Here is a 72089-nt window from a genome sequence, read left to right as displayed (position 1 = left end):
AACTTGCTTAGTAGGTCTTCCCAATACCGATCAAATAGAATTGTTGTGCAACACAACACTGCATGTACCCCAAATATGCGGTAAATGGTACGACAATTGGGATTGGTGGATACCATATCTACCCTCACTCTACAACAAGAGATAGAACTGTTAGGATCTGTAAAAATGGATTACTGTTTATTCTTTAACTATTCTGGAACCAATATGTCACATGGGGTAGTCACTGTTAATGCTAGCATGCTGGTGTACCATAATAACTCCATCTGGTGCAATTATACCAGTCCCAACATATCCAAATCCCTAAATAAACCAGTAGGTCTACGTGCTGGTATATTTTTAATATGTGGAGATCGGGCTTGGCAAGGAGTGCCATCCCATATAAAAGGTGACCCATGTGCAGTAGGGACCTTAGGCATGTTCATCCCCAATAATACAATGATAATGAATAAATGAGGACTGTGTTCTCGGAGGTCAGCGCATGCTTTTCAACCAAGCTGCGATGACAAAGTAAATTTTTGGAACCCAGGTGAAATAATAGCTGCTTCATTTTTAGCTCCCAGAGTAGCTAGCGTTTAGCTTTAGCACCATTGAACAAGTTAGGATGCTGGCTTGCTAAACAAACTAATGCTACAGCATCCGCTCTCTCTGCATTGCTCACTGATATTGACTCTATAAGACATGCAACTTTGCAAAACAGAGCAGCAATCAATTTTCTCCTCTTAGTGCATGGACATGGGTGTGAAATTTTGGAAGGAATGTGTTGTATGAATTTGTCAGACCATTCAGAATCCATACATGAAAGTATCTGTAAATTAAAAGACAGTGTAATGAAGTTAAGGTAGGATGATAAAGATTGGTTATCATCGCTTTTCTCTAATTGGGGCATAACTGGGTGGCTATTGACTTTGGTTAAGGGAGGAATGATCTTTTTGCTTGCTCTCTTTGCCATTATATGTGTTGTACCTTGCTTATTACAATGTATGCAGCGAATGTTATCCCAAGCTTTTGAAAGACGCATACACTGCATTGCAAAAACAAGAAGGGGGAATTGTGGGGGTTGGAATGTATCAAAGCTGTCAGAGACCATGGGAAGGAGAAACTACAGCTGGCAATTGAGAATGACCATGAGAAGGAAGAATTACAGCAGGCAATTAAGAGTGACCTGTCCCTGACTGGTACTTGGAAGATGTTGGAACTGGCGAAAAACAAGGACATCAGAACTGGAAAGAGGGTGTCGTGTAGTCTTTTCAATAAATGATCCAGCTTGCACTCTACCTCTGGGTCCGTGCCTCCATCCTCACACTTCCCTAGCAAGTGATCCCAGCTGCTTGGCTTCCCTACCTTCTAGTTCGTGACCATTGGCCCCATTGTCCCAGCATCAGAGCAACCAGGTGATGATTTGCTCCCCTGGTTGACAGGTAAAATCTTTTCATATATTCTGTAGCTCTGTTGAGGTCCAGGGTTGAGAAGCCACCTCTTCTTCTTCTTCTTCCTCTGATTCATGTACTCCTGATCAATGCTGTCTCGTGTAGTAAGTTCATTGTTTCTTCATCTTGCTTCATCTTTCTTGTTTCTATTTTGCATTTCCCCTTGCGTACAGGGGCAACTGATATTGGCACGAATTGGTTCTCTGGTTTAGTGGCAGTGATGATCACTGTGGTTGGAGTGGCTGCAGTATCTGTTGTTGGGGTTTGGGTAGCTGCTGTACTTGCTGCTGGGGTTGGTGTAGCTGCTATGATTGGAGCTCGATTAGCTGCATTGTCTGTTGTAGTCAGAGTTTGAGCAGCTGCTGTACTTGTCACTGGGGCTGGTGTAGCTGCTGTACTTGGAGCTGGAGTAGCTGCGCTGTCTAGGCCGGTCAGAGTTTGAGTAGCTGCGGTACTTGTCTTTGGGGTTAGTATAGTTGCTTGACTTGGAGTTGGAGTAGCAGCGTTGTCTGTTGCTTTGCCATCAGATCCAGAGACTTTTTTTTTTTTACTCTGAAGGTACTGGAGAGTGTTGAACAGGGCTCTATAAGCATAGGCCAAGCCCCAGCACATTGCCACGATTTGTCCCTCTCTGGTATGACCAGGATGACAATACACCTCATTTAAATATTTTACTAATTATTCTGGATTCTGCACTTGTTCAGTGGTGAAGTTCCAAAACACTGGAGGGGCCCACTGGCCTAGAAACTTCCCATACTACCTCACACACCCTGCCCCTCATGACTGTCCAGCGTCAGGGAAAATCTCCTGGTCCTCCTATATCTTAGTCTAACCCTAGACAAGACCCAAACATGACTCTGCTTAATTTTCGAGATCAGACAAAGTGGTCATGGATAAAACACACTCTGCATGTGTGCCAGCATGGTGGTCCCCATCACAATCAGCAGGTAGGCCTCAAGGGCACCCAAAGGCCATTCAAAACCTTCAGAACTCTCAAATGATGCTGTAAATAGACTGCAGGGGAGGGGGGAGCTGGGAAGGTAAGGGAATGTCTCCTTCACAGGTTGACCACCCAAGGAGGGGAAAAAAGATGTGTATTGCTAAACACTTCTATTATACACCTCCCAAAGTATAGAGGTGGTGACCACACTGGGAACGCAAGCCAGATCAGTTTCCTGATCAATGACTCTGTTGTATTACAAGTCATTACCATAAAGTACAATGAAACAAGAGCCTTAGCTCATGGCCCCCAGTCGATGAACACTAACACAGCAAATACTGGCTGTAAGTAAGGTACAACATGCTGAAACTGTGAGATTAAGAGCAACAACTTTGAGAGCCAACAAATCAGCATTGTGATGAGTGACTATTAATCCAAAACAATACATACTTATCACAGATATGATTAGACACACTCCGGTAAGATCTGCTGTTATCGCAACCCTTCATGCACCATGTTGGGCGCAAAAAAGAACTGTCGTGGTGTAAGCCCAGCCGGCAGCCCACTCACTCTCCCCACTTCCCCCTCCCGCTCCCAGGGAGAAGTGGAGGAGAATCAAAAAAATGTAACTCCCACAGGCTGAGATAACAACAGTCCAGTAACTAAGGTATATGTCCTGGGTTCAGCAGTAGCAGTCATTTTTCTCCTTCTTGGTAGCTGGTGTAGTGCAGTGTTTTGACTTTCAGCTCAGGAACAGAGCTGATAGCGATGTTTTGGTTTGGCCAAGGACTTTGTGAGCCTTATGCTCTGCCAGGGAGGAGGGGAAGCCAGGAGGAAGCAGAGACAGGACACCTGACCCAAACTGACCAAAGAGGTATTCCATACCACAGCACGTCATGCCCAGGATGTAACTGGGAGTGAGCCGGAAGGGCTGGGAGACTGCAGGGTTGGAGGAGGTATCGGTCGGTGCTTGGTCGGGCTGAGGGGGGCGAGTTATCGGTCAGCTGGTGCTGAGGTGTTGTATTCTCTCCCTTGTTATTTCCTTTATCATTATTATCACTGGTGGTAGCAGTAGTGATTTGTGTTATACCTTAGTTACTAAACTGTTCTTATCTCAACCCGTGGGAGTTGCATTCTTTTCGATTCTCCTCTCTGTCCCTCCGAGAGCAGGGGGAGGGCAAGAAAAGGGGGGGAAGTGAGTGAACGAATTACCTGACTGGGTTTAAACCACGACAGTATAACACAGATCACTACTGCTACCACCGATAATGATAAGGGAAATAACAAGGGAAGAGAAGACAACCACTCACCACCTGCCAACCGATACCCAGCCTGACCTGAGCAGTGATCTGGCTCTTCCGAGTAACTGCTCCCAATTTACATACTGGGCATGACATGCTGTGGTATGGAATACTTCTTTGGCTAGTTTGGGACAGGTGTCCTGTCTCTGCTTCCTCCCAGCTTCCCCTCCTCCCTGGCAGAGCATGAGACTCAGAAAGTCCTTGGTCAGACTGAACATTACTGAACAACAACTAAAACCATCAGTGTTATCAGCGTTGTTCCCAGCCTGAAAGTGAAAAACACAGCACTGCTCCAGCTGCTAAGAAGGAGAAAAATGACTGCTGCTCCTGAACCCAGGACAACATCTGAAAGTACACAAAAATCTATTTTTATATTTGCCCTATGGTTACTGATTGCTTTGCCCAACAACACATTGGCTAAAATTTTAATCTAATATAGGCTATAAGAATATGAAACAAATTAACTGCACAGCTTGTTCAAGGGATAGAGATGCAGGAACTCCTGAAAAGATGTGCTGCTGAGCATACGTCTCTATACAAAGATGACTACTCTGTTTCAAAGCTCTTGGACAGGCACAGGCAACCTGGCACAAAAGTTATAATAAACCAGTCTATAATCAATGTGCAGCTCTCTCTCAGACAGGTATTAGTGCTACCTTGGCCTGGGGCAGGGAATGCATGTGCACTGAAAATGAGAGAGGTCTTTGCTGGAGAGTTAAATGCTTTGTACAGAAACACGGAAGAGAGATAAGGGAGAGAGAAACAGGTCTAAGACAGAGAAAGGGACAGAGACAGATCTAAGGGACAGAGAAACAGGAGTCTAAGGTTCATAGGGCACAGATTAGCCCCGTCACACTGACAGAGAAATAAGGGTCCCAAAACCACATCTTTCAATATCAAGCTTTACATCATCACCGCCCAAGGTCAGAGAGGCCTTGGGCTCACTCTGAGTACAGTCCAGTTCAGCAGAACCATGCACTGTGAGTAGCAAGCAAGACAACTAATGCTGCAGTCAGATTTCAGAGCTGGGGGCAAAGGAAAGAAGGCAACTTTGACAGCAGATGCCTTCTGTGACCTGCAATGAACTAGCATGTGCTGTGTTGTCTTTTGTCAGGTGGGAAACCCAGAGATCTGTTTCTATGACACACCTCCCTGCCCACCTGTGACCTGTTGGGAATCCCATTACCCAGTCAGGGAGCATGTATTGGCAACAATTTAGGAAGCTGGACTTATTTAATTTTACATTTACAGGAAAGTATTGTTTTGTAGCCTTGCTGTACACACATCACTACACCACAAGGAGTAGTAAAGCCTAAGGACTGAAACAAAGGACAAATTAATTTCACCTAAAATCAAGAGTTAGAGATTAACAGACAGTAAACTGACAATTCATACAGTAATGATAGTTAGTCTGTTTACATGACATAGGAAACAGAAATAAGTGTTTGCTTTAAAGTCTTGTCCATAACATCACATTTCAAGGACAGTCTCATAGAAGAGTCTTTGTAACCATGTGTCATCCCACCTCTGTTACCAGTGTAGGCTAATCTCACCTTGTTAAATGTTTGAGCTCCGATTCTGTACAGGAAAGAGAAGCAGCTCAAAAGGCAGTTCATTATCAAACCTCCAGTTACCCTAATCTCTTAACACGTAGTGGTTTCAAGGCTTGTAAAATGTGCTGCTTTCATTTCCTATTTTATGAATGTGGGACTCACTTTCTATCTTTTCCCACGCTTCATCTTCTGTCTCTGCATACATTTAACCTTAGGACTGCTTCTTCTCTTCAACCTGCATATTTCGGCTTCTGTTTTGCTAATGAACTGAATCACTTCATCTTTTTCTCGTTATGTATTATGCTGTTCTTTTTACTATCCTCCAGGTTGAAACCTGGGACATACTGGTCATGTCATGTTCTATTGCTGATGTCAATGATTATCTACAATGCCCAAAGCTTGTCAGCCTTTACAGCAAGCATGTTGCCTTCCTTGTGTCTACCCATACAACCAAATATTCTCTCTCATCTCTGGTCTCCTCTATACATCTGGATTTCTCATTTTAGCTACTAGCATATGCTGTCCTCATGCAGTCAAATGTTTCTTTGAATATTACATTAATTTTCTGACAGCTTTCATTAGCATTTCCTTAATCTTCATCCTCTGCCATCACCTTTGTGATCTCTTAGTGGGTGTAATCACTCCATCCTAGTGCTGATCCCTTACTTCAGAAAACAGCCAGAGTCAGGTGTTTTAATGTCAATTCTCAGCTGGTCTCAGTCAGCACCAGCTCTTGGAATTACACCAGTTCCAGGGGCTATGCTACTTTTGGAGCACCTGAAATTAAAAAGGAGAATACTGATGAACTTTATTAGCATCTAAAATCTAGCTCTTATGAGATGCACAAGCTCATTCACAAATCCAGTAAATCCCATGTCAGATCTTGAATCCCCTTGAGAAGGAAATTGGGTCTCTTCCTCCTCTTGAATTCAGTAGCAATTCTACAAGGATCTGATTTATGACTTTCATGCTTATATGCCAGAAATAATTGATACATTCACTAGTAGACACATATGGAAATTAACTTATTTCCTGTATCTGGCACTGGCGTGTTTGTGGGTGGCTGTTTACAAACACTGCAGTGTATTTGTCTACAAAAAATAACAAACAAACAAACAAACAAACCCTGAACAAAAAAAAAACCTTCCAGGTTTTAGCTAAATCAGAAAAGATTGGAAAGGAAGTTGTATTTTTTTGTTTCTACTAAACATATCTGTCTGCTTGTCCATATACACTCATGCAGAAATTTCCAGTCATTCAAGTCTCCAGGGTGTTTGAAAATGTCTGAAGTCTCTTTAAAGAGCAGATTAGCGTTATCCTAAAAGTTACACTGTAATACTATTTAAGTGCTCTATTTTTCCATTATGGGCCTGTCAGCAGGAATATGTTACCCTATAGTACATGACAAGTGAAAACGCTAGTAACATTGTTTTTCATAGACAGAAAAAATACCACAGAAGCAATTTCTTAGCTAAAATGTCACCTGTTAGATGCATGGGGCTCACTATATTTTGTTGCCCTGGTAACGAATGGTGTAAAATGACTCCTTTGCACAGCTCCATCAGAATGATTGCATCCTGTTTTTTCCATCATTTTACAAGAGGTTGTTTTCATTCTCCCTTCCTGACCATATTAAGTGTAAAGAGATTGAATTACTGTGCTGTACCCATCCAATGTGGATTTAAGAGTTGATATTGATGTACTCAGAACTACGTTCTTCTTCAAGAAAAAAAAAGCTACAAATTATAATGAATTTGACTTTTATGTATCGACCGCTCAAGTAGTGAAGTAGTGTTTCTGCACCCAGGGGACAGACATGGCATGATCAGCATTTTTCACTTGAACGAATCCAATTGATAAAGCAATATATTCAGTGTCACTTTGTTTGATCTCCAGGTTTAACAATAGTCATGCTAAAAGCAGATACATTGCACCATAAATTTTACCCATAAAAAACATGCTAGCCATTGCTTTATACAGCTGCACTCTTTCCAACTTTTCACTGAGCAGAGCAGAAAAAGATGAGCAGAAGTATTGTGTTAAGAGCATGTAAGTGTGGGCAAGTGGCTGACAAGTATTGGAAATACTTACGTATTTACAGGTAGAAAACTAAACACAGCACCGTTATGTGGGTGGTGTTCAGCTCATCTCTTAGAGTATGTGAACCTTGAGACCAAATACCACCATTTTCACACTGACACTGCATTTCTAGGCAGCTGCAGAACCAAGTGAAGTGTCATCATGTAAGTATTAAGGGTACGCAGGAATGTTTTGAACATTTCTCAGCATTACGGTAACCTTAGGACAGTACCTAATTTTCCTGGTTATATGAACAACTACTGCACTCATTGCTAAGATACAAATGCAATACAATCACACACTTACTGCTTGAAGAGAATGATATGTCATTCATCCAACTTACAGAGGATTAAAGGCACAAAGAAGGTTACTAGCAATGCAACTTTTTATAATGAACCACAAGATATGGAATATCATAATTAAAATTTTAATTACTAAAATGTGTGTGTTACAGACTTTTTCTGTAAGATAAGCAATATCTTAAAAAAAAAACCTGTTTAACCCTGTGTATGTAATGGAATTTTTTACACAGAATGTCTTCTCTATAGGTAATATTTCATTTAGGATTACAATCCAGAAAAAGATGAAGGGGAAGAAGGTGAATGGTTAGTGAAGGGTTTCTCTAGTCCCTGCCTTGCTTGCTATTGCTGCTTACAATGGCCTTGCCTGGTCATACAGCAGCTGCAACATGACTGGTCTGAAATCACCTGTGGAAAGGTGATGTGGGTAGTTGTGTTGTGTTACTACCTTTAAGGGTAGTAACACATGTCCTTAAATGACATGAGGTTTCCCACTATATCCCCAGGGAGTCTGTAAATCTTTGTACCCTTATAATACCTGTAAAACCAGAGTTGGATAGCCAAACTTTGTCAATTTTCATTTTTTTCTACCTTCTGAACTGCCTAACCTCCTTTGTCACGTGTTCCTAGCAGTTTTCATACTTGAGAACTGGATCATGCACAGCACATTTTGGCATAGCTCAGTTGTGTCTGGCAAGGATAAAAATCTCTGCTCAAAGAAAGACTCTCTTTCAAAAATTTTTGTCCTCACAGGCTCTTTTGTCTTCCTTCACTGAAAATCATGCATCAGGAGCACCAGACTCCAGCTGGTGGAATTAAAAATGTTACCGAAGCAGGGTTAGTGGTCATGCCCGCATAGTGACTGTGGGCTCTGAAACTATTCCCCTGTTGTGCACCCATTTATTATCAGATTATTCAGCAGAGCCTGGAATGTCTAGGCAATCCCAGATGAAAGGCAGATGGAGATTCCCATTTGCTTGGCAAAACTGGAGTTATTGTAATAATAACAACAATAACAACAATAGTAATAATAGCTCCCTAAGATCTAACAACAGCACAATGTCCAGCTTCTGAATAGCTGATGGAGTACATGTTGTTGTCTTCAGAAGCTGTACTTAGTGTAAAGTACTGTCTCTTTCTCTTATTTTTTTTTTTACTGTTCTGTGATGATGGCCCAGAGGATAATCTGCTCTCTTTGGGGGAGTGGGTATAAGAGCTTTTTCATTTTGTGTTCAATCACTGAAACCATTCCTCATCCATATCTTAGGGAAGGTGAAGGCTGCCACGCATTACTGCCCTGTGAAAGTATTTCCTTTGCAGGATTACAGCAGCAGGAGGAACTAACAAGCATGGAAATGCCTTTCTGGAGCATGTCACACCTACTGGGCTTGGGCGCTCAGCTGAGAAATTTCAGGGTGGCCAGAAGTTCGGGAGGTAGGGCACGTATCAGCGAAAGAAATGCTGTGAGTGGTTGGAGAAGCAGAAAGAGCAGAGACATGGCAACAAATTATCCCAGTCTAACCTCCCCTACCTTTGAGATGTTGCTGCTGATTCTTTCCTGGCTGAAAGAAGCTTCTTCCCTGCCTTCTGACCAGTATTATGAAGGCAGTTATTTATGTTTTGGATTCATGAACACACTGTACTTACACCAAATTGTACTGCTGCTCTCTTCAGACACAAAAAGGCTGACAGCCTTTATGCAGCCTTTATGCAGCTCTGGGTTAAATTTCTGATTATCTTTTTTCCTGGAATATCTGGGGAGAATGAGGTGGGGAGAGGGACAGTGGGGAGAAAGATTTTTTTTGTCAGGGTAATCAGACATCCTGCCTACAATCATCACTGACCTCTGGATGAATAGAGGACTCCTCTTTGCTGAGCTCATGTGGTCATTCAGTGCTCACGAGCATAAAGAAGATTCATTTAAAAAAATCCCTCTGTAAGGATAATTAAATGCTGATGAGTAACCCTACCATAACAAAACTCCTCAACAGAAAATGAATCTTGCCTTTTTTATGCTTTTCTGTGTATGTGTGTATGAGACTGCTGGTAAGTATTCATCATACAAACACATCAACAAATGTAATCTTTCATCACTGCTATTCACTATGATCCTTTACAGTAAGACAGTCGATTGTCTTCCTGAAACCTCAATATCCCTCTCTTTCACCCTTTTCCCCCTAGAAGGTCATTTAAAAATCTTTTTTGACAGTCCTAACTGATCTTATCATAAATCATCCAACACACACACAGGCACAGCACCTAATCAGGATGTTGCTGGCTAAATTAGCCCTGCTGATTTGATATAACTGGATAGAGTTTTATGATACCCTGTGATTGTAAATATGTCTGCTCTCATTCACAGCCTGGAAAGGCTGAAGGGCCATTACATCTTAATTGGGTAATTTCTTTTTAAATCTCTGCATGCTGGGTTGCTGCTCCCACAGCAGCCAGTCCAGGGCATTGATCTCAGTCCTTGCCCAGCTACAGAAAATTCTGGGAATGTGTCTCTCAGCTACTTCTATCACATTGGTTTTTAAGGGTCCCAAAAGGCCACAGCTGGCGTTTTGGGGATATAGAGATAGCAGTGGGGACAGCAGCCTGGAAGCAGATGACACATTCATGTTTAGATAGGAGCCAAGGGAATCAGAGTGGACCGAGCAGTCTATGTGGAGTAATTACTGGAGAATACATACTTGCAAGAGAAGGAGATTGGAATGATCTCAATTTTTTTTTCATTTCCAGACTGTAAGAGGAGAAGGAATTCAGCTTTCTGTAGTGGAAAGACGGTAATATTGGAGTTGCATTCCTGTAAAGTGTATTATTGCCTTAAAACCACAAAATCCAGTTATGCATTCATGTACATGCATACATACACATGTATGTATATATTTTCATATACATATTTTTATTTTACTTAATTTTTTGATGAAATTAATATTTATTCTTTTCCCCAGAAAAACAAAACAAAACGAAACAAAACAGAAAAACCAAAGTTTTTATCACAGGTTTAATGTTTTAGGTCGCTGTTATAGAAAATATTTTGATAACTTTTCTATGCTGAACACCAGCTCTGTAAAATTATTTTTTGCTCCAAGTGTAGCTGGGCAATAGTAGGAAGGCTGTTGATGAATTACATAGTATGGTTCTTTTAATTTATACACTTCTAAATTAAGCCTATGCCATCTTAACAGCTGCCACAGTCACTTGTTCTAGTGGGGGGTTTTGGCAGTCTCAGTCCAGTTTCACAGAGCAACAAAAATGCTTTCCTCCAAAGCACAGCCATCAGAGTTTGCACTTCAGGCTAAGGGGCTAAAGAGCAAGAGGCAGCAGTAGGCTGATGAACATCACCCTGTGATGTGATGCCTCTGGGGAAAAGAGGCACACCAGTGGGTCAGGACTGGGGAAAACACCACAAATTGATTTTATGGACAACGAGAAGTCAAGACAGTCTAACTGGTACTCGTCACTACAGTTAAATTATTTTACCTTGTTTTAATATTGATTTGCACAAAAAAAGCCACAAAAAACAACAGCAACAACAAAAAGAAACCAAACCAACACCAAATGTATGACTATTAACTATTATAGATTACATGACAGTATCCAGCCTTGTGAATGCTCCAGGCTGTACAGTGACAGTGCCAAAAGATGAGCAGGAGAGTGCATTACTGTTTTTGTAAGGAGAAAAAATACCAGGGAGTGGGAAATCATGGGGTGTGATTCCTACAACCACTGAATCTACTCAGTAGATTATTTTTTCTTTAAAAAGAGGCAGCAATCAGTGCTGATTGAAATACCTTTGAATGCAGTTATAATGAAATTCCATTTCTCGCCCATACCAGAGTTGCAGCCATTGTTGGTAATGGTCTCCTTCAGAGCAATACAGTCATTGCTGCCTTGTAAGGTACCATGGGAAGCAGAGGCAGGCAATCCCAGAATACAATTTAACAATAAGAGTTTGCTGTAGAGTTATGGCCAGGGTTTGTCTGTCTGCTTTCTGGATCTATCTTGAGAAAAAGAGAATAAGCTATGCATACTCTGTAGGAACAATGAACAAGTGTATTTTTACATCCAAAATGGCAATTTGGGTAATTGTACTTTGCTGTTCAGATCCCTAGCATTGTATTGTGTTCACATAATGATCCATTGTTTTAGATAATGATTATGCTGAACTGAAACTGGTTTTGTGGCAGGTCAGATCAAACCCAGTTTTGGATGATCTGATATAGCACAACTCTGTGGATAAATCAGAAAAACTGCTGCTTTAAAGGAACACTGGGTGAGAAGCAGACATGCTACTCTAATCATTTTAAATAATTTATCTGTATTCAGTACTGCTATTGACCTGCAGTAAGTAATAGGTGATTTTTGTTGTTAATGGGTAGGATGAAAAAGATAAAGTCCTTTGCCGGTAGAGTTTAGAAATACAAAAAAAGCTTAGGATAACACACAGTGAAATTGTATACCTGGCTGTTATGTTTTCAGCCCTGATAATATGAAGTGCTTTCTGCATCAGTCCCAAGGCTCACTCCTTACTGTTATTTTCATAAAGACATTTACATGAACCAGTGATCTTTTGTTTTCCTCCAAACCTGGTTCCTGAAGAGCTAAAAATATCCTGAAAACCAGATCGCTCTTCCCAGTAGTTTTTTCTTAACAAGCAGTGAGTACATTTCAGACTTGTAAGACATATCTTTCCAATCTTCCTCTTTGCTTTAAAAGGAGGCTCCCTGATGGACTCTTATAGCACCAGAGCATCCCACTCAGCTGCAGGCACTTGGACCTCATAGTGGGCTGCTCCTTATGCTAATGAGCTGCCTGGGAAGGGCAGGTGGTCATGAAGCTTGGGATATGGAAAAAAAAATATCAACATCTGTGTATCAGCCACAGGACACCTCATGAAAAAGAGGCTTCTACTAGTCATTGATACCTGACTGTTTTGCCTGCTACAGTGCCCTAAAAAGGTCAGATACTAGCGAGGCTAGGGCAAGTAATTCTAAGTGGGATAGGAGCAGTGGGATTCATACCGGCTAACCTTACGCAGCTGTGGGGTAGATGCCCACAAACAAGAGAATCATCTTTTGTAGTCAAATGGGAAGGAAGAAGCACTTGTTTGATTTCATTTTAGTGAAGGCTAAAGCAGGACAGAAGGATTGCTCCTTATATGTGCCACCTGTTCTACAAGGACTGCAAAAATAGTTGAGAAAACTAGGCCTGGTGTACGCACACTCTTTGCAAACATTTAGAGTTACTGAGGTGAATACACAAAGGTTTTTGCTGAGTGGTTCTAGCTAAAGTCAACAAGAGTGACATGGCAGAAACTTACCTTGAAAATCCATTGCTGTAAGATCTGTCAGAGTAAATTTGTAGTAGGAGAAAACATTTTCATAGCACTACTGTCCTGTCTAAATATATGCCCTAAAAAGCCACCACACCAAACAACAAAGGCTAAACAGAAACTCTTGTACAGGCATATACATATTTTAAACCAATACTGCTAGAGAATGATTTGACTGAACAAGCTTAAATAATTCCAAGAGAAAAGCCAGGCAAGCAAAGAGTTTCCTGAACAACTTCAGAAAATCTCTTGGCAAAACCTTTATATTGTAGTGGTATTTTTGATTTTCCATTTGAGTATAAAAAAGGTGAAATCTACTTAAATTACATATATAAATGAATATGTCTGTATTCAGGACAGTGACTGTCCCTTGCTCATTTCAGTAACCACACTTAAAGAGACAAACAAGGCCCTTCACTTTTGTTTGTGAGACAATGTCCTGCTTCCTTGGAGAAATGCAAAACAAGAATTGATGACTAGACCCTGAAGCAATTTCAAACCTGAAAGAAATCACACATTTCTGATAGTGAGGGTGACTAATGCTTTCACCAAAGCACAAGTTATGCTTCGTTTAGATGTAAATTAATGGTCTCAATACATAGATACTTGGATGATGTCTTGAAGTGTGTGATATACAGGAAGAGAAGAAGGAGAGGAGAGGAGAGGAGAGGAGGGGAGGGGAGGGGAGGGGAGGGGAGGGGAGGGGAGGGGAGGGGAGGAGAGGAGAGGAGAGGAGAGGAGAGGAGAGGAGAGGAGAGGAGAGGAGAGGAGAGGAGAGGAGAGGAGAGGAGAGGAGAGGAGAGGAGAGGAGAGGAGAGGAGAGGATCTAGCAGTCCCTTCTGGCTATGTTTCCTCAGAGATATAGTACCAGCCATTGGGTAATGACTGCTGCGAAAAGTCTGTACTTGACCTCCTTTCCTCTCTGTACACAGTGCCTTACAAAACAGTGTGTCCCACATTTTACAATAATGGATTAATCATCTGGTTTTGCTCTCAATGCAGCACAGCAGTTGCAAGTGGGTGACATTTTTTTTCCATATCCTTCTTTCAAAGATCCTGCCACATGTCAGCCAGGCAGCCCTGTTTGATTATCCTGCCAAATTGCCTGTTACTACTTTTTGGCTTTCACAATACAGAATCAGAGCTTCTAGAAGCAGCACATTGTCTCTTGGCATGCATGATTTCCCAAGACGACCAACAAAGTTTAGGCCATAAGTGGGTAGAAACCTGATGGCTGCTCCCTATTACTCTGTGATGTTTCATTAATCATAGAATCATAGAATGGTTAGGATTGGAAAGGACCTTTAGATCATCTAGTTCCAACGCCCCTGCCATGGGCAGGGACACCTCACGCTAAATCATATCACCCAAGGCCTCGTCCAGCATGCAAAGAAGACTGAGATCCTTGTGCCTTGCAATGTTTAACTCCTGCATTGTTTTCAAATCTAAGTGATACAGAATTCAGGTGCCTAGGGTTGATTTTTCTACAAAAGAACAGGAAATAATGGAGCCTTATAGTGGTGCATTGCAAGGAAAATTGCTACAATTTATCTCCACCCTAAAAAAGAAAAAGGAGGTAGCTCATTTATTAATGAATAAGGTCCAGAGCCACGATGACTATCAGCATTTAGGACTCTATCTACCTCCTGTTCTCAGACTCCAACAGGGGAGGTTATAAGACAAACACTGAGACAGAACTGAATAAGAACACTTGAAATTTTTGAGACATCATGCTGAAGAATTTTCTGGACCAGCTGTCTCAAGTCTTTGAAGAAGTCACCTTCTTTGGTTTGCAATTTTAAAAGAGATGTAAAGAGCTGTCTTATTTATAGTTGGCCCTAATGAAGGCCAAATTATATTTTCCCACAACAAGCAAGAAATGAAAGAAAGTCAGTGAGTTGTTTGTTTTAGAGTAAAGTCTTCCACCAAGATGGCAGGATTTGCATTTGCACTACTGGCATTTAATTTAATTTATTGCCAAAGGATTAGGGCTATCTTCATTAAGAACTTTTTCTTCCATGATGGCTTTATGCCTTTTTTTCTCCACATGTAGGAAATAGCTTCCATGTCTACCTTTTCATGAATATTTGCCTGAAACGGGTCACGGCTGAAAAGGGAACCACAGTTCCCAGTTTCTCATGGAATCCTTCCTTCCCTACTTATGACTCCAGCACAATGAAAACACTGCAAGTAGGTGTGTGCTTGATGTCACTGAGCTGGTTGTTTTGTTGGCTAGGAGCTAACTCTCTGTTTTCATAGGATCTCTCTCATGCAGATCTTGTCCTGAATCTCTGGCTAGTCAGAACACAATTCTTCAAATTAATTGATCTCATTTCCTGCCAGACTTCTGTGCCTATTAGGCAATGTGATGCCAGCTGTAGTTCCTTAAGTACATCAGAAACGAAGGGCTATTATTTCTGGCTAAATACCAGTAGGCTCATTACCTTCTGCTTCTTTTAAAATTCCCTCTGCAATTATACTAGATAAGATTATTTGTGGGTTGCTTTTTTGTTTGTTTTGTGGTTGTTTGTTTTTTTGTTTTTGGTTTGGTTTCTGTTTTTTGGTGTTTTTTTTCTTTAAACTTCCTTGTACAGTTTTTTGTATAGCTTTGCTCTGTGTGTCATCTTCCACACCAGAAGTGGCTGCATTTCAGCAACAAAGAAAGCAATCTTTCAGAATAAAGTAATCAATCTCTGTATTCTGTGGGGCATAGAGTGTTTTTAAAATAATTTTGAGGTTTGCCATTGATGTTAGCCAGGAGTATTAATCAGTTTATAAGGTCAGTCGTGCATTTTGGACTGTTTAGATGAAAGGTGTTGTATAAATGTCATTATATGCATGAGGTGCTTCTGGAGGTGGGTGTGAAAGACATCTAAAAGACAGAGCCTTTTAGATGACAGTAACAGGCAGATTCCTAGCTGACAAATTTACTTACCTGACAAGAACTGGTGGGCAGTACAGTGTGCCCCAAGAGAAGATATCCCTCTCTTGCAACAGATGGATTTGTTTCTTCCTATTAAAAGACATTTTTAAGTAAAATATGATATAATGCCTGAATTAGATTTAACAAGTATGAAGCACACTGTGAGTAATCATATTGCTTCAGGCATGATAGATGCTGCTTTCTGCAACATTATTTTTTTGAGCTTCATGGGCTGTGTACAGGCACACAATGTAATCTATAATTGAACTAAACTGTGTGAAAGGGTTTGTTACAAGGCTAATATGGTAATGAGTATAATCTATGAGTCCGCTGGAAAAAAAAAACAAACCCAAAATAAACAGCATAGGAACATTTTTTTTTCCATTTTTGGTGGCTGGAAGAGAAAGAAAGGAGAAGAGGAATCCTCATTAAGTGTGGTTTCAAGCTGAATAATGTTCCCTATCTTCGGACAATTTCCGTGCGTTGAGACTGTAGCTGCAGCTGCAGTGCCAGAGGTCGAAGTGGCCACGTTGACTGCTCGGGAGACAGCAGAGGGCAGTGCAGAGCTAAGGCTGGCACCCCAGTCTCAGTTCTGGCAGTGAATTTTCCTTGTTATTAAATAAAATCATAGGGATAATTTAGCCTCAGAGGAAATTAAACTGCTAATTACATGTATATAAAAACCACCAAAAATGGGCCCGGTTTTTGCAAAAAAAGAAAAAAAAGGAAAAAGAAAATAATCAGTCTCACCCAACTTGGTTTCTTGTATTTAAAATATGCAATTATGGTAGCAGAAAGGACTTTGAGGAGATTTTGTGAGAGTTTTATGTGTGTGCGTGCCTGTGTGTGTGTTGGGCCTCTGTGTGTTGGTGTGCATGCGTTTACAAGATAGTCTATACAAGAGGGTATATTCATATACGAGAGGGTAATCTAACCGTTTCTACAGCCCATCTTCTGCAGAGTAAACAATACCACTTTTTTTTCTCTTTCATTTATCCAAGCCAATGTCTTTATAAATGCTGGATAATATGCCCATGGGTAACATAAGGGCAAAGCTGTAATTGAATCAGGTCAAGCCTCCACACATTATCTCTGATAGCACTTTTTAAAATCTAGCTTCCTCTGTCAGATCGTCTGCCTCTGAATCACTATATTGGAGGTTATTCTGACATTAAGAAATTAGCATTGGGGATCTTATAAATATACAGTTGCAAAAATTATTGGTTGGTGATGTCAAGCTTGCACAGATCTGGTAATAACCCTGATAGTTGCTAAAAACCATCTCAGCAAGATCAATGGATGTCATATGACTTACAAATATATATAAGCCGTAAAGAAGGATAAACATCTAGTGTTTTAGATCACTTGAAAGTCATTAGTACTATGAAATGCTTGTTCCTTTCATATGCCTTTTCCTTTAAGACAACTGAATACTGAGCCTGAAACAGAGACCAAAGGGCCAAAACAGATAATGTTTTTATTGCATGCCACAGATTTAGCAGTCTGCATGGCTAACAAGTTAGACATTAAAACATAATTGGGCACTCACCGTTGCATTACCATTGTGAAGCTTTGCTGATTGGCACGTGCTTCCAAACAAAATGACTTGGGATATCCTGTCCTTACAGCAGCAGAGAGCTTCTGGCACTGAAATTCTCATTTTCGTGTATGTCCTCATTAGTGCCTCTGACAGTTTCATGCCTGGAAAGATACGCAGTTTGTATCTACAGGCAGAACTGAAAAGCCACACTAAAAATGTTTAAAAGTGTGGAAATACTGTCTTTTGGTAGACTAAACAAAACATTTCTTGGACATCCCACCTTGTGCAGTGCAGCCATGCTAGAAACAAGAAACAAACTCCATCAGAACTGTTAAGATTGTCAGGGTTATTTCTTAGGTTAAAAGAACATTTAACAATTTTTTGCTCTCAGGATGAGAAATTCTGTCATCTGAGAAAGCAAAAATCTGACATACACCCAGATTGAATGCTGGAGGTATATCTCTGACTTATATATGTTTTTCAGTTTATTCTTCTAAGTATTTTAAAGATCTCCTGAAAAGATAATAATGATCCATTTTACTCATCTATAAAGAGCTTTGAACTGACGGCTTTTTCCTGAGTATATAGTTAGAGCATTAAAGGCAGTATGGATAGAACAGCCAATCAGAGTAATGAGTCTCCACTGCTTGAGAAAGTGAGATTAATCTAAATCAAATACTTTCCACTATGGCAATTTTAACTAATTCCCTCATGAAAGTATGAGAGATGTGAAACCCCTACAGTCAGCATAAACCTCCTGGTAGGCCTAGACAGGTAATACCTTTTAAGCTTGTTAATGTCTTATCCTGCTGGTTTCTACAACTGACTCAAAGAACAGCTGAGTACTTCTCAACCTGTCATTACAGAGGAAAGAAACTTTCAGCATGGAGACGTAAAGGGTGATGTTGTGTTTTATGCATCATGGATCAATAATACTGGTATGGCTAGTGCTGACTGGACTGATGTAATTAAAGCCTTTATTAGTTTTCTCCATGCATTTGTAATATGGAGACAGAAATATTCAGGAAGAAAACTGTCTCAAAATTAGAGGTTTATTTATTTGTTCATCTGTCAGACAAAGGTTGCTGTTGAGGCTGTCTAGACTACATGTGGGAAGGTCTCTTCACCAGGGGGTCCATAAGCACACCTGGCATATGGAGAAACACATATTGCATCTGAAGAAGATGGAAGTGCTACCTTTCAAGATAGGTTAGTTTAGCTGCAACTCTTTTTGCTGGAAGGACATTTTCTATGTGGCTACATAAATTCTTTGCAGTACCAAAATTCATGTTTTGGCATTGTTTTTACAACTGTAGTATTTTATGTCTCTGTGCACCAGAGTCTCAGCAGTTGTACAATACCAATAGTGGAACTATACTGATTTACATAATCTAAGAATACGTTTTTTCTCCCCCTCAGATTCGTCTGGTCAATGTTAAATGAAGATTCATATAGAAATTCAGTATTATTAACACAATAAAAGTCTTTGCAAATCTGAACATTACAAAGGAGGGAACAGGAAAGACAAAAGGTTAAGAAATATATTCAGAACCATGCCACCAGAAAAATTAAGAACGTATCTTTGATCTCATAATTTTCCCTATTCCAGAAAATATCAACCAGAATGCCTGTCCAGAAGAAAAGCAGCACAGGACATCTGACAAACACAGAAGGTGCTGTTTTCGCTTAAGTAGAAATTTTACCCACTTCCCTTCCCATTTTTAGCAGTTTGTCTCTACTCCTACCACAACTGAATAATTCCCTGGTGATCACGGCTCTTCTGATGCTGCTACTGGGTCTTTTCTGCTAATAAAAGCTGCTGGGGTAGTATACAAAAGCCACGAAGAAAGTGCAAAACTGCTTGCTTACATTTTATTTTTTATTGCTCCTAGTTTAAAACAGGGAAAAGTGCTTGCTAAGAACTGAAATATTTGCTCCAATTAGCAATGAATGATGCAATTCACAGGCTCTCTAGTTATGGTTTGATACAAAGGTAATTAGAGTAGAACATCACAAAATTGTTATGTTTTCCTTACTGCTGTTGTTAGAGACAATGTCTCATGCTTCGAAAGAAACTGTTAAGGCACTTTGGTAATAATAATACAGAACTTCTGTGCTAAAAGTTATTATAAAGCACCTAGCAATTTAGCACAGTAAACTCTCAGCTGCTGGATATTTTACCAGTGGTTTTGCAGAAGTTTTAGCCATCAAGATGTGAGAGACTGTTTTTTGTTGCTGCCTTTATCATCCAGCCTGATTCTTGCAAGGGTGTAAAATAAATGACTCTGACTGTTGGAGGCCATGACTAGACAGTATATAATGCAGGAACAATTTAAAGACTTTAACCTAGTGAGATATATATATTCCAACTCCATTAAGAACTGGTATCTCCTTCTTTACTCAGTAAAACTATTAACAAATCCACTGTGAACATATAAGTGCTATTTAAATACATATACATGACCAGTTTTTCCCTTTGCCTTAGAATGCCTCAAGGTGTAACCTGCTTAAAAAAACAGCCATGCTGTGGTTTGGAAACAGAATTAAACCAGGTGTTAAAATGTATACTCAAACTGCGTTACTTGGACATCAAAACATGAAATTTACATGACAAAGCTATAAATAAATGGATATTGCCAATCTTCAGAACAGTAATTCTCTGTTGCTTCTCTGGGTAACCTGTATGTTGGATAAGAGCTCCCTGGACTCAGCATACCAATTTCTGTAAGTATCTTGGGTTATGGTCTCAGAGGTCATCCAAGAAAGACTGAATCTTCTACCTAGCCTTTTGGTCATGGTCTGCTATGAAATACCTCAAACAACAATCAGTAAAAAATTCTTCCCCCCAGCTCCCAGGAGCACTGGTGGTCCTGCAATGGTTTTGCCTTAGGAGAGCTGAGTCAGGTGGAGCTGCCATCTGCACTTCATAGGCCTCACCTATGTTGTGGTATTAACCTTCTTTGTTCCTCTCAGGCTAGCTGAAGTGAACCATTACTTAGGAGACCATAATACCTCGTAAATGGCCTATTCAGTAAAAGGTGAAATATGTTCTCCCAAACAGCTATGGGCAAATCACTGTTCTGGAGAGAGGAACCAGGACAAATTCATGTGTATTTCATTTCAGTAAGAAACATAAGAAGAAAAATTAGGTGAAACCAAGTGGAAAAATATAATTTATTATAAGAGGATATCTCCTTCCACATGTCAGACAGTATTACAGGGTAAGAGAAACAAAGGCCATAAAAATATACTCAGTTATGTCTTTTTATACAGGCTCTGATTATTTATGCTGTTAGACTTCAAGTAACTTTGCTAATGAAGAAAACTAGCCAAGAGAACTGGTTCATTGAAGAAGCTAAAGAAACAATGCATTTAAGATCTCTTGCTGAGAAAATATTTTCCATTTTTAAGCATGAAATTCAGGATGAGTCAGAGCAAATGTAGAGAGTGTAAAAGGCTATTGAAAAGATGAGTTTAATATAAATATTTAAAGATAAATGTAACAAATCTTGGGAAAAGTCTACACTTCAGGAAAATAAAGATCTTTTGATTTAACTGAAATATTGCAGACAAATTTTCTGCCAAAAGTTTACAAGCTTACTAATGAAATTTGTGTTGCTTACAATGCAAGTCTTATAATCAGAATATAATTGTTTTAAATAAAATATTATATCTTCCTATGGTATCATTACCAGTAATTGTACACTTTACTTACATCAGCTAGTCCTATTTGTAACATGGCATACAAAGGGGAACTGGGTACTGGGTACTCCAGATTGTTGATTCTTCAGACTGTGTGGGAAGCCTTCTCCTGGGACATGTGTCCACAGACCCCAACCTGTGTTAAAACTCTGAGAATTTTAATGCTAAGACGTGAGAAACAGACTGAGAAATTCAAGAATGTTGAATTAAATATGTCTTAAATGAAACAAGTTTTTTCCATTCAATTTTTTACGTCTGCCTATAAGCTATTTCTTACACCTAGATCATTACCAATTGGAAAACCCAGAAAGGAGGATTTCTTTCTTTTTGCATGTGCTCAAATTCCTAAACTTTTTTTGTGTCTATGATTTTCTGAGGTTTTACTACATCCAAGATGACAGAGTACTGATGACCTGGAATTTTATTGCCCATAAATTTACACTCCCAATTTGAAATTTCCATCTCACTGTCCATGCTTGAGTTGATAGGTTAAATCATTCCTGGGGACTGTTCCTCTCTGATACTGGCCTGGGATTGTATACTGTCTTGAAAACTCCTGAGGTTAGGTGACTGTTGATCCTGATTCCTCTCTTCTGGACACTTCCCTTTCTGCTAAAACAGGATAAAAGCTCATGGCTGCATGATGATTGCCTTGAATCACCTCAGCTCATGAAATTGCATCAAAGGACCAAAAATGATACTTTAGAATATACTGCTATGTAGGGTTGGCCCATAATGGAAAGGAACCGGAAAGATCATTTTCTCTTCTGAATCCTTATGAAGTGCACATAGACATAGCCATGCGTATTCCAACAATCATGCAGTAGCTTTGGCTTTTGTCCCAAGAGACAATGAAACCAGCTGCCCTGGCAGCACCCTGTGTAGGACAAAGAGGACAGATGTCTCATGTGCCTGCCCCTGAACAAGGCTTACCTGGAGGCCACTGCTCCCCTGTTTCCTGAACATCTGACTTCAGAATCAGTTTCTGTTCTCCAGTCACCCTCAAGGCACTGATCCAAGAGAATAGACATGTATTCTATAGTGTGAAAATAAACTCTGGCAGCCAAACATCAAATTATTTTCCTGTTATCAAGTGCAAACAAGCCATCTCAGCCTCAACAAAGAATAGTTGGTGGCAATGGGTAAACTGAAAACCAGCCCATGCTCAAAAGTACTAGACAGACCATTAAACAACAGAAGAGAGGAGATGATATTTGCATATATTCTGATGTTCATTACTTATAACCTAGCCAGGTTAGGTTCAGACTAATACAGAAGAAAGGTAAATTTCTCATGTCTTGTTTTACTGATAAAAAACTCCACTCCCCAAATATTTTGAATCTTAATTACCATTCTTAACACTGATATTGCCACTAAATTTACATCCTGTGAGGTCCTTTCTCTGCCCAACTTGAGGTACTTTTTGAGAAGCCAACTGCCTCATGCTGCCCATTGCTGAAGTGGAGGGCTTTCATCACCTCCAAGTTTCCTCCAGACTTAAAAGCTATGTTGTGTCCATGCTGTAAGAGAGAGAGTTGCAGATGCTGTTTGTTTTGAAGTTTTTTAAGAGGTACAAGTAACATAAACATGTGACAGTGTAGGCTATTGCAAGTTATTTGTTAGGTAATGTAGGCTATAAAGCTTAGGGGATCCTCAGGGGATCGAAGTGTGTATGGTGTAACTGTGGTGCTTTTAGGATGCTGCAGATGGACCCCTAAGGTTAATGAAGTCAAGACAGTCAAGGGTGGGCACTGCAATTGGGAGGCTGTAACACACAGAGTAGGCACAGAAGCAGTAGAGATGAACGCCAAAGCAGTTCACTATGAAGATAAAGTCACTTCTAGCAGATCGTAAACGAAAAAAGTTAAGCATAAAAGATAACTTTGGTAACAATTTACCTTCTGAAACCATGGCAATACAGTTGGTTTTATATGGTTATATACTTCAAATTAAACTTCCTGAATCACAGACTGATGGAAAAGAGTATGAGGATGGTTTACTCTCTTCAGCGAGTGGGATAGACCTGAGAAAATGCAAAGAAATAAAGTATGTGAATTAAAAATGAGTACAAGGTAATTTATTTTTTTAATTTTATTCCACCAACCCCCCCCCCCCCAAAAAAAAAAAAAAAAAAAAGCATCAGAGAGAGAGAGAGAAGAAGAGAGGAGAGGGGAAGCAAGAGGAAAGAGGAGGGGAGGAGAGAGAAGATGTTTCTTTATGGATTTTAGTCTAAAGCATAGACTATTTGGAGTAATCTAGTGCTGTGAGGGATTGAAAATAGCTGGAAGAATTCCCACTGCTTCTCATCCTGAACAGGAGAAGAGAAACAAGACCTAGGAACTGGATAAGTGGTTTTACTTGGAGAAGGCTGGATGAATGTGTGATCAAGAAGATGAGTTTTCAGTCTGTATGTGAGGAAAACAAACCTATCTTTTGTTCATAGAATATAACTTTTTTGTTAATGTCTTTTTTTCAGAAAAAGTGTCCTCTTTTTCATGAAAAACAAAGCATATATAATATTTTCAGTGTTTACAGAAGGAAATGTATGAGTCATATTTTGTATTCTTTCATCATAACTTTGAAAAAATCTACGTTTTTCAAGAATAATTTTCTATGACAAAACCCCTCTCTTTAATTGTGTTTTTTCCAGCTCCTTTATTTCTTATCTGTCTGCACAGCTACCTACCCAAGAAAAGTGGTATTTTGTCTTAATTATTTTAAATTACAGAAAAAATATTGCTATTTTTTTATTGCCAGAACTGTGGTCCAGAAAAAAAGAATCACTTTTCCTAGGGTTACACAGGAAGCCTTTGCCAAAATCAGAAACATTAAATGACAACTTCTGAGCCTCAGTTCAGCATCTCAACCACAAAACAATCATTCCGGTCTCAAATAGCATCTGCTAAAGAGCTGTAATTAATTGCTGCAGTAGTTCCCAGCTTACCAAAACTAATAAAATAAATAAAATGCATATTTCCTGAATTATTGAAATCCCACCTTTCAGTCTTAGTGGGTAAATACGATGCACATCACCTTACTCTGAGTAGTTTTATCAGGCAAGATTGATTTGATAATAGGTGGGTTTCATTTTAATATCAGTGACAATGGAGGGAGAGGGGAATAAGAGAGTGGTACAGTATATCAGGTATTTAACAAAGACAACCTGAAAACCAATAATAATACTTCACTGGTAGCTGAAATTTTCAGACAACTTCAGCAGACGAATGGCCCATAATGTCACTCAGTAGTATTAGTCTATTCATAGGTTCACTCTTCCAGTAGATGAGAACTGTTGTTGATTAAAAATCCATTCTAGGGATGCCCACCAACATATTAAGTAGTCTTCATCATCCCAGTGGAGTGAAAGTATTCCTCTTTTGCTTTTTTTTTTTCCCCAGCTTTTATTCATCACTGTGGATTTCTCAATACACCCCACTTAATCTCTCTAATCTCCAGGGGTTACCCAGTGTGAAATTCTGCATGCCATGTCACACTGGCACCATGTGGGCATCAGTCTTCACAGGACTACTCCCTCAGTACAAAGTGTTTCTTCTATAGCAAGAGAAGCAGCACTCTGAGACACTGTTCAAAGTAAGTAGGTAGCATCTCATGTTCCTGAATTAAATTGTTACCTATGAGATCCAGTGAGGTAAACCCCAAACATTTTCCTTCTTTTACACATGACAAATTGATAAACAGAGCTACAGTTGAAATTGTTCAAACACTCTGACAAAAACTGAGGTGGGGCAGGGATTGAAACCATAATCCAGTATTTTACACCAGTGCCATGATCATTGCATGGGCTGTTAGACTGAAGAATCTGTTAAATCACCAGAATTTCCCATACTCTTTACTGGAAAAGAAAGGAAGGAAGGAAGGAAGGAAGGAAAAAAGAAAAAGGAAACAAGATAGATGGCTAGCAAGCAGAAAGTATAAAACTTTAACAGCAATCAGAGCAAGATATAAAGTTGGGGTAAAAATGAGCATTGAAAACAGCACATTTGAAATGACATGTGTACTTCTCTCGACTATCACAATGATTTTCAACTAGTAAATAAAATAGCATATGGTAATGGAGAAGTTAATCAGCATAGACTGGAGGAGATGTTCTATTTTTTCATGGGAAGTTTCAAACCCAAATGAACTTATTTAAAAAAATATTCTGTTTTCCAAGGTGAGAAGAAAACAGGAAATAAAATAATTTTCTTTCAAAATAAATGTATGTACCTTTTTACTAGGGGAAACCCTCATCTTCAATTTAAATTGAATATCAACCAGCTAATCTGTTTTCCCTTCTAATGATAATTCAAGGTGCTTGCCATTTTTAAGCATAAGTTTCAGGGGTTTTGTTGTTTTCTTTCTAAACTGGAATGTAAACATAGAGGATATGTTTCACAGAAGGAATTGACAAATTTTTGTCAGTTTTACCGATTACAAACAAGTTCCTCACCTGGGTTCATGATGTCCTGGAATTACGAGAGCCGTGAACATTTTACAGACGAAATCCACTCCTGAAGAGGTCAGAAAGTCTTTTGTCTCTCAAGGGCATAAAAGCCATGTGTATTTTCATTAGCTGCATATAGTCCTTTTGATTTCAGTTAGATTGCTTTCATGAATGAACTTATACAGAGCCGCGAGCTTTTGAGGATCAGGACCACCGGGGAAAAGATGCAGAGTATAGAATTCAATGGGAAACTTAAAATGAGATAAAGACGAGGATGGTGTGTAATGACAATAAATGGTTCTGTGCTCCAGTTATGGACAAGTAGGTTGCAAGTTCTATTTTTCCTCCAATAAATAAGTAATCATCAATGATTTTGTTTCTGGTAGTCTGACTAGTACCACTCTGGAGCAAACTGAATAAGTGCAGTTATCTTCCAGAACAGGTTATTGATAGCTGCTGCATGAGTGAAGGATAAAACTCTGCAAAAATAGATAAAGAGAGAAAAAACAAGTATTATAATGATGCCTGTAAATTGCAGTGAAAGCAGGCATTGGTTAGTGTAATTTGGATTCTTTCATATATAATTAACTGTCGATTGAAAAATTATGCCTGAGGTAAAATGGTACTGGGTATTCAACCTCTCCAGTAGCCTGACTGCTGTTAAAATGTCCTTATCTTACTGAAATCAGAAAAAAGAAAAAAGAGCAATGTTTTTGTTGTTTGTTTGTTTGTTTTCTCCTGACAATGCTAGTTATTGATCAAACTCATTATGGATTTTTCTATTGTTCACATTCTCTTGTCTACCTCCAAAGCTGATTTGCCAGTTTCTCTTGTGATTTATCAATAGCAGCTGCCAGCCAGGAGGTTATTATAGTTCAAGTGGAATTAATGTGGCAAGGGAAGTCTATGGGCTCAATGAACAGAAAGATAGGATTGACTTATTACCCAGGAGATGGTAGTCTCACCCACACGCAATGAATTCAGAATCAAGTTGCTCTGACAGCAAAAGGCCAGATTAGTGCTATGTCTATTTTTTGCTATGTCTATTTTTTGCTATCAGCTCAAAACCTTTCACAAACAATACATTCAGTATTACTGACTCAGGGGGAAAACAAAAAAAGAGGTTTCAGCTGTTCATTGACCTGACCTCACTGTGTATAGAACAGGGTAGAAAAAAAGACACTTATAACATCAGTATGTTAAAAATGAAGTGTGCTGAAACAAGTGCTGAAACAAGCCAGGTGTTTAGTGAGTTGCCAGCTTATAATATTTTAGCTCTATTGGAAGGCAGGAGCAAAACCAGATTGGTCATTACAAGAATTTATAAATAAACACAGCAAGTTAAGCTCTAGTAAATCTGCATTCAAACTGCAAGCAGAACCGTATTTAGCTTAGCTTAATGTGGTTAGTAGTAATTTCTAAATTTGAAGTGTGAAAAATAAAGCAGGGGTGTTTTTCTGATAAGGGCTGGAGACCAAGAAAGAAACAAAGATGAGGGATCACAGAACAAATAAATGATGAGCAGCTTTTAACCTTTGCAAATGGAAGGAGACCCATGACTCTCAATAGATTTAAACAGCAGAGCTAATCATATGGGGCTAAATTGTATTCTCACTTCCTATTCAGCAAGGTAATTTACACACTGCAGAACTTAGGTGCCTGCCTTTTCTGATTTTCAGAGAAGTCTTTTTGTCAGCTCATTGGCAATATCTTGCACCTGTGCCTCTGCGTGAACCAGTTTCATGGTACTCAGGGAAACTGAGAGGTAGGAGGTGATTACAAATGTTTTTACTAAGGTAAGTTAGCAAAACCTTCCTACCAAGTCAAAAAACAGTACTTGGCAAAGGCAGCACCTGCTGTGGCTGAGGCACCTCATACTGCCTAGGATGTGTGTGTGCTGACTGGCTGGCCAAATGGAAGAAGAAAAATTTTACCTATGATTCATCCTTTTCCTCAGGAGATGATAGAATCTTTTACTGTGTCCAGATGCCAATTTTCATGATATCTGTAGGAACTTAAGTGCCTTCAGAGTCAATGCTGTTGACCAGTTTGAATTATGTTTGACAGAAGGGTATAAAAGTTATCAGGAGATGGCAACTAGATAGCAGGACAGCAACTACAACTGAAAAATGTGACATCCTAAAGAATGACACAATGCCTGCTGTAAGTACATATGAATTTTCAGGGTAAACCAAGAATTAAAGTAAAGGCATAAACTGATAGGTAGACAATATGGTAGGTCTTTTTCTTAGAGAAATGAAGAACTGATGAGTCAGTGTGAGAAATTCTATAGCAACCAACCCTCCCCTTGATTTGTTCCTAAGAAACAGATTATATTATATTTCATTATGCAATTTCCAAATGATCACAAGAACAACAAATTACTCTCAGTTAAAAATCTTCCATCATTGACAGACTCAAATCTGAGGAATTAAACTGGTGAGTTTAATTGTGATGGCTGTCCATCTATCCCCATTTCTGTGTCCTGGGTAACTGGAATTACAGGGAATTCAAACTCCTTTCTCCTTTCTCAAACAGATAGATAATGGATTGTTGGCAGAAGGGGATTCCACAGGACAGATCCAAACAGTTTTAAGCATTGAATCTGAATATTCATGCCAAGTATTCACTTAACAGTGATTAAGGAAAGTTACAAAATTTTAATTCTACCATTTCATTAATATTTGAAGTATGTCTATATGCTGCTGTATTACCAGAGTTGAAGGTGATAAAGTAACAGAACGATTCATTTTAACTAAAAGAAAAAAAAAAAAATAAGAAGAGGGAATTACAGCAGCCTACCCTGAACCATGAAGCAGTGGGAATCTTGCAGAAAATCTGTTGATTAACAGTATGTGAGTTACTCGGCTCAGTTGAGATATGTGGCTGTAGGAGGTTGATACAACTTCAGAGAATTCTCGAAAAGCAGGTTGTAGAGAGGTTCATTGGAAAAGAAAGGAAAACGAATACAGATAAAAGTGGACTGACCATGGTGATGGCACACATCACAAGGCATATCATGATGACAAATAAAGTAAGTGCTTATGTGCAAAATCCTTGCAGGAAGTGTGGTATAAGAGTTAGATGGGGATTGTTGGATTAAGACTAGCAAAACTGTGGTACAACTTAAACAAAAAGTGAGATGTATCTACCTAGCTGCTTCTTTAACATGTGATTTAGATAAATGGTACTTCCAGTGGCAATAAAATAATTATAGTAAAAATTAGATAATGGACTTTTGAAACTGCACATCTCAAAGGCAGCAGGACACTATCTGGTCCCTCAACATGGGCTGAAAAGCTAGTCCAAGATACTAAAGGTCTTTTATCTGACTGTTTTCACAGGGATTATTTCATCACAACTGCATTTCTCTCACCATACTTTCCCCAGCTGGCATGCCGTGGTTTATACTTACTGGATTCAGAAATGTCTTGCCTCATAATCCTCCAGTCCTCATGCATAATCCCCTGCTCAACTCAAATGTTTCTTGATTGTATTGGATGTTATCACATCCTATTGACCATCTATGTATGCAGGTAACTGCAGGGGTGCTCATCTTTTTGTAATTAAGAGCTTACTTGATTCAATTGTTACTAGAGGTCAGGATGTGTGGGGTTCTGTCATTTTGGTTTAGATGTTTTTTTTTCTCCTTTACTATCACTTTTTTAATTACCTCTACATATTATTAGGTATTAATAGTTTTGTCATATTCATCTATATTTCAGGGTGCTTGATTGACTAAAGATTTGATGGTTTCAATGTGTATTTTCATAGATGCGTAGATGCATAAAAGTTTTGACCCTTTTTGGACATTCCTGATTTGCTAAGGAATGTGTTTTCTCTATCAGAATTTAAGGGAATATCTTAACTAAGTTTTTTATGCTTTGAAAAACAGTTGCTTCTTGTTATAGTTATCTTGAAACCATTGATTGATTACGTTCTGTTAATTATACGCTTTCTGTTACTTTGGTCTTCAGCTCTTGCTTGGGCAAATTTCTACTGCAGCCACTTTCATAGTTTGCTATTTGTTACAGGAAGATCTATTCAGCTCAGACTAGCAGAGGTCTATTGTTTGGTGGAAATCCCAGTACTACAAGCAATTATAAAATTATTGAAAATTGGGTAATTGATGGGAAAAGTAATGGATCAGTTCCTTAGGCACCTTATGTTTTACCTGAAAAAAAAAAAAAAAAGTACTCACTTTTGACTTTTGACTCTTCAGGAAATACCTCATGTAGTTGAAACAAGCCATGTGCTGAAAGCTCTAGTTCCTTTTCCTTTCCTCTCTTTTCCCCAGAATGCTAATGAAGCCTTTCATAAACTCAGGATTCCAGACTTGGTATCTTAACAAAACCACCACATGTTACAAGACAAAAAAAAAAAACCAAAACCAAACCAGAAACATTGCTAAAACATAAAAGGTTTGAGTTTTCCATGTTCTATCATCATTTCTATGTTCATTCATTTCTGCACAGTGTCTGCCAATAGCATAGGCAGACAAAATGCTTTTGTTATTCACACAGGCCAGTCCAAACTGGTGTCTGAGGAAATGACAGAGTTTATACCAGCTCTATCACTTCCAAATAAATACTTCTGGCCATCATTTGCATTGATTTAATTTTCTCAGTTTCTATAAGAAAACCTTTGTAAAAATGTGGTAAAGTAAAAAGAAGTTCTGCTTTTAACTCCAGCAATATGAATTTTGAGAATGCCACGGGAGAATAAATTGCATCAGAATAGATTGACTTTTCTTTGGAAATATCCCTACAAAACATCAGGATGGGCCATAACACTGCATGAATACAAGTAATTGACATCAGTGGGAAAAGGATCTTCTTCAAGAGGTTTTAAATATAATGATCATATTGTCAACCTTTATAATGTAAATTTCATGACAATTTGAGCTTTGCAGCAAATGCTCTCTTGTCAAATCCATTTTTTGAAATATATATTAAGGAAAAGCGTTTTTGTGTAGAAGGAGTGTTCAAGGAATTAGTGAAACCTTTCTTTCTCTGCTGCTTTTGATTCAAGGCACTAGCCTTTGCTTCTGTTGGAATGGTAACTAAAGAGCATACTGCAGACAATGGGCTAAATAATACAAGCTGTTGTCATCCTGAAAAAGTCCTAACACTTTGACGTTTAACTCAGGAAGGCAAAACACTGACCTCATGACCTCATCCATCAGCAACGGCACAGGTTCACAAATTCCGTTTGCTGAATAGCAAATAGTAATCTTCCTCTGAATCACAAGCCAGCTGCAGAAATGGAAAGCCATTACTTCTCATTGGCTCCCAAAACTCCTCATATGTTTCATTCACCCCCTGATTATTTTTTTTTTTTTTCTTTTTCCTGAGGCTGGGTATGAGCACTTTGTTTTCCTAGCTCACTTGTAAAATACTGATAGTCACGTTTGTGGCTTGATGTTTCTAGTTTGGCATGCCTATTTTATCTTTTTTCTTATTATGACTTTTCAATAGTTTTGGCATTTGGCTGGTAAACTGTGATTGGTCACATGTAGAATTGTTTCTCTTTTATGAGTGTGGAATGGGTTTCAGTGACTTTTTTTTTAATTTTTTTTTTTTTTTAAGTATTGGCTGTGTCGTGGTTTAAGTCCAGCCAGTAACTCATAACTCCGCAGCCACTCGCTCGCTCTTTCCCTTCTCACCCCCAGCTGCCAGAGGGATGGGGAGGAGGATCAAAACAATGTAAATCCCATGGGCTAAGATAAGAACAGTCCAGTAACTGAGGTATAGCACAAAACCACTACTGCTACCACCAATAATAATGATAAGGGAAATAACAAGGGGAGAGAATATAAAACCAAAAGGGGAAAAGGAAAAGAAAACAACAAACACAAGTGATGCACAATACAATTGCTCACCAGCCACTGACCAATACCCAGCCCGACCCAAGCAGTGACCTGGGCTTTCCAGGTAACTCCCCCCAGTTTATACACTGGGCATGACATGCTGTGGTATGGAACACCCCTTTGGTTAGTTTGGGTCAGGTGTCCTGTCTCTGCTTCCTCCCTGCTTCTTGTGCTCCTCCTCACTGGCAGAGCATGAGACTAAAAAAGTCATTGGTTGGAGTAAGAATTACTTAGAACAACTAAAACATCAGTGCTACCAGCTTTGTTCTCAAACTGAAGTTGAAAACACAGCATTGTATCAGCTACTAAGAAGGAGGAAAATAACTTTTACAGCTCAACCTAAGACAGGCTGTTATTACACCATTGTCTTCACAAAGAGTGTGAGACAGTAACCTGTGCTTTGATTTTCACATATTCTCTTTTGATTTGCTGACCATGTTGTACACTTTCTTCCCTTGAGAAGTGAATGTCCTTAGGAGCATATCAGAGCAAGAATTAGCTCAGAGTTCATGCACCCCACAACATGCTGTGCCTGAATAATGTTAATCCTTAACGCATTATTTCTTGTTCTTTAATAAAAATACTCCTACATACTCCTACTAACTGAATATTCAAATTTTCTACTGCTTCAGCTCTTGCCTGTACAGAGATTGAGATAATAACAAAAAAAGATATTGACTTCCCCTGAGCAACGTTAGGCATGTAGTAATGATACTTTGGCTGGGCACGTTCTGCCAAGGGGTTAAATAGTTTGGACTTAAGAGGTCAGCAAATATAAAGTGGAAGAGTAATATTTAGGTGCCCACAAACTATAGTCTTTTAACTTTGGGTGCTGTAAAGCTAATACTTACTCCACTGTTATTCACAGTGGGTGGCACACGCTACATTCAGATGTTGGTGTTATAATTTGTGCTGTACACTTCAGATACATTCCAGCATTATTTTATGTTGCTGCCATAGTCTATGGTTCTTTATTTTTTGTTCTTAGGATACATTTAAGAGGCTAAGATAAATTTTCATAAGAATACGAATCTATGCTTTTTTTTTATAATAACCCAATGCTCAAACACTAATTAACAGATTTAAAGCTTTAACCCTGATTGAGTAAATCACAGAAAACAGACTTGTGAGTGGTTCTATTATTTATGGTGATTATGCTTGCTTAAGAGTTTTATAGACTTGTGTAGCTTAAAAGTCACCCCTTTTCCCTTCACTTATAGGTTCCCTTCTTTCTAAATGTTAATAAGAATAATAACACCTTATACATTCACACTGAGTAACACAGAGCACAAAATATTAACAAAAAAAATGGACAAAGCACAGGAGTACTTGACTTCACAGGCCAGTCACAACTTCTTTGCTGCGTGTCACCACTATTATGTTTATTCCAGTGAGAAGTGCTTTGGAACAAACTCTAAACTTCCTGCAGAAATGAAGTGTCTAATATATTGATATAAAACAATAGATCAAGTATGATAACATGTTTAAGTTACATATTAAACTGCTGTTTAGTGCTGAAGGAGCTAGCAGAGGTGAGTGAGTGAGATCATAAAGCTCATGCTGGAAAACAGGGATTAGTTCATGAAAGACAGGTTCTGCTTTACCTTATTCTGCGATAAGGTGACACCTGGATGATGAGGGAAAGGCTGTGGACATGGTGTATTTGGATTTAAGTACAGCATTTGATACTGTCTCCTACAGCATTCTCCTGGAAAAACTGGCTGCCCATTGTTTTGGATAGGAGGATTCTTCACTGTGCTGAAAACTGTCTTGATGGTCAAGCCAAAAGGGTGGTAAATCATTTCATGTCTAGTTGGCAACCAGTCACTACTGGTGTCCCTCAGGGCTCAGTATTACTGCCAGTGTTGTTTAATATTGTTGCTGATGATCTAAATGAGGGGATTGAGTGCACCATCACTAAATTTGCAGACAACACCAAGCTGGGCAGGAGTGTTGATCTGCTGGAGGGTAGAAAGGCTCTGCAGAGGCATCTGGATAGGTTGGATCAATAAGCTGTGGCCAATGATATAAGGTTCAAGAAGGCAAAGTGCCAGGTCCTGTACTTATGTCACAGCAACACCATGCAACGCTATAGGCCTGGAGAAGAGTGGCTGGAAAGCTGCTCAGTGGAAAAGGACCCGGGGGTGTTGTGACGGCTGAACATGAGCAGTTTGTGCCCAGGCAGCCAAGAAGTCCAATGGCATCCTGTCCTATATCAGCAATAGTGTGTCCAGCAGGGCCAGGGCAGTGATCATCCCCCTGTGCTCAGCATTGGTGAGGCTGCACCTCAAATCCTGTGCTCAGTTCAGGGCCCCTCACTACAAGAGAGACACTGAGAGACACTGAGGTGCTGGAGCAGGTCCAGAAAAGGGCAACAAAGCTGGTGAAGGCTCTGGAGCACAAGTCTGATGAGGAATTCCTGACAGACATGGGGCTGTTTAGTGAGGAGAAGAGAAGGCTCAAGGGTGACCTCATTATTCTTTATAACTACCTGAAAGGAAGTTGTAGTGAGATGGGGTCGGTCTCTTCTCCCAAGTAACAAGTGGTAGGACAAGAGGTAATGTCTTCAGTATGTGCAAGGGGAGGTTTGGATTGGACATTAGGAGAAATTTCTTCACAGAGAGGGTGATCAGGCGTTGGAATAAGCTGCTAGGGAATCACTGTCCCTGGAAGTGTTCAAAAACCATGTAGATGAGGCCCCAGTGATATGGTTTAGTGGTGGTCTTGGCAGTCCTGGGGTAATGGTTGGACTTTATGATCTTAAAGGCCTTTTCCAACCTAGCTGATTCTATGATTCTAAATGTCAATGTCATACCTAACACTTAATTTCCTATTTCACTAATTGTTTTTAGCCCCTATAGGAAACCAGTTGATTTTTAAGCAAATTGCAGTGTTTTAAATGCTCTGCAAGAAATCTATTGTTAGGGAAGCTAGCTTTCCTGTAACTGACCTTAAAATTAACATTCAATGTTAATGTTAGAGTGATTAAAATACGAGCCTAGATGTTTGAGACATGGAACGCATGGTATGAACTTAGAACAAAACACAAGATGTCCTTGTCTTCTGGTGATGATAAAAAGGTAAAGTAGTGGTGAGACATAGGCTGGCAATTCACATCAGCTGATACATGAAATATTATCAAAACACCTGTTATTCACTGGCTCATTCTCTGTTCACAAGCATGGTGCCTGGTTAGATCACTAAAAATGAATGGAATGATAAAAGTGTGAAATCATATGTGAACTTTGAGATGCATTTAGAACCTAAATTTCTTAGACTGGGACACAACATATGCCACAGCAAAATGAGGCATCATGGCTATGGAGGAATGGAATTTACTAAGATGTGAAAATAGTATTTTGCAGTATTTAGATTAGTTGTGTTTATGAAAGCTGACATTAATGTCCACATGCTGAAAGTACTGCATACCTTTGTAAGTATTGCTTTGTACCTGCAGTTTGCCCTGGCTGGCTAACTGAATTCATTTTCTTCCAGCATTAGGTCCTTATCAATCTTCATTTTAACATGAAAATCTCATTGCCAGTGGCAGCAAAATAATAGCTATGGCATTTGAGAGTATACATTTTACACCTTTATTAGTAAATGTGAGAAGAGAGGAATGAAGGAGTGAATGAAGCCTTCAGAAATCACTAATGAAGGGATTGGCATGCAGTATTTACTGACTTAAGTACAAGTATTGAATTTCTTGCCCATAATGGAAAAGGCAAAGCAATTAACAAGCCAAAGGTTTTTGCTATGGGTTCAGCCATTTCAGCATGCACTGCTAAGATTTTCTTAGCTAATTTAAAGTCCTGTTCACAACATAGATGAATGATATTTTCATTAATGTTAAGGAGTAGGATATTAGAAAAGTTACCCCTAACACTTTGTATGGATGTTTGCCAAGTGTCATCACATTCATTACAAAATAAGGATCAGTAGGACCAACGTCAGTGAGCAAAGCAGGAAATGTGTGAGATCTTCACAAACTGCTGCAAAGAGCTATCTGTAGGTGTTCTTCCTATGTTGATTTAACAGATTTGAAGAAATTAATGCTGTATCTAATGGTTTCATGTCTTGTCTGGAAACAAATCACAAGTCATTAAGGACTGAGTTCACAATATGATGATATGGTGTAGAAATATCTTCACTAGTTTTGAAATATTTATGTAGACTTCTCTTTAAGAGGAAAACATTGTAATTCCAAATTGGAGAGCTATGATTCCTCTCTTCTGCCTGAATGAAGAGTCTTTTTCTCTCTTTCCCCAAAATGCCACAATATCTACAATTATATGTGTGTGAAGGCCATCATAATAATTGTGACAATCTTGTCAATAGCAGAGCTATTTGAATCTTTTCAAGAAAAGCAGGTGTTTGAGAAATTTTAAGGTAAGGAGATAAGTTATAAGGCACTGATTCTTGGATACCTAAATTTTACCTAAATTCCATTTGATATAATAAAGCCAATATTGGTTCATAGTTCTAGGTTCTTTCTGCACTAAAGCCTTTTACTTCTAAAATGGGGATGGGTACTTTTTTTTTCTTGTAGGAATATGAGTGTGGACTGTTCATGAGGGACTGCAGTGATAGGACAAGGGGTAACAGGTTAAAACTTAAACAGGGGAAGTTTAGATTGGATATAAGGAGGAAGTTCTTTACTCTAAGGGTGGTGCAGCACTAGAACAGGTTGCCCAAGGAAGTTTTGAATGCTCCATCCCTTGCAGTGTTCAAGGCCAGGTTGGATGGAGCCTTGGGTGACATGGTTTAGTGCCAGGCGTCCCTGCCAATGACAGGGGGGTTGGAACTAGATGATCTTGGTCCTTCCCAACACAAATCATTCTATTATTCTATGATTCTATGAAATACAGCTTTTAATTACCACATTGTGGGGTCATGTAGTTAATAAGTACACTTACACTTTCACTTCCAGATGACAATGTATACAAAACTGCAAGTGTTTAAAAATTCTCAGAACAAAGATAGGACTAAAGCTTTAATGAAAAAGGTATTTTTTTTTTTTTTGTGAATTCAGATAAAGTTTTATTTTTAATTGACTTGGAAGTAGTGAAAAGGACTTTATTTATAGTTTTTAAGATAACAGTCTCTCGTTCATCTCCCAGTAGCTGGACAGCAGCATATTTACACCAAAAGGTGTTATAATGTGAAAATAATTTTTCATTTTGTTTTGTGATACTGTCAAGATTCGATTGAAGAAAAACCCCAGTGCCAGACCCTGTTTCAATTCGTGATCCCAAGAGTAAAATTAAGACACAAACAAGGTCAAGTACCGTAACTGGACACTTTGTTTATTACAAATTACAAAAAGACAGTTATTATAAAAAAATGGAAATCGTTGTAATAAAGGGGATACCAATAGGACAGATTGGAAAAAAGGCAGAAAATGAAGCAAGAATTCCGGGTGCAAACAGAGAGAGAGAGAGTCACCACCATGGATTCAGCGGTGTCCCAAGGATTCGTTGTCATTGTGGTTGGTGGTGGGAGTTCTTCGGGGTTCATAGTCGGTATCGAAGCAGAGCATCCCCCAAGAGTCTATCAGAGATGGGTGTCCTCGTGGAGGTGTCCTTCTGGAGTCCCCTTGAAGGTACCCCATGGAGTGTGTGTGTCTCGTGGAGTTGCCCTCATGGCAATGTCTTGTGGAGGGTGTCCCTCAGGGACTGCAGTAGTTATTGGTGGAGAGTGTTCTCACAGAGGTATCCTTTTGGAGTCATCCTCATGACTAAGCTCCCTAGTGATGTACCTTGGTGATTACCTTTTCCTGCTTTATAATGAGTTGGGGGGAATACCTCTGTTTTTCATGTCACGTATTCATATTCCTGGTGGACCAGTTTTCCTGGTCTTGCAGCCAGCTTTTCACTTGCACATGTGTGTATGCATACACAGAGGTGTCTGCAGCAACTCTCAGGATAATGAATAGCAGTTCCTTACATCAGTCCTTGATGTAATGAACAGTGGAGTCCCAAATCAGCTCCTCACTCCCTTCTCCCAGGCAATGGATGGAAGAGTCTTATCTCATCTCCTCCCACCCATCTCTGAGACAATGGTCAGTGGAGTCCCATTTCAGTTCCTCAGAGACAATGGACAGTGGAATCTTGATTTCAGATCAGTCTCTCACAGATACTACTCCGTGTCTGTCCTTGGCAGTCTCCTGCTCTCTAATCCTATGCGCTCACACAAAATGCTATAGAAAGACACATACATGTGGGATAAGAGACGATGATCACTTCTCTGACAGGAACAGGCACAGTATTTTGTAAGGCCACTGGGAAATTGGCACTCCAGAACAGAGGATGTCTGCCAGATCTGCAGCAGCTACAGGGAAAACTAAGTACACAGTCAGATCCCTGACAACTACCCCAAATAGGGCACTGCAAGGAGATGACATAGTGGTGCGGAAGGTGAGTGGCTCATGGTGAAGAGCCTTGGACAGGCTCTGCCATACGATGCCTCACATCCCTCAGTGTTTAGTCCTGATTGTGGAACTTCATCCCTGAACAACAGGAGGGCAATATTGGACTATGCATCAATCATGACCCACACCATATAGAGCTGAGATTAACAAAGGGCCTCAGGGGACAAGGAGGACAGATTCAACTATTTTCATGGTGGCTGTCCTTATGACATCACAAATGTACAGGGCAGGAGATCCCTACAGCTAAAGCCTCGTCAGTTTTGTGCTTGATAGCAGAAGAAAATTTCCCTGGACAACAACTTTAAGGCAAAGACTGACAGAGGGTGAGGTTGTACATTTTTAAACAGCTTACTGGTATTTTCACAAGATGCCCAAGGTCAGGTGAGCAATCAAGAAGATGCAGGTGTAGGCAAAGCTTGCATTATAGCAAATGATGAAATAGACCCAGTCCTGTACCAGGCTTTTCCTCATGTGAAAACCAGATACAGAGTTTTGCCTTAAGACACTCTTATTTGAACACTAGGGATATCACTTAGCTATGTGCACTTCTTCCTGAGAATGAATAACCAACATTTAGTCTAATTTTAGAAGCTGTCATGGAATTTTCTAAATTATAACAGCCACACCCTACCATCTATTGATGGTTTTGCCCAGAAAATCTATGGTTTGGTGTCTGAGGTGTTATCACAGCAATTTTAGTTAATTTTAGCCTCTGTAGAGAGAAGCTGAAACTTTAAAGTACAAAACAAGAGCCTGACTATACAAATAAGCTTTATAAAAGCATGAACTGAAGAGACCGATATTTGAATTTTTTATATATTGCATCCAATAATTGGAGGTTTACGCCATTTCTATCAAAAACAGTTTTTTGGTTTTAGTTTTTCTATTTTACAGTTTTGTAAAATACAAAATTTCATTTTCTTAGTCTTTAGATGCTTTTATAGAAGAGTGAAATTATACCTCATGAAATCTCCATACACATTACACTCTATCCATAAAACCTCCATATGATAAAACCAATAAATAATATGTACCCAGAAATAGCTCTTCATCATCCACTTTTCCAGTGATTAATCTAGGAGCTGATGAGTAGAACTTTCGAATATCAAAGCAACCACCAAGGTCCCCAGATAAAGGTTTTGGAGTCTTGCTATTTGGTAGGAAGTTTTTAAAACATTCCTCAGACCTTTTACACATTTTAAATTGATATACAGTTTAAGATCACTCATATTTAGCCATTTTTGAGATTTCATTGCAAAACTCAGAACAGTGTTCTTCCTAAAATCAGGACGCAAAATATTTTTTTTGTGAGAGATGTTTAAAAGCCATTGCATGGGTGAAAGAATACAAATTAAAACACATCAGTCAACGCTATAACTGCATGCAGGATAGCCTTAGCTGGAATCATGAAGTTCAGAATGCTTTAAATAATATAAAAATATCAAACCCTGTTTCTTGAATCTGTATTATAAAATGGTCTGCAGAAATCAAGTTATGACTTCATGAATGCGTTGTTCAAGCTAAGCTGATACCATCTCTGAAATCTCATCTTCCTCCTCACCTCAGCTACTTACTCTCATCCTGAATGTGGGCAGAAAGCTAACTTATTAAAAACAAATCATTATTTTTCAGCTAGTGATCTGGCTCACTACACAGTGAGACAGGGATGAGCAGCCAGGAAAAGAGAGTATTTTGGACTGTTTTCAGCAGTAGTGATGACTTATGTTGTTGGTCACATTATGGCCTTAGCAAATTCTGGGATAGCTGCAGCTCACTCTGGATTGGTGCAAAACTAGTGTTTCATTAAGGATTTGGCTGCTTCTACGCTCCAGTGAAGGAACTCTGAACCCAAAAGCTCATCCACTTCTTTCAGTGATGGCAACTGGTGTCCTGTCACATGTTTCACTAATTTGGTTTGTTATAGCAGGAGAAAGTGCAGTTCCAAATTCTAGGCAAGTCTCAGGTTTCAAACTTCAGGCATCAAACCTGTGTTGTTTTTATCCATATTAATGAGAATGTGTATTATTTGTCAACCATATTCAACCAAAAAATATCTGCAGGGGGCTTCAAAAGGTACTTACTTCCAGGCAGAGACAAAAACTGTAAAAAATTGTAGGCCCCAAAAATGAATGTTCCAGGAAGTCAAATCTGCAAAGACAAGTATAATACAAACTACTTTGCAACGTTAAATGTAGCTACCCATAAGCTTTCTATAATAGTGTTAGAATGTGGCCTTGGGTGACATGATTTAGCGTAAGGTGTCCCTGCCCACAGCAGGGGGGTTGGAACTAGACGATCTTAAGGTCCTTTCCAACCCTAACGATTCTATGATTCCATGAACATCAAAGAAGAAAAAAATATCACCAGTTTTTTTTTAGAAAACTTAATGGCAATAATATTTGTGAAGAAAATTTCTGTTTTACTCAGATTTGTAGTGCTCTTTAACACTCACCCAAGTTTACCGCAGCAGCTGCTGTTTGTTCTCTGCTTTAACACGTCTTTCCAACATTTGATAGTTGTGTGGAAAGTTTATTTTTATTGTCCTTCCTCCCACCCTGCCATTTATTCTTTTGTATGTGGTGATGTTCAAGCATACCATTTTTTCATTTACAATATTAAAACAGCTAATTTCAAAAGTTTATAAAAAATAAAAACCAAAACCTAACCCAGATTACTTTTTTTTTTTTTTTGTCTTACAAATTTGGGTAAAGTTTTTTTTCCCCTATAATCCATCTTTGTCTGAACAGCAGTGAACTAGCTGTGCTGAAGAATTGCTGTAGGAGAGGTTTTGGGCCAGTGCAAAGGTGAGACTAAGTCTCTTTTCCCAGGAAGTGAGCTACCAGTGGGGGCCAGGAAAGAAGCAGTCCCTGATCTGTGAGTAAATACTGCGCAGATATGAGAAAGGCACAATCACAAATTGAGGAAGGGCCTTTGTGTTGAAGAAGGTCAGACCTGTCGTTCTCTCGGGAGTGGGGAGTGGAAATTACTTGCTGTAGAAAGAAAAGAGGTTAGCTATGCAAAATCTACAGCTGCAAGACGCTGAGGACTGTTACCAGCCAGGTGGGCCTGGTTCCTTCTCTGAAAATGTCTGTCTCCTAAATACAAGCTGATGAGGAGACTTCTGTAGAGAGGCTGCTGTGCTAAGATGGTCAGAGAGGTTTGAGATGTTTCCTTAAAAAAAACACCTTTGCACTGACAACTCTTTGATAATAAACTGAAGTTAATAATTAGGCCCCTTCATGTCTGGTGTTCAAATTTTCTTCTGGACTGGCTAAGCTGAACTCCTGTTTGATTTACAGAGTTCTGTCCTATTGCAACTACTGCAGCTGCAGGTACTTCTATGAGTGAATTTGTTGAAGCACAGAAATTCACAAGGCCTGAATTAGGTATTTGTAGACAGTGTAGGGAGACAGCTGCTGTTCTCTTTCAGTACTTTAAAATTAATGAGGCACTATTATTTCATGAAGTTAAATGAGAATTGTCTATATTTTACTCGCATAAAATATATTTGAGAAGCTAAGTTTATATATTTACTGTGTATTGGTAGAATAACTTTTTTAATAACATCAAATAAAAATATCATTGGTGATTTGTTTTAAAAAATCCTTTAAGGAGACAAATCTAGATGATAAGAAAAATTATAATCATCTTTACTTTGAATGTGCTGTGTAGCATCCCTTTCTCCACAGGAAAGCAAGAATGAAGCCTTGTTCTGCTCCAGTCTGGCCCACATTCTGAACTAGAGTATAGCTGGCTACCACTGCACTCCAGCGGGCTGCTTCATGCTGGTTTAGATGACCCAAGATCAGTTTCTGCTCCACAAGTGTTAATGGTGGCTCAGGCTTCACCTCAGCAGGATCCAGTAAGATACTGCAAAGGCATCAGTAAAATTTGGTAACTACTGGTGAAACAGCAATCAATGGCCTTGCCAAAGTTTATACATGGTCACTGTACTCTAAGCATGGATCTCATTTTGAGAAAACTTTAACAGAAAGGCAAGGTTGATATGGAGAATTGTACTGTATTAATCTTTTCTTCCCTTTTCTGTTGGAACAAGTTTTCCAGTGAAGGTATTTCCTTATAATAAGAAGAAGCCCGAATATATAGAACATATGGTCAATTGCTTGAGAGAGGACGCTTCCAACACCTGCGTGGGGGGAAGCTCAGCGTCCAGGAGCCTCAACTCAGAGCGACGAGAGCCACCGAGGGAGCCTCAAGTCCTCGACAGGACCTGCCCAGGAGCTGGCAGCTCAGCTGACGAGGGCGAGCAGCTGACTCACAGGGGGCGGAGCCAGGAGCAGCGGCACCAACCCTGACTGGGTAAAAACCTGCCCCAGGGAGCGCGGTGGGTAGGAGCTAGGGTGAGCAGGGTAGGGAAATTTGTGGTGTGGTGTGGTGTGGTGTGGGGTGGTGTGGTGTGGTGTGGGGTGGTGTGGTGTGGGGTGGGGTGTGGGGTGGGGTGGGGTGGGGGGTGGGGTGGGTGGGGGGTGGGGTGGGGTGGGTGGGGGGTGGGGTGGGGTGGGGGTGGGGTGGGGTGGGTGGTGCGGCACTTTGCACGGGCAGGTGAGCGCAGTGGTGAGCCCTCGCCTTATGACCAGGGTCCTGTCGGGGAGCTCTGCTCTGCCTGCCCCACCGGTGGCCAGTGTAGGCACCCAGGCAGAGCTGATGAGAGGGGAGGCTGCAGTGCAGAGCTTGGAGTGTAGAGAGTGCCTGCCCTGGTCTGGTAAAGGAAAGGTGCACAATGGGCAGGGCTGCACTCGGTGCTCCCTGGTGGAGGTCCTCCTGCAGCAGGGCCTGAGCTGCGGGACACTATCCGTAGGCTGTGAGATGTGAGGGCAGCTGAGAGCAAGCAGAACTGCTTGCTCCTGGCCCAAACTGTGCAGGGGCCTCAGACGTCCACTGTAGCTCATGGAGGAAAGAAGGAGGCTGCTAACCCAGGAAGCTGGGAAATAGTAACAACAACAACAGCAAAAAAAAAAAAAAAAAAAAAAGAAGGAAGAGGACAATTAAAAGCAAGGGGCTTCCTCCTCAATCTGTTGTCCCGACACAGAACTGCTTTGCTGTCCTGCAGGGGGCTGATGAGAAACACACTTGCACCATGAACAACCGGCTGATACACCAGTAAAGAAGATCGCTACTGGTGCTGCCAGAAAAAAGCAGCGGGTCTTGGTGGTAGGGGACTCTACTTTGAAATGAACAGAGTCACCCATCTGTTGGCCTCTCAAGGGAGGTGTGTTTCCTACCAGGGGCAAGGATCAGGGATGTTGCAGAGAGGCTGCCTGCTCTAGTAAGTCCCACTGACTATTACCCATTTCTAGTGATCTATGTGAGTGCTAGTAATATAGATAACAGTAGCCTGGAGAACATGAAGAAGGACTACAGAGCCCTGGGAGAGGTGGTTAGGGGCTCTGGAGCTCAGATTGTCTTTTCATCAGTTCTCCAGGATACAGGGGAGGATCTTAAGCAGGCTAGGAGGATTGGCCAGGTTAACAAATGGTTAGAATGGTGGTGCCATAGTCAGGGGGTTGGGTATCTAGAGCATGGGACTCAATTTAGTAGGCTACATCTACCGGGGGCTGGTGGAGATGGTTTAATGGAGAAGGGTGGTTTTGGTAGGAGGCTTGCCAGACTGGTCAAGGAAGCTTTAAACTAGACGTGTTGGGGGAGGGGGTCATCATTCCATCCCAACACACCTGTTAGCGTAAGAACTGACACATAACCACCGGAATAGTTATATGAGGTGCTTTATTGCAGCGCCGGGAAACCAGGGGCACGCACCCAAATCTGGCTTCAACCCCGTTACATCGCACTCGCAATTTATACACTAAAAATGTCGTCACTAATACATATTCAACACAGATTACATCATTGACTAATACATATGCATCAAGGATTGCCACATCAGTCTATTACGACATCAGCCTCTTCTGCGCTTGCGCAGCCCCCCTCTGGTGGTCGTCCTGATGAAGTAAGGAGTCTTCCTTGGATGAAGTAAGAAGTCTTCCTCAGGTCATCCTGTTCACTTTTCTGTTCCTTGGACATGTCCCAGTCATTATGTGGACACCAGCATTCTCTTATTTTCACTTGACTACTCCTGGTACCTTCATCAGTTCTGCTTCGGTAGAGTTTCACGATACTCCCCTGGATCCACCCATATATCCTTCCCCATATATGGCTATGTTAATTGCTTATCATTATAGCTACCATTGTAATATTTAGTTATAAAGTAACTAAGATAAACAATAGCAGAATTTCAACTTGTTCTTAATACAAAAGAAACCCTCTACTGATTAACAGACTTTCAAATATAATCATCTTTTCTCTTTGTATTATTGTTTCAACACACAATTTCACCTATTGCTAACACACCCAGTCAGTTACCAGCACCTATAATAAATGCTCAGAGCAATGGAGAGATATTCCAGCTGCTCCAGCCAATGAGCCGGCTTTGTTTGGAACTTGGCTCTAATGCCTCTATACAAATGCCTGTAGCATGGGGAACAAACAAGAGGAATTAGAGATGTGTGCACGTCTACAGGAGTATGATATAATAGGCATCACAGAAACATGGTGGGAAGGCTCCTATGACTGGAGTGTTGGAATGGAAGGTTACAGGCTCTTTAGAAAAGACAGGCCCACCAGGCGGGGAGGGGGAGTTGCTCTTTATGTTGAGGATAGGGTGGAGAGTATGGAACTCTGTCTGGGGGCAGGTGAGCAGTCACTAGAGAGTTTGTGGGTCAGGGTTAAAGTGAGAACAGTGACGGGACATTTTTGTGGGGATCCGTTACAGGTTGCCTGATCAAGAGGACTCTGTGGATCAAGCACTCTATAGACAGATAGGAACAGCCTCACGCTTGCAGGCCCTTGTTCTCATGGGGGATTTCAACCACCCTGGTATCTGTCAGAGGGACAGTAGGGCCCGGCACAAGCAATCCAGGAGGTTCCTTGATTATGTAGAAGACACCTTCCTTCTGCAAGTAAAAGAGGAGCCGACAAGGAGAGGTGCTATGCTTGACCTCGTGCTCACCAACAGGGAAGGGCTGGTTGGAAATGTGGTGCTCCAGGGCAGCCTTGGTTGCAGCAATCATGAGATGGTTGAGTTCAAGATCTTCAGGACAGTGAGAAGAGCCTGCAGCAAGCTCACTGCCCCGGACTTCAAAAGAGCAGAATTTGGCCTCTTCAGGAACCTGCTTAGTAAGGTTCCATGGGATAGAGCCCTAAAGGGCAGGTTGACCCAAGACTGTTGGTTGATATTCAAGGATCACCTACTACAAGCTCAGGAGTGTTGCATCCGTGCTAGAAGGACGTGCAGCAGGAGAGCCAGGAGACCTCTTGGATGGATAAGGAGCTGCCGAGGAAACTTCGGAGGAAAAAAGAGGCTTATAAAAACTGGAAGCAAGGACAGGCAGCCTGGGAAGAATACAGGGATGTTGTCTGGGAAGCTAGGGACCAGGTTAAGAAAGCTAAGGCCCAGTTAGAATTAAACTTGGCTGTGGATGCTAAGGATAAAAGGAAGGGATTCTACAGGTACACAGCAAATAAAAACAGACTAGGGACAACGCAGGCCCTCTCTGGAAGCTCTCGGGAGAACTAGCTACACAGGATTTGTATAAGGCTGAAGTTCTTAATGACTTCTTTGCATCAGTTTTCACTGGCAAATGCTCTGACCACACCACCCAAGTCTTGGAAGGCAGACGCAGGGACTGTGAGGATGAAGACCTTAGGCCCACTGTAGGAGAGGATCTGGTTCGAGACCATCTTAAAAACCTAAACGTGCACAAGTCCATGGGACCTGATGAAATCCATCTGTGGTCCTGAAGGAGCTGGCAAATGAAGTTGCTAAGCCACTGTCCATCATATGTGAAAAATCCTGGCAGTCAGGTGAAATTCCCGATGACTGGAAAAAGGGAAATATAACCCCCATTTTCAAGAAGGGGAAAATGGATGACCCACGGAATTAGAGACCAGTCAGTCTCACCCCTGTGCCTGGTAAAATCTTGGAGCAGATTCTCTTGGATGGCATGCTAAGGCATATGAAAGACAACAAGGTGCTTGGTGACAGTCATAATGGCTTCACTAAGGGGAAATCCTGCCTGACCAATTTGGTGGCCTTCTATGATGGGGCTACAGAACTGATGAACAGGGGTAGAGCAGTTGATGTCATCTACCTACTGGACTTGTGCAAAGTGTTCGACACTGTCCCGCATGACATCCTTATCTCTAAATTGAAGAGACATCAATTTGATGTATCCACTGTGTGGACAAAGAACTGGCTGGATGGCCGCACATAAAGAGTTGTGGTCAATGACTCAATGTCCAGCTGGAGAATGGTAATGAGTGATGTCCCTCAGGGATCAGTGTTGGGACTGGTCTTGTTCAACATCTTTGTCTGTGACATGGACAGTGGGATTGAGTGCGCCCTCAGCAAGTTTGCCGATGACACCAAGCTGTGTGGTTCGGTTGATACACTGGAGGGAACGGATGACATCCAGAGGGACCTTGACATGCTTGTGAGGTGGGCTGATGCCAACCTCATGAAGTTTAACCATGCCAAGGTCAAGGTCCTACACCTGGATTGTAGGAATCCCAGGCACAGCTACAGGTTGGGCAAAGAAGAGATTCAGAGCAGCCCTGCAGAGAAGGACTTGGGGGTGTTGGTCAATGAGAAAATGAGCATGAGCCTGCTTCAGCTTGCAGCCCAGCAAGCCAACCGTATCCTGGGCCGCATCAAAAGGAGCGTGACCAGCAGGTCGAAGGAGGTGATCCTGCCCCTCTACTCTGCTCTTGTGAGACCTCACTTGGAGTATTGTGTGCAGTTCTGGTGTCCTCAACATAAAAAGGACATAGAACAAGTCCAGAGGAGGGCCACGAGGATGATCAGGGGACTGGGGCGCCTCCCGTATGAAGATAGGCTGAGAAAGTTGGGGTTGTTCAGCCTGGCGAAGGCTGCATGGAGCCCTCATAGCAGCTTTCCTGTATCTGAAGGAGCCTATAGGGACGCTGCGGAGGGACTCTTCATTAGGGACTGTAGTGATAAGACAAGGGGTAACAGGTTAAAACTTAAACAGGGGAAGTTTAGATTGGATATAATGACAAAGTTCTTTCCTGTTTAGGGTGGTGAGGCCCTGCAAAGGGTTGCCCAGGGAAGTTGTGAATGCTCCATCCCTTGAAGTGTTCAAGGCCAGGTGGGACAGAGCCTTGGGTGGCATGATTTAGTGTGAGGTGTCCCTGCCCATGGCAGACAGATTGGAGCTAGATGTTCTTAAGGTCCTTTCCAACCTTAACTAGTCTATGATTTTATGTGGTAAATCTATAGGACACTATTTATAATTTTGTTTCTAATTAAGTTTTAATAGTGTTTGAGCTTAAATCTCAGTGTTATTTAACAGGATTTCCTACTTCTGTACCTTAGAAATATTTCTTCCATTTTAAATTTTTGTCTTTGTCCATTCTTAATTTATTCTTGTATCTTGAATTTTTTAGGGGGTGGGGCTAACCCACCATATTTTTGACAACATTATAAATTCATGCTTTATATTTATTCAATTAATGCTCATTTTAATGGGTTGGAGAATTCTATTGTTAACTTGAGTTTCATTTGGTTTTTGTTTTGTTCCCTCATTAAACAGTCTTTAAGAGGATTTCACTTGAGTTAGAATATTTAAATGACTATGCAATAAATCTACTATCTTAATGAGTTTATACCTGTTTCAAGGTATTAATTAAAGCAGGTTGTGGCAGTGGTAGATATAGTAAATGGATAAAGTAGTGTCCAGGCAAAAGGTTAAAGATTTGTTGTCATTATATGAAATGAAGCTCTTTCTGGAGACACCTCATTAATGGAAAAACCTTCCTCTCTTACATGCACCAACAAGAAGTTCATTACTCGGTGAACCTCTGCTTATCAGGGATTATTAGTTTTTTTTCTTCTAGGACAGACTTTACCCTCTAGTAACTAACATATCCATGCCTGTGGTATAAGCTTGGCTTAACAGTGTGAAATAGTCATGGTTTCAGATTGTTTAACCAACTGATTTCCTCACTGAACGGAATAGGAGGGTGGATAAGTATAGGACAGCATCAGTGGATAGACAGATGAACTTTCAAAGTGAAAAAAATCTTGCAAATTTAATTCACAGGCAGGGAATGGAAATGTCATTGCCTCACTCAGAGGGTTAATCACTTTCTAATTTAAACTGGCAAATTTTATAATGACACTGTGAAATTAGCAGCATTTTAGTGTGTTAATTATCTGCAGGACACTACATCATTACTTCTAATAAATGTAAATGAGATTGCCTTTCCTAGGACAATATAGAGGCAAGGTGAATTTTTATTGGCTATTTGCTGAATTTGAGACAAGTTGTTTCTCCTCCCTCAATGTAAAGCATATTCAATATAGTTTATTGCACTACCTTGTTTTCTGTACATTTTAGTCAATAAAGCATACAGGGGCATTTTAAAGGTCGTTACAGCTCTTTGGTCATTTGAGCTAATTTTCACGTAAGGCAAGGCTGATGGTAAAAATCACATCAAGTGTACCAGGATTAGAATGTAGGATTGTAGAGTCAAAGTATATCAGTCATTAAATATTCAACATTTTTGACAGACTCAAAATGCCTACTAGCATGTGCCTTTGTCAAAACAGACAAGAGAGCAAGAGAGTTCTTTTCCAGTAGGCCTGTCACTCAGCATGCTTGATGCTGCAATGTTAGGCAATGCAATGAATGACATAAGAGGCATTTGCAAAACTTTATTAAGAAGCAAATGAGTGGAGTAATCCAATTTGGCAGAAAACTCTTTTCAGCCAAAGATATATTAAACTATCAGACAACAGAAAATAATAGTTTTTGTTCCTATAATGTACAAAATTCACAAATGTGAAACAAGTTAGAGTCCATTTCTTCTCATACACTTTTCTCCACCAAATATATATATATATTAATTGCAGTAGTTAGGTGATCTGTGGTGCCTTTTTTTTTTTTTTTTTATTAGTATGATATTTTGGCCATTATATCAAGATCCACACTTCAAATCTTGTGTAAGGACTGAGTATGTGAAAGGAAAAGCTAATATTTCTCAAGGTAGGATTTGTGAAGATGTTCCTGGACTTTTGAATGTTCATCTGGTCCTTTTGGACACCCTTCTTTTTAATTTGTGTTGAGAGTGGCAGGGTGAAAGAAATAAAATCAAAATCAAGAAATCTACCAATCAGAGAACAAGAAAGTGTATGCATTAATAGTGCCACCCCCTAATCGAGTTTGGTGTATTTCTGGACTACAATTGCTTCCCTCTTAATAGGCATCTTTACATGATGCCACTTAAATATGACTCCATACTTTTGCATGATTACTTAGTAATCTTGCCTTGACACTCTCTGCACTCTGAGCAGACATCTCTGAACATAGATGCTAAACAGCCTAAGGCTTGAATCTTCTGTTTGCTAATGATACTCATGATTGCTTTATTGATTACCTATGATAACAAGTAGCCATGAATCTTTTGTGATCTTTTTTTTAGGTGTCAATACATAGGTAAGCATTTCCCAAGTTGCCATGCTGTTTAGGATGGCCTCCTTGAACCCATCCTAGTGGGTTGTAGCTCACCTTACCCAGTTGCCCAGGAATAACCTCCTTAAGCCTTTTCCCCTTGAAAGCATCTGTAAGCAGTTGAAGGTCATGATTGTTCACTCGCAAGATCAATATACCATTAAATTGTCACAAAAAGCACTACCAGACTAGTAAGTCTTCAGTCATACCCTCAATAATCCTGATAAAATGATGAGCTATTTTAACTTCACAGTGGCTGTTAACAGTTGCTTGAAAACCCATCCTAGTGAGAGATGATTGAGATAAACTGTGTGGAAATTATGTCTTCCAGATATTTTTGCCCTAACTAATCCGCATTATTTGTTTTGCATGGTTGTGTGTATTGAATTAGAGCCACACAGCACCACCCAAAACTGAGGTTCAGTAAGAAGTTCAACAGAAGCCATTTTGATGTCTCCTAGTCCTGGGGTAACTTCCTGTTTGTTTGATGCCTCCTCTGACTAAACTAGCCTCTTCTTACTAGAGAAGTGGTAATGTGTGTAGTCAACAGCTGAAGTTATCTTAGAATAAAGAAGGTTTTGAGGTGAAGAAGAGGCTGCTAAGGGGAAAAATGCTGTTACTTTACTAGCATGAAGATCCTGACACAAAAGGAAATGCAAATAAGTTCCATTCATTATCTTTCTCCATTACACCACACCAAAATGCAGCATATTGGACAAGATACTCAGCCCACTCTCAATGCTCTTTTACTAAATCAGTCCCTAAAAGAGAAAACAAACACCTGAAAACTGTCTGATATTCTGGCAGCCGAGGAAAAGCCTGTTCCCTATCAGCTTTAACATCAGCCCTTGCTAAACAGATCTCCCTTGATATGTTAATATCCTAAATGTAGGAAAAGATACGAAACAACAAACCTGCAAGTCAATTAAGGCTTACACTGATCTACTGCGTATCATATGTAATGAAGGAGTCTAAAATCTCCTGGCTGTATCCTAGATACTGTCTTAGGTACCTTAATTAGGAAAAAAGATCCTATTTTAACCATACTAATAAACTCATCTAATATATCTTCAGTTATTTTAGAGGATAGGAAGAGGCAGATTTTAATTTCATTTGCACTTCCCTGACATTTCTGCTATTTCAAATCATCAGTCTTTTACTTACTACCATGCTAAGGCTTCCAGGAGCATAAAAACCCTCCTATTAGGTAGGCTACAGTTCCTGAGGAAGAGAAGAAGAGAAGGAAGTCTAACATAGGCTTTTGCAATTCAGTAATATGAAATACAACACTGAATTAAGAGATGGAATAAATACACTTTCCACTAATGTGGAAAACTGTTACAGAAGGCACTGGAGCTGACCACAGGCAGAGGGTCTGCATCCTTGTCGTGGTTTAAACCCAGTCAGGCAATTTGTTCACTCACTCCCAGTGAGTGGTGCCGGGCTGACAACAATCGAGGGCTGCCCCCCGCCACCGGGGCTCTCCCCTTCCCCGCTCCCGGAGGAACAGGGAGGAGGATCGAAAGGGTGCAGCTCCTACGGGTTGAGACAAGAACTGTCCAGCAACCAATGTACAACACAAATCACCACCGCTACTACCAACTACAACAATGATAAGGGAAAATAACAAGGGAAGAGAATACGATACCACCGGCCAAGAAACGAGTCCCACCCAGTAGCCTGTGTCCTTCCGGGAAACTCCCAGTTACCTCCCACCCTGGGCATGATGTGCTGTGGTATGGAATACCTCTTTGGCTAGCCTGGGTCAGGCGCCCCGTCTCTGCTTCCTCCTGGCTTCCCCTCCTCCCTGGCAGAGCATGAGCCTCACAAAGTCCTTGGTCAGCGTAAACATCACTTAGCAACAACCGAAAACATCGGTTTCACCAACATTGTTCCCAGGCTGGAAGTCAAAACACAGCACTGCACCAGCTACCACGAAGGAGAAACATGACTGCTACTGCTAAACCCAGGACATTATCCACCCCTTATTCCATACCATTCACGTCATGCTCAGATCCCACATTTTCAATACACCATCGCTCTCCCACATATGTACATCCATATACATACAGACCAAGAGAAAAAAATCATTTTCTTAGTGCATGGACCAATCCCTATAATGCTGCCGAGTCCATTCCGTCCATGATGTCAGGTTTCATCTCTTGTAACAATCTTTCAGGACAGGAAAGGCTGTGTGCAGTATTGGATCGTTGCCTGCTGATGCTGGTTGTTCCTTTACTGCGGAGCTCATCCGGTTCTATCAAAGTTCATTCTCTGTTGGGATGATGGTTGGAGGGAAGTCAGGGCCAGTGGCTGGTGACCTGGAGACATCTAGTTGATGGGCCATAAAAGTATTACACAGCAGGCAACAGCATACAATTGAGTTCACTGGCTGTTTTTCCCCTAAAATCAAATCCCCTTGAGGTATACATCGGACTTCCCCATCTTCTCTCATTACCCACCAAGTATATCCAGGTCCCTGAGCAAAAACAGTCCCACGAGTGGGTTTGCGTTTACCTGAAGCAGGAATAACCCAGACTGTCTTCCTCAGCAAATTCTTCATATGCACCAAGGGAACTTTGTCCCCCTCTACAATATGTAAAAGTTCTGACTGGGCTGGGGATCTGACTGATCTTGTTGATCACATCTGTGGAGATCTGTCTACGTCCATCTTGCCATTTTATTCCCCAAAATTGAATCTCCTGTGCAGGTCCCTTGACCTTACTCCGTTTTATGGCAAAACCGGCTTTCAGCAGGATTTGGACTATTTTCCTCCCTTTCTCAAAGACTTCTTCCGCTGTATCGCCCCACACAATAATGTCATCAATGTATTGCAGGTGTTCTGGAGCTTGCCCCTGTGTCAGTGCAGTCTGGATCAGTCCATGGCAAATGGTAGGGCTGTATTTCCACCCCTGGGGCAGTCGGTTCCAAGTGAACTGGACACCCCTCCAAGTAAAAGCAAACTGTGGCCTGCACTCTGCTGCCAAAGGAATGGAGAAAAATGCATTGGCAATATCAATCGTGGCATACCACTTGGCTGCCTTTGACTCTAGTTCATACTGAAGCTCTAGCATGTCCGGTACGGCAGCACTCAATGGTGGTGTGACTTCATTTAGGCCATGATAGTCTACTGTTAGTCTCCATTCTCCATTAGACTTTTGCACTGACCATATGGGGCTATTAAAGGGTGAGTGGGTCCTGCTAGATCACTTCCTGACTCTCCAGTCTACGGATCAGCTGATGGATGGGAATCAGGGAGTCTTGGTTGGTGGGATATTGCCGCCGGTGCACTGCTGTGGTTGCAATTGGCACTTGCTGTTCTTCAACTTTCAGCAACCCCACAGCAGAGGAATCTTCTGAGAGACCAGGCAAGGTGGACAGCTGCTCAATTTCCTCAGTCTCCAAAGCAGCAATACCAAAAGCCCACCGGTACCCTTTTGGGTCTTTGAAGAACCCTCTCTTGAGGTAGTCTATGCCGAGGATGCATGGAGCCTCTGGACCAGTCACAGTAGGGTGCTTTTGCCATTCCCTCCCAGTCAGGCTGATTTCAGCCTCCAGCACAGTCAACTCTTGGGATCCTCCTGTTACTCCAGAAATATAGATGGGTTCCACCCCTTGACAGCTTGATGGCATCAGGGTACACTGTGCACCGGTATCTACTAGAGCCTTATACTTCTGTGGGACTGATGTGCCAGGCCATCTGATCCACACAGTCCAGTAAATCCAATTGTCCCCTACCTCCACCTGGCTGGAGGCAGGGCCCCTCTAATGGTCATCACAGCATTGGACACTTAAGTCATGGTGAAAGGGATTATTCTTCCTTATCACAGGAGCTGGAGTAAAATCAGCTCTTCCACTCCATCTGGGAAACTGCTCACCAGAGACTGAAGCCATAGCTCTCATGGGACGATCAGTCTTGGCCCTTGCTCCCCTCTTCAGTTCACTCACCCGTTCCTCCAAAGCTGAAGTAGGTTTTCCATCCCACTTTGTCATGTCTTCTCCGTGATCCAGCAGGTAAAACCATAGGGTACCCCGTGGCGTATACCTTCTGTATCTCCTCTCTTGAATAATAGGACGTCTTTTGTTAATAGCTGAGACGTGTGTTGGTACACGTGAGGAGCTGGATAAATCAGATAGATCGTCCCTCAATTGTTTGAGGTCCTGGGACAGTTTTTCCACAGCTGAGATGATGGAAGGGGTGAGATTGTCTTTGAACTCTCGGAGTTTATGAACCGTTTCATCCACTGTTAGTGGTATTATGTCATTCCAGGTTACTGTTGCCAATGAATGGGCGTATGATGATGGTGCATTCCGTGTCAGTTTTCACCACATGGGTCATGTACATTCAACTTCATCTGGATCTATGGGTGTATCCCCGTTATTCGGCTTGATGTGATAGATCATCTCTACGATGGCTGATTCCCTCAGAGACTGGATGCCTTTGTCTATAGTAGTCCACTTGGCCGAACTGCTCATAACATTGTCCTTGTATGGAAACCTTTCTTTCACAGCTGCCAAGAGCCGCCTCCAAAGACTGAGGGACTTTTTCTTTCTTGCAATTGCTTTGTCAATTCCCCCTTCTCTAGGAAGTGATCCCAGCTGCTTGGCTTCTGTACCTTCTAGTTCATGACCATCGGCCCCATTTTCCCAGCATCGGAGTAACCAGGTGATGATGACTCCTGATCAGATTCTGGAACTGGTGGTGAATTCATTGTTTCTTCATCTCGCTTCACCCTTCTTGCCTCTTTTTTGCTTGTTCTCTTGCGTACAGGGGCAACGAATATTGGTACGAATTGGTCCTCTGGTTTGTCTGCAGTAATTATCACTGTGGTTAGAATAGCAACTGTACTTGTTGCTGGGGGTGGTGCAGCTGCTGTGCTTGGAGCTGGGGTAACCGTGCTGTCTGTTGCAGTTGAAGTTTGAGCAGCTGCTGTACTTGCCACTGGGGTAGCTGCGCTGTTCATTGCAGCCAAAGTTTGAGTAGCGACTGTACTTGTCGCTGGGGGTGGTGAAGCTGCTGTGCTTGGAGCTGGAGTAGCTGCGCTGACTGTTGCTTTGCCCTCAGATCCACCAACATTCTTTTCCTTTTGAAGGTGCTGGATAGTGTTGAACAAGGCCCTGTAAACATAGGCCAAGCCCCAGCATGTTGCCATGATTTGTCCATCTCTGGTATGGCCAGAATGACCACACACCTCATTTAAGTGTTTTACTAATTCTTCTGGATTTTGCAGTTGTTCGGTAGTGAAATTCCAAAGTACTGGAGGGGCCCACTGACCTAGGTACTTGCCCATACTATCCCATACACCCTGCCACTCATGACTGTCCAGCCTCAGGGAAAATCTCTTGGTCCTCCTACATCGTCGTTTGACCCCAGACAAGACCCAAACCTGACTCTGCTTAACTCTTGAAATCAGCCATGGTCAAAACACACTCTGTATGCGTGTTAGCATGGTGATTCCCATCAGGATCAGCAAACAAGTCTCAACAGCATTAAAATGCCATTCAAAAAATTCAAAACTCTCAAATGTAAATGGTCTGGGGGGAGGACTGGGAGGGTAAAAGGATGTCTCCTTCACAGGTTGAGCACCTGAGAAGGAGAAAAAGATGTGTAATTGCTAAGCACTTCTATTATATACCTCCCAAAGTATAAAGGTGGTGACCACACTGGGAACATAAGCCAGATCAGTTTCATGATCAATGATTCTATTGTATTACAAGTCATTACCATTAAGCACAATGAGACAAAAAACTTAGCCCAAGCCCCACTCCTGAAAAACGCTAATACGGCAAATACTGGATGGAAGTAAGATACGATATACTGAAACTGTGAGATCAAGAGGAAAAACCTTGAGAGCCAATAAATCAGCATTGTGACGAGTGACTATTAATCTGGTCAGATCTGTAGTTATCTCAACCCCTCGTGCCCCACGTTGGGCGCCAAAAAGAACTGTCGTGGTTTAAACCCAGTCAGGCAACTTGTTCACTCACTCCCAGTGAGTGGTGCTGAGCTGACAACAATCGAGGGCTGCCCCCCCCCCCCCCCCCCCACCGGGGCTCTCCCCTTCCCTGCTCCCAGAGGAACGGGGAGGAGGATCGAAAGGGTGCAGTTCCTACGGGTTGAGACAAGAACAGTCCAGCAACCAATGTACAACACAAATCACCACCGCTACCACCAATGACAGCAACAATAAGGGAAAATGACAAGGGAAGAGAATACGATACCACCGGCCAAGAAATGAGTCCCACCTGGAAAGCCATGTCCTTCCAGATAACTCCCAGTTACCCCCCACCCCAGGCATGACGTGCTGTGGTATGGAATACCTCTTTGGCTAGCCTGGGTCAGGCACCCCGTCTCTGCTTCCTCACAGCTTCCCCTCCTCCCTGGCAGAGCATAAGCCTCACAAAGTCCTTGGTCAGGGTAAACATCACTTAGCAACAACCGAAAACATCGGTATCACCTGCACTATTCCCAGGCTGGAAGTCAAAACACAGCACTGCAGCAGCTATGACGAAAGAGAAACATGATTGCTACTGCTGAACCCAGGACATACTTTGGGGAAGAGGTTGATAAAATCTAGTAGTCTGAGCTGTAAATGTAAAAATGTGTGAGCTGTAAACTGAGCTGTTTCTTTATTTTTTCTTTTAATACACAGTGGTATGTTTAGAACTCAAATTGACAAATGAAGCCAAAATGAAACAACACACATGCCAAAAATTTAAAATATTTATGATACTTATTAAGCACTACCATTGGGTTGATATGCTCAATATAACTGTTGGGCTCTGAGTTCACCATACAAATCTGGTATTTAAAATTATTCAAACATAATAAAAGAACTAATACCAAGGATACTTTATTTCTGTATGCATACTAGCATACTCATTTCTGTAATTCTAAATTACGTTCTGTTTTGCAAAATCCTCTTGAAATCTCTGAACAGGATGTCAAGTCAAGTGTCTGGTGCTAGATTATTTTTACAAGGAAAGCTTTGTCTACAAATATTAGCAAACAAATCACATAATAGTTTACAGCATTAGCCAGTACTGCTTTGATGCATGCATGAAACAGTTCTGAAAGACATTACTTGTTTACTTGTCCTTTCTGTCAATGAGCACAAGCAGCCAATTGTGAATGAGAACTTGAAAGTGTAAATTTATGCCAGCCTTTATTTACAAAAGTATATTAAAACTTGCCTAAAAAGAGAAAAATATTTATGCTTGTATTTGGAGACCTGACACCAATTTATCCAAACAAATTTTTTCATAAGAAAACAAATAAACTGTAATCTTTGCCCTTAGAGGACATTTCTTTAGGTCACAAGTAATGCAGTGTAATTTTAAACTTGGCTAATGCAGGAATAAATTGCTGCTTTACATTCCTTAAAAAGTAAGGCTTATTTTACAGGAAGTCTTATTGTACTGATGTTGGCTAATCAGGGAATGATGATGTCCTGCTGTATCAGTAGTCTATGAATACACACAGCAATACTACTTTGTACCATGCAGCTAAACCATAAAACAATAAAGTCAGGACACTTAAAGCCATACTGCCAGCACTTATTTTTCTGCAGTCATGGTCTTCCCTCATGCTTTATTGTCTATTTCTACATCTGAGTCTTTGTCTCAAAAAAGATTACACTTAAAATTAGGGTCTAAATTAAAAATGACATGAAATAAAAATTGGTGACTTACACTGAACTGATAAACCTTACTTTTGCTCAGAACACATTTCTCTCACTATCAGTTCAAACAATATGGTGTTATGATACAAATGTACTTTTGGTACAAGGACCCCACCTGGAGTACTGCATCCAGCTCTGGAATCCTCATTACAGAAAAGACATGGACCTATTCGAGCAGGTCCAGAGGAAGGCCACAGAAATGGTCAGAGGGAAGAAATGCTCAGCCTGGAGAAGAAAATTCTCTGGGAAGACCCTACTGAGTCCTTTCAATACTTAAAGGGAAATAAGAATATGAATTTATAAGAAAGATGGGGACAGACCTTTTAGTAGTCCCTGTAGCAATAGGACAAGGGATAATGGTTTTAAACTAAAAAGGGTGAGATTCAGACTAGATACAATGAAGATTTTTTTTCTGATGAGGGTGGTGAAACAATGCAGCAAGTTGCCCAAAGAGGTGGTATATCCATTCCTGGAAAAAATCAAGGTCAGGTTGGGTGGAGGTCTGAGCAACCTGATCTAGGTGAGGATGAGTCTGCTTATTGCAGGGGAGTTGGACTAGATGAAGTTAAAAGGTCCCTTTCAACCCAAACCAGTCTATGATTCTATGATTCTGTAATTCTATAATTCTACATATAACATGCTAAAGCACAATGAAATGATGTTTTGAATACATATTTTGCTAGATCCATTATACAAAGTACTTTGTGTAATAGCCAAGCAAACTAATCTTCATGTCCTCAAATAGGAGACTGGATGTTTGCATTACTTTTACTGGTTAGATTAAGAATTTCACTTGAGCTCTAGCATAACAAGGCTGCTTGAGCTGTGTTATTTGTTTAGTGTTGCTGAACTATGATAAAGTTGGCCATGTCACAAAACACAAACTGTGTCCTGTCCAATCACAACTTCTTTGCTGAAAGCACACCATCACCCCACAGGTCTCTTTTTTTTCCCCTTTTAAATGGAGCTCAGGGTCATAAGTAGGGAGAAAGAATATTTGCTGCTGGTTCTCTTTCCTTGGTGAAAGATCACAGGTCACCAGGTTTGCTCCTGTTGTTCTGCAATGGACAGGTAAAGGTTAGGGAAAGATGCGTACAGTGCAATGGCTCTCTTCTATGTCCTTTACCCCTCCTTCTAATGCGGAATAAGAGGACACATAACTGAGGCACCCTTCTCCTCTGAAGAAAAAAAGAGGTAGGGGCAACTAGAAAAAGTAAAAGAGCGTGAATTGCATAACAAACTGATTATTTTTTTAACAAATTCTCACCTAGACAAATGGCTAGGTAGAGAGATAACATGCTATCACTGATGGATACATGAATGGAAATGGGAGGAAGGGGTTTTGGGACTATTTCTGTTGTGGTTTTATTCAACGATGCTGCTTTTTGGCTGAACAAATTCTCCTTGAGCACCTTAGTAGTAGTAGGTAAACCTCAGAGTCTTTGGGATTTTATAGTACTTCTGAAAACATCTGATGTATGAGTATCATCAAGTAGAGTCATAGAAAACACTACACAATTTTTTCATTGTGTGTTTTATTTCAAAATAAAAGGTAGACTAATTATCTGTATAAGGATGGAGGCTTCCATATTCTATCCTTCTAAACCTCAAAACTCTACGGGTGTCAGCCCTAGGACATGTGTCTTTGAGTGCATGGAAAAAATACAAAACTGCAAGAATATACTGCCTTTATTTTTATCCAAACTTTTTACAGTTTAATGTATCATTATATCAATAATATAATAATATTATATCAATAATATATCAATGATCTCTTGATTTTTATGTCAATTTTTTGCATAAGAAATGGTGCATAGGAGAAAAAAAAATTCTACTGTTATCAGTTGAATACCAAACTACACTAGCTTTCTTCCTTGAGGATAACCTGGGGGAAAAAAAAAAGAAGAAAAAACATTTTTGACGTCTTTTTTTAAGGCAAAATTAGCTTTTTTTTCTGACATTGTGCTGCATGCATAACTACAGCCTGCTAAATATGTATCTTTCACAATCTCATTTACATTGCTAAACGATATTTAACGGAGCATGGTTCCCTTGGTATAAAATAACACCACCAACCCTCCCCACCAAACTGCAAGCAGCTCCTTGTTTCCAAAGGACTAAAATAATTACTATAGTAACCTAAAAATCTGCTGACTCAGTACTTGATTTGAATGCTGATTGGATCTCTAATGAGCTAAAAGTGCATCTTTGGCTAGCTCTGAGGAGCATAATTAATAAGAAAGATGTACCTGCACATACATTAGCTATGTGCAGAACCCTAAATGGGTCAGTGTTGCAACTGGGGAAATCTGCTGTGTGATAATATCACTATACTGCTCTCTGGTTAAGACCAAGGCCTGAGTAGAAAAGTGGGTATCACTGATAAGTGGCTGTGATCTAGCTCCTAGTGGGTTAGTTCCTAGGTGGTGGAAAAACTACAGTGCCACGTGACAAAAATCGACATGATTAGAGCTCTCTACTCAGTGGAGTGCCACATTGAAATAATAGTGATATATTAGAGGTCATGTCCAGGATTCATTTACTGAACTGTGAAGAAAGGTTAGGCTGATGCCTGCTCTACCTTGTCTTATATGTAGGTGACTTCAATTAAAATAAGAAATGATCCAAATAATCACCCCTTCCTTTAAGGCAAACAAATGGTATCTGAGGGAACATCCGTGTCACAAAAGAGCAATTGGCTCCTAGCTTGCTCCCTCTGGAAAGAACAGCAGAGCTGCTGAGCATGGTAATCAATTTTATTATTATTTTTCTTTTAATAATGTACATAGTAGTCTACACAAAGCCTACAGTCTTCCTGTTTATGCACTTTACATAGGAACCATGTCACGTATCTAAAATGCAGCCATTTTGGGTCTTGACTGTAGTCCCAGTGCTATAATCCATTAGTTTATCTAGTAAGTCTATTTTTTTTTTTCTCTAGTCACTTTTATTTCCACTTTTCTGAATCTTTCCTCTTTCTGTTATTTCTTACTGGAGGTAAGGTGACCAGATGGAATATGGTTTTAAAAGCAAGGCCATACTCTGTTTGTATAATAAAATCATAATATTTTGCCATTTTTTCTTTACCCGTTTCTCAGTGCAACTTAAATGTTTCTTGATATATTTTCAACATTTCTCTAATCGGCTACATTCAGTTTAGAACTGCTTGATATTTAGTAGTTTAGAGGTCTTTTTTCCTTTCAGCATGTGTTGCCTTGTGAGTTTCTCTATCTACTATTGTATTGACTAAACACGTATGTCCAATCTAAAAAAAAAGGCAGAAAACTTAAAGTGTCTCCTTTAAGTTAGGCAGATGCCTTAAGCAAATGATTTGCGAATGACTATTAATCATCTGAATGAGAAAATGTGTGCATAAATGAAAATGTTTATTATTTGTTGATTGCTGTTTTACTGTTTATTGAAGTAAAAAAAGCTTTAGACAGTAAAATATCACAAATAACAATTAGTCATATTAAACTGTTCTTTTGAATCACTCAATAAACTGGAAATTTTTCATCCAAGTTATGTGAAAATATAAATATTGCAACAGGCGAAATAAGGGCCTGATTACATGTTATTCATTACTTGGGGTTTTCTAAAAATCACAAAAATGCCTCTCAAATACATTGATGGGTTCTACTTTTATTTTTTCTTATTTGCTTATTTTTTCTTTCCTTTGAAGTTTTAGTCTCAAATTTAAGGATTAGAAGGATAACATATATAAATTTACAACTAGATGTTCCAAAAATACATGCTAATTCCCTAAACCTCTGTTTCTTAACTCAGTATAACTGTCAGTGCTCATAACTTCTAGAAATCAGGTCTTCTATGAGTCACATGAACACTACAGAAAACTTGGGACTTTTCAATTTCATAACCTCAATACTGGAAGAAAGCTGGAAGAATCTAGGAAGAAAAGTATTAGTGTAAAACATGCATAGTAAAGGGAAGGGTTTTTCAATGTGATCATAGAAAAGAACATAGAATAGTTAGGGCTGGAAAGGACCTTAAGATCATCTAGTTCCAACCCCTCTGCCATGGGAAGGGACACCTCACACTGAGCCATATATATCACTAACAAAATTATTCCAACATATATTTCTCTGAAATGGTTGAGGAAGATGGATATTCAGACCACATGAAGCATGAAATTTGGAAAACTTTTTCCTTTTCTGTTTTAATCATAGGAAAATGCAACCTTAGATGTAAAATAAGAATGCATACTAGCTTAGGGAAGCACAATTAAACTGCGGCAAATCTGAAACCTGAATGCAAAACTGAGAGAAATTAGCACAAGAAGGAAGGCTCTTGACGCAGTCAGATATGTTAGATGTCTCCCGGAAATGCATGAGTGTTAAGTTCTACCCAGATAGAAATGGTTTTTATAAAGGGGTTATTAGGAGAAAGCAAGCAATGCCAAAGCCCATAGATGATGGAGTACTCAGAATAAGTCACTCTAAAGAAATGGATAAAGTTCCATAAAAGAAGTAAAAGCCATAGAACCATAGAATCAGAATCATAGAATAGTTGAGGTTGGAAAAGATCTTAAGATCATCTAGTTCCAACCCCCCTGCCATGGGCAAGGACACCTCACACTGAACCATGTCACCCAAGACTCCGTCCAATCTAGCCTTGAACACTGCCAGGGATGGAGCATTCATAACTTCCTTGGGCAACCCATTCCAGTACCTCACCACCCTCACAATAAAGGACTTCCTCCCACTGTCCATGTCCCCGACAAAAATGTTGATCAAGACCAGTCTCAACACTGGTCTCTGAGGGACGCCACTCGTTACTGGTCTCCAGCTGGACACTGAGCCACTGACCACAACTCTTTGCATGCAGCCATCCAGCCAGTTCTTTATCTACACAGTGGATACATCAAATTGATGTCTCTCCAATTTAGAGATAAGGATGTCATGCGGGACAGTGTCGAACACTTGCACAAGTCCAGGTAGATGACATCAACTGCTCTACCCCTGTTCATCAGTTCTGTAGCCCCATCATAGAAGGCCACCAAATTGGTCAGGCAGGATTTCCCCTTAGTGAAGCCATGCTGGCTGTCACCAAGCACCTTGTTGTTTTTCATGTGCCTTAGCATGCCATCCAGGAGAATCTGCTCCAAGATTTTACCAGGCACAGGGGTGAGACTGACTGGTCTCTAATTCCCTGGGTCATCCATTTTCCCCTTCTTGAAAATGGGGGTTATATTTCCCTTTTTCCAGTCATCGGGAACTTCACCTGACTGCCATGATTTTTCAAATATGATGGACAGTGGCTTAGCAACTTCATTTGCCAGCTCCTTCAGGACCCGCAGATGGATTTCATCAGGTCACATGGACTTGTGTACGTTCAGGTTCTTAAGGTGGTCTCGAACCAGATCCTCTCCTACAGTGGGCCTAAGGCCTTCATTCTCACAGTCCCTGCGTCTGCCTTCCAAGACTTGGGTGTTGTGGTCAGAGCATTTGCAGTGAAGACTGAGGCAAAGAGTGAAGACTGAGGCCATATGGAGAGGTCTGTGTGATGAGATCAGCACAAAGGAACTTTAAAGGGTACAATCTGGGAAGGGAATTGAAGAGGAAGAAAAAAAAAATAAATAAAGGTTACCAACAGTGGATTAAATGTCTACCTCACACAGGCAAAATGAAATTGTATTAAATGAAAAAGAAATAAGAGGTAAAAATCTGTGTAAGAAATAGGGATGTCAGGTAAGGAAAAGGACTAAGGTGTCTAAATCTGGATTTGAAAAGCATGACAAAATAACTATTGCTATGGGAATATGTTCAAAGAATGAAGATGAGTATTCCAAATATATGAGGGAAAGTTTCATAGGCACAGAAACAGGGATATCTCAGGTATCTACAATCTTCTATTTGCACAGCAGCCTGCATTGCAATTGCAGCTAAAACATTCTTGACTTTCTTTTCCAAATCAGTGTGCCTGTGTACGTGCATACGGGCATATGACTGCACAAATCGCTTAAATGCAGAAAGCAGTGGAGCAGAGCAGAACAGCTGTTTAGAACTGCACAGCAATGAGACATGGCACTTTAGGACAGGAAGTAAAGGAGAAAACAGTATCCGACTGAACCTGCAGAAGGAATTTTATGTCAACAGAATGCAATTACCAAAACTGGAGTACTTGCAGGACAATTGAACTAGCATAAGGGCATAATCATTATTGCCTGAAATTGAATATAATAAAGGAATTAGGTAGACAGAGATAACTTGTTCAGAAAAAGGAACAAGATGAGATGGCAAAAGAAATTGGAAAGGGTTGTAAAAGGCATGATCTCCTAGCAATGAGAGTTTGCAGATACAAGCTAAGCCATACTGGGTAAAAAGGATGAATCAAGAAGTTTTACAGACATTAAAATAATTTGATCTTTTATGCTTTAAAGAAAGGTAAGAATTAGGACTAAACCTTTCTCTTCTCACTCATTCCATGAACTATGGAAAAAACAGCATCTGGCTAATAAAAAAGATCTAAGACTTGTCATAGCTATGAGTAATGCATGGATATGTGATAGCAGACTCAGAGGCAGGATCTCTGCAAAACAACCACAAGCTGTTGTCATTAGATCTGGAGAGAGCCCTTGCTCACATCCTAAATTTCCCTGTGCATGTTTCAAAGAAACAATACAAACAGAAAAAAAGAAAGTTTTAAGATTTGGAAGTTTAAAAGCTTAAATAATTCGCTATCCCTTTTTCTTTTGCAAGAGAGAAGCTAGGGCTGGCAACTAGAAAAGCTAGAACTGAACTCCTTTGTGTATCTCATAATTTCATTTCAATAGCTTTATCAATGGGTGAAGCAGAGGTCCAATTTCTCAGCTCCTGTGACTCTCTATAGCATCTCCAGTGTTAATTTAATCCAGGCAGGACAGTTAGCTATGTGTTTCATTCCACCTGTTCAAGCAGTATTGTAAATGTACCTTTCAATGAAGTGTGTGATTAGGAAGGATTGATAATACATACACAGTGTTACCCTCCAATGCCAGTGCATAAATGTGATAACATTTGCAAAAAGTTGATGAGCTGTGATCTTCCTGAATCATAGTAAAAATCACCTTTTCCTAAAACATCTGTGTTATTTTATGCTTTATTTTTTTTTGAAATCTTAAGTAACTTTTGTGTAAATCAGCAGAAAAAAAAAGGAGAGGAGAAAAAAAACAGAATGAGGAAGGCAATACAGAGTGCTCTCCATGACACATTTGACTTAATTAAACATAAATCAGCCTGAGCTCACACAGTGTGGTCATGCTTAACATGTATGAATGAACTGTTTGAGTAAGTACCTGAAAGGCTTGATTGAGGAAAAGCTATAGACACATTTTACCTGGATTTTAGCAAAAGCTTTTGACAAAATGCCATATAGGAATGTAATACTCCAGCTAATCAAATTTATTATGAGGTGAGATACTTGACTTGATTAAGCCCTGGTGTGTGAGTTGATTTGGTTTAGGCTAGAAAGACTTGTGGAATTTTGCAAAGATACATGTCCACCTAGCGATGGCAGTTCCTCTCTGTTCTTATAACTTGCATGGAGATTTAGGAGCAGGAAGAAGGTCAATTTAGGTTGAAATTTCACCTTTTTGGTGACTAATGGTTTGGTTTGGGTTGTTTTTTGTTGTTTTTTTTTGGGTTTTGTGTTTTGTTTTTTTTTCTTATTATGCTCTAATTTATTTTTTATTACTTTTTTTTTTTTCCCCCTCAGTGGATCTTTCACATAATGCATTCAGTGGGCATAGCTACTATAGATATATTGCTGAGTTTTACCAATCTGCAGAAAACAATGCATTAAACTAAGTGTACTTCCAGATCTGCAAGTTTCCACTCTTAGAGCATTTATGGCTTCATTAAGCCAGTGAATAGTCAAGGACAACTTTGTGGGTTTGCAAGTGTATGGGTTCCTTCAGATGTTAAAGTATTTGCAGAGATTCCTATAGCATTATTCCTGCTCCTCACCTGTTGTTTTCTATACCTCCAAAGATCACCACATTCCTAGAGCTTCCCCATCAATTTTTTGTCAGTAGATTGTCTTTCTCTTGATGATATTTGGAGACAAAATGGCAATCCTCTGTGTAATCAACATGAATTTCCATGGATCGTTCCCTGATTCAATGAACTGTTTAAGGTCCAGTTTACCCTAGATTTCCCCACTCATTAGCTAGCCAGGTAATCCTCTTCTACAGCCCAGCTCCTGTGAAGGCTGAATTGCTCCTCAGTCTCTTTTCTGACAAGACTTGGGATGATTTTTATTTTCTACCTGTATAATTTACATCAGTCACTATTGAAAATCATAGGTGTCTGAATGGGGATGAAGTCTTCTGCTTCATGTGTTAAGAATATGTACTACTTTCCTTTGGGTTCATATTCTAAGCACGTTGCCTAGCCAAAGTAGATTTCAGCTGTAGGTGTGTGTTTCCTACCCATTTCCAGCAATCTACAAGAACTAATTATGTCATATTGTGTGAGCTCCTGGGGTAATGCTAAATAGACGTTTCAAAGTAGTAAATTCTTTAAATTATCAATTCAATCTTTATTTTTGTATGAAGGAGTGACGTATGGAAATTGAACAGATTAAAGCATGTTTTGTGTCCACTGTGATTTACACACTAGATACTTACGGAGAAAGAGAAAAATGGAAATCAGTATTTTGATGTTTGCACAGTATGTTTGAAGATCATGTTTTGGTTCAAAAACAAAAGTCAGTTTTGGAGCCATTTCTGACAACCAACCCCACTCAATTAATTTGTCCTTAAAAATATAGCAGGCATTCTTTCTCTGTTGTGGGATGTGGCTATCACTGACAATTTTTTCCTCCTAAAATATAGATTAGATGTGAATCTTGCTGACACCAAAACACTTTTTTCTACTGTTCAGTTCCCTTCATATTGATAGGCCAGGAAAAAAAGCAAAACATGCAAAGTCTGAACAAACAAGCATGGCTTACATCATGTTCTGCAACCTGCTGAAAGGTGGCCATCAACATTAACATTGAAAGGATCAGGTACTATGTCTGAGGACACTGTCCTGCACAAGCTCAGCCATAGATACTGCAATGGTCCTTATGTGGTGCGATTTATTCTGTGCTTATGTGCTGTCAGCAAGACTCCTGCAGGAGAAACACTTTTTGATAGCAAGACTTGGCAGAAAAATCACCTCTCTCTCAGCTGTAGAATTATTAAGCAATCCTCAGCCTTACTTACTGCTGACACCCATGGTTCTCCTTCCTGTTTCTTGACTGGCAAATAAACCTTTCTACAGAACATGAGCTTTGCAATTCCTTTTAGTAGAAGCACGTATGTTTTATTCAGTTCTTATATCTTTGCCCAGAGCACAAAGCAAGTCCTTAATAATTTAGTCTTACAGATGACTCAGAATCATCATATCCCAGGCTTACCCTTAAACCAAAGCTATTCATGGTCTGAACTTAGTATTATAGCTTTTAAATTCATGATTTTGGGAGCAGACAGTACTTATAAAAGCACATCATATATATATATTTTGTGCTAAATGTCAAACTATTAAGGTTTATATTTCCTAACTTTTCCAGAGATTAGGGGAAATACAACTTAGTTGCTGTATTTCACAGAGCTGAGAAAGCCTGAAATTAGTTTTTGTCATTTCAGTGTCTCTGCTGCAGTCTTCCTAATGCTGCAAGAAAATTACTTCAAAGTACTCTTTTGACAGTCATTCTTGGATACACAGCAATTACTGTCATGCCTTTTACACAATCAACCTATAGCGCTTAGGTGTATGTCCCTGCTATGTGGCGCTAGGAGTCAGTTTCACAGTTTTATCAGAAAGGATCACTCCTCAAGAGCTGCTCTGCCAGGAAGATCTTTGAATAGGTAGTTCATTTTTTTCTGGCATGAATTGCTAACCATAATCAATTCTGGGGTCATTAGGGAAAAATGTAAAAAACTTAGTGCTCAAAATGCACAACTTCTTCAATTGAGTGACATTTTTTGCAACTGAGTGACATCTCTTTTTCACCTGATGCCAGGAAGTCATCTGTGCATGCTGCAAAGCCTGAAGAATATTCTTTTTTTTCTGTCATGTGTACCTGCAGATACTGCTGTCATCATGTGACCTTCTAAACACTTTTAAAAATGTCTTGATGTGTTCACCTAGTCTCCTCAAATTAAAAATAATTAATAATTATAATTGTTAATAATTCAACACTTTGCAAGTATTAACAAGTGAATGAGTTCTACAGGTCAATGTGTCTGATTTAAAAGTGTGAAAAATCCTATTAAAGAATAAGTAGTTAGTTTGATAGAAAATTCCTGGGGGATTACAGGTATTGTCTCCAATTTGCTCTTTATCTTGCCATGCCTTATGGATGAACTGTAGCAAGATTACAATCATGATAATTCACCAGAGCCTGAATCTTTGGTGAACAGCTAACTGTAGCTTTATATATTCATATCCCGGAGAAACTGATTCTGTTTAATGCTTCCATTACATACTAACACTCTTCTCAAGGTACCTTATGTATTTTTATACCAGTGAAACTTCACAAGATCAGAACTAAATGACTTAAGAGAATCTATTTCAAAATTAAACTCCTGTTTCAGTTGTTACTGTGTGACCTAAGGTGGATGTTTACTCTGTATGACAGTGGAAGGTCTTATGTGAAGGTAGCTGAAGCAAAACAGAAATACAAAGAAAGTAGTTACTTTTATCAAGCTATTTCCTCTGTTTGTATAGGTGTGAAACAATCATATTTGAATAGAAGCAACTAGTGTAAGGCTCTTAGCAGATAGAACAGCATTCAGTAGACATCATGAGTAATTAGAGCTTTTATTCAGACAGAAGGAAATCAACAGAACAAAATAAGACTGTCTTCTCAGTCAGGTCGGGCTGAAGCAAAGGAAGACTTGAATGAAAAGAACTAGAATCATCCAGCTCTGTGTTATTCCTCAGTGGAGGAACAGTCACAGAAATGTCACAGAATGTGACCTCAGAACACTCAACAGGTGTTCTAAATAACAAAACCAGTAAATATTCACTACCTAAATTAGCCAGGTTCTGCAGGTCCAAGCTGTGATAGCTATGTTTCAGGAAATACAATTCAAGCTGACAGCGGGTTACTAAATACACATATATTAGGGCAATGTTATAGATAAACCCCCAATATGCACATAGTGCTTTGCTAAAAGCATGCTTTGGCCACTAACTAAAGTTTCTTGTGAGCTGTCTTTAGGTGGTATGGCCTAGGGTTAATCTTGTCTGACATCAGAGAAATTCACTGGTAGAATCCTTGCAGAGTTGTCAGTACCACATGATAAGCAGGGATGTGAAGTGCTGCCTGTGCTGTTTGCATTCATCCAAACGTGGAGGTGTGCAGTATGATAACCAAACATTACTCACACAAATATGTCATGACACTCAAAGCCATTTTGTTGTTCAAGGCTTGTCTGATGAGTAAATGGTAACTAATACCATGCAGTGACTATACTTATTTCTAGGTTGACTGGAAATAACAAGAAAAAAATACCTAAGTCTTTTACTAAATCTTTGCTTATAAGTCTTTTACTAAATCTTTGCTTAATGATCTCAAAACAGCTCATATATTCAATTCCATTATAGTGTCTCAGTTTTGCAATGAAATTGTAATGAGTCACAATTTCATGAGACCCTGCTGCTATTTCTAATTCCTTGTGTAGTACTAGGCGTGTCAATGTGTTTACTTATTTACAAAAGGAATCCAAATTATTACCATACTGTTGAAGGGTCTACTACATTTATCTTGTTGCTCTTGCACCCTTAGACTGTGCTTGCACAGAGTAACAGAGGTCAGTTCTCCTGAAGATCTGGGTGTTTTCCAAACTAAATGATTCTATCATTCTATGTTTATAAAACAAAACTGAGAATAGTTGGTGAGTACACTGTCTTCCCCAAGTCAAGAAGCTAACCAAATGTCACCTTTCCTGTGTACAGAAACATAAATGTCTTTTGAGAGAACATAATTTTCAATAAGGTGTACATACGTTTCTTAAAATGTAATAAAAATATATCTTGAGGTGATGCCAGAAGAAGACTGATGACAAAATGCCTAATTTTCTTCCTGTAGCTTTTCCAGGAGAAAAAGCTAAACCAAGTGAATTAATATCTTTAAATTAATATGTCTCTGTTAACTTTCATTTTCTTTACATTTTCTTATAATAATCTTTTAGAAGACAGTTTATACTTTGAAGGAAAAGTGAAATATAATTACTACGTTTCAGACTAGAACTGAAATTATCGTATTTGTTAGTTATCCCTGGATAAACAAAATCAAACATTTGACTTAGATCATATATGCAAGTGGGCTTGGTGGCAAAGATTAGAGCATGAACTAATGAGGGAATTTCAGATCAAGGCAACAAAATTCATCACTATATAAGGTTTCTTCTGAAGTCCTGATTATTCAGGAGACTGATCATTTCCTGTGACTATTGGATCTCCTTCAGATATCAGAAGTGTAATTTAGCTGTCTAATCAAAGGTGCAGATATAGTAGAGTATCCTCATCAAGGATTCAATCCCTGGTCATCACAGACAATATGATGTGTGCCTATAAAAAGAAGAGGGTGGACCTGAAATACTTTTATTTTTTTTCTGGCATGTCTTAATCTCTGAAGATGAAAAGGCAAAGGAAATGATACGAAGCAGCTGGCTGGATGCTACCTCTAGTTCCGGTTGGAACTGATATCAATCAGGGCTGTTCTCTGACTGAAAATTCCAAAGAAATAACTTTTCCTGCTAGCTGTCAGCCTCATGCTTTTCTGGTGGACTTAGTTTTCTTAATTTATCCAGAGTGAAAGGCTGCTGCCATTTACCATTCCATTTGTATTTCTTTTTTTTCCCCTTCCTTTTTTGGAAGCTAAACATGTAACCAGCCACATAAATAAAAAAACAAAAACAAAACAGAAAAACAACAAACAAACAAACAAAAACAAACACAAACCCCCCCCAAAACCCCTTGAAATATACTATTACCTCTTTCGCTCCCTTCTTTCTAACAACTCAATGTGTTGACTTATTTTTACATTTTCTAGAATATATACATTCTAACTACGGTTTGATATTCTTTCATACATCAAAGGGTATAGCTACACATGCAGTAGGAGAAAATCTTAGTGCATGTGGATGTGCATGCTTGGGTATACATGTGTGTAGTTGAGATTTTTCAGAATTTCTTACGTGTTAATAGCTATTATTGTATATTTACTTACGTTTACCTACTGATTCTTACTTACACCCAAATGAACATAAAAATCAGCAATCTCACTCAACTATTTTTAGTGTTTTTTTCCTTGAACCAATACACTTTAAAGTAGCCCAACATTAAGCATCTGAACACAGAATGAAAGAAATGATTTTCAGATTTAAACTTTTCCTTCCTCCCTCCCCCTCTCCTCTCCTCTCCTCTCCTCTCCTCTCCTCTCCTCTCCTCTCCTCTCCTCTCCTCTCCTCTCCCTTCCCTTTCTTTTCTTCCCTTTTCTTTCTTTTCTACCCTTTCTTTCTTTCCTTTTCTTCCCTTTCTTTTCTTTTTTCCCTTTTTTCCCCTTTCCTTTCTTTCTCTTTCTTTTCTTTCTTTTTCCTTCTTTCTTCCCTTTTCTTTCTTTTCTTTCCTTTTCATTCCTTTCTTTTCTTCTTGGAATGTATTTTATCATCTGTCAGTTTTGCCCTATCATATGTCCTCTTAAATTGGATCTGTAAGCCCTTCATAAAGTTTAATAAATCTTCAGCATTTCACCCTAAGGAAATTATATTAAAAACCTTCAAATGTGAAGTTGGGCCTGCAGACACACAGCACTGGGAATTATATCACCATAATCAGCTTGTAATGAAAGCCTCTGTCGCTGTTCTCTCCCAATCATAATCTGCCTGTCTTTATGAAAAAAGGGGGGTTTGTCTGGGTTCATCTGCAAGCTTTAATTGGAAGATGTCTTCATTTCATTCCAGCCTACTGGGATAATAACTCAGCCCCATGTTTAAACACAGGCCCTTGCCGCTGATATTTTTTCATTTAGTAAAGCATGTCTCTTTAAATGATTTAGCAAATCACCATGAATGCCAAGGCAGGATGATTGGCAGCTCATTTCTGGTGCACCATTTGCATGACATTTGTTCTTCAGCTGGGAAAGCTGTGGCAGGTAAACAAGCAGGCCCTGTACCGACTCCCTGTGAGTCCTTCCTTGTTTATTTTCTCATAATCAAATGACATTTATGGAGAGGCAAATGCAGCTGCACATATATGGAGAAAAAATGCAATCAGGCCAAACATGATGACTTCATTGAGGTGATATTTTGATTAAAGAAAGGACATTTTTATGGCATAGGGTTTCTTGCAAGTGAAGTCAGTCAAATTCCATTTTACAATCTCTATTTTTGAATATAAATGTTATGTTCAAATAATTGATTACATCTAATGATACTGTCAGTGCTTCAGTACAATATGTAGAAGTACAAATTTTTTCAAATTGTAGGGATTCTCTTCTGCACCCTTCCGAGTAATTTTTTTTTTCAGGGCCAGATCTCTCTTTATATAAAGCTGTTCCACTGTGTCACCGCAGCTTTTTCCTAAAAGAGATTTCAGAAGGGACAGTCACTTCTGAACTTAAATATTTTAGAATTATTTCCTAGCATATCATAGTGTCAAGAGACTTGGCAGAGAACAAATTGAAAGATTAAAAAATGTATATAATACATAACATATATATATTGCATCATATGGTGCTTGCACAGCAACTGATAGCATCCTGTTGCTACAGAAGTCTCACTTCTGTTTCAAAGGCCTGTTGAAAACCAGAAATAAAAAATTGGAATTATTGAGCATGGAAGATCAGTACGGTGAGGGAGTATGGAGCTACCTTGAGTAGCTACACTGTTGTTTGTTCTTAAGGAAGTATATTCTTATCCGTTTGCTTAAGAAGGCAAACCTCTGGTTTTGTCATGTTGTCTGAAGAAGATTTTAAGAGAGGGAAATCATGAAATTTGGTAGTCTTTAATGGCTTGTGA

This window comes from Pezoporus wallicus, unplaced genomic scaffold (genome assembly GCF_028554395.1).
Source record: "Pezoporus wallicus isolate ANWC-B61680 ecotype Strahan unplaced genomic scaffold, APGP_CSIRO_Pwel_v1 contig_6275, whole genome shotgun sequence".
NCBI classification, from domain to species: domain Eukaryota; kingdom Metazoa; phylum Chordata; class Aves; order Psittaciformes; family Psittacidae; genus Pezoporus; species Pezoporus wallicus.
The sequence above is the reverse complement of the archived record's forward strand: the minus strand, read 5'-3'. Positions refer to the sequence as shown.